Genomic DNA, 72089 nt, shown 5'->3' with positions numbered 1-72089 from the left:
GTTGGCATACTTATTGACTATAAGAGGAAGTACCCTGATGCGAAATTCCAATTGTTGTACACGAGTTTGCACTCAAGCATACTAAAATTCATATATAAGTGACAGAGCTCTACTCAGATAGTCGCACTATGGACACCAATATCCGGAGTCAAAACTAATCACATGGATAGATCAAGAAGATGGATATAGAGAAAAAAATAGATGGTTTTGATGTTTACTAAGTGAACGGCGTTTCCCATATCTGTCTGAAGGCCTCCGCCAAAATGAACCTATCCTAATGGATTGAGATACTAGTCTGACTAATATCAACACACTGGCATATACAAGGGAACCAGTGGTCGATAACCTAACTCTAGGTCAACACAACTGGCATATACAAGGGTACCAGTGGTCGACTTTATTGAATTTATTCCTTTTGGTCAAATGGTCTGGTCTCAAAAAAAAAATTTCATCTCTTTTTTTTTCTTTTTCTTTTTCAACTCTTTTTTTTTTTCATGGTATCTCAATCCCTCTAATTCACCCTAGCATTAGTAACAACTTGAATCGTGAGCTCCACCAAATCACTTAGAAACATATTTAAAAATAAAAATAAAAACATAAGTGAAAAGGACTCAACGAGATATGGCGAAACTACCATGTTATTTCTAACACCTGAGCTCTGTGCTTTTATGAATAGACTCTTTAGATGTTTCCATCTAATCAGATTGGTTCCTCAACTCCTACAACCAAAATGCTTCCATCCACTTATATTGGTTAGTGCAATCCTTAATAGGCATAAATCTCTAGGCTCTGGAGTTTATTTATTGCAACTAAAAAGTTTCTCCCATACCCCCAAACTTAAATCTAACATTGTCCTCAATGTTCTAAAGATAAAATTAAAAGCATGAACAAGGAGAAACTTTTACCATTGAAGCAAAAGAGTTAAGGAAAGATATTACCGTGTTGCATGAGATTGGGTTACCTCCCAAGAAGTGCTAAGTTTAACGTCTTCAGCCAGACATAAGAAAGGATTAATCACCTCGTATCATAAAGTAATAGTTGAAATATCTGTGGGTCATCAAAACCAAATAGAGCTATCACAAGTAAAAAGAATCTGCAACATGCCAAGAAAATTAACAAATAAAGCGCACCCTTGTCTAGTTTCCTGTTTAAGACAACTACATCTAGTTTTGGTTCAGGTTCAGGCTCTATGAAAGGGTCTAGATAAAATATTTTCATGCGCTGGAATTCCTCAAAGCTAAGGTCCAGTTCAGGTATTAGAGTTTGGAAAAACTCAAGTAAAAACTTATAAGCACATAATAATAACCTGAATAATTGTGGATCCTTAAAGTCAATCAGTTTTGACTCACACAGCTGACCACAATGAGAGTGGTGGTCTTCCTTAAACAAATGTGTCGACCCTAATCTCCTAAAGTAATTAGGTTTAGTCTCAAAACTTAATAATTGACACATATGAAACTTACACATTCCCACAATCGGTTGAAAAATATTTGGTGGGAAAACAAAGTCAATCTGGATATCATAGCCTGGGTAAACCACATCAACCAGAGGATGGGTTTCTAACAACTGAACTTCCTTATGGACATCACTAGGTTCAGGAAAACGTGTATGAAGATAATCTTGTAAAATGGTTGAGGCACATATGTCAAGTCCCAAGTGAGGGACCTTTCTAATATTTAAAGCACATGGAAAATGATAATCACCTCCAAACTTAGAGTTTTCAGTGTCTCTAAAAAGACTAGTCACAACTTCCCTAATTTCAAGGTCATATGATTCATGAAAATGGTCAATTGATTCTTCTAAGTCAGGTTCATCCTCACTCATCTCTACGAGTTCACTTTCTTTGTCTAAGACTAATGTTTCTAAATCGCTAGACTCTAAAACAGTATTCTCAGAATAAATTCGTTCCTCTAAACCATTATTAGCTTCGTAATCAAAAGGAAATACTACATCGTCTAAAACGGGAGTATCTCTAGTCAAATCCTCGTCCTTTTGAATAGGTGATTAATTATTAAAATTATTTGGATTTGAACTAGAGACATTATCATTATTAAGCTCAATTGGAGTAACAAATTCCTGATCATTATGCCTACTTATTTCAATATCTTCATCAATACTATCCTCATCATAATCATCATTATAATAACATGAAAATGGTTGAACCTCATCTAAACAAGTAGTGTTACCAATTTTATCCTCGTCATCTTGATTATGTGAATAACTATCTTCATTTTCAAAGGTACTATTGGAAACACTATATTGGAAATTAATAGCATTTATGTTCTGGGCCTCTAACAAAATATTTTGAGTCGACTCACATGACTTCCTGATTTAATCCAGGAAGGAAAGTTCACTCGTTGCATTGCTTTCGTCCATAACTAAGTTATTCATTTCTGCTAACTTACGTGTCGACCCAGCTAACTTACGTGTCGACTCTAGTAGAGAGGAATTTTGCTTGTATGACCGGTTGGCGTGTGGATAATAATTGGGCTCACCATGGTATGGACCATAACCTTCAAAAGGCTGATGCTCCCAACCATTATTCACACTATGGTCAAAGTAGTAACGTCCATTTTGAAACTCAGTCTGATATTCGTTGTATTGGCTATTGTAATACCAGTTCGACATTCTATTGCAGGGGTGTGAGTTTTCACACAAAATAAAACCCACTGACAGGGGATTCGTGGGTGGATAGAATCTTACCTCCCGTACCAGACGGGCGATGAACCGTTGAAGTCGACTCAGGCCACCAACTCCGATGTCAGTGTACGAACCCGAGGGGCCGAGACAGTATCGTAACTGTCGTCCTTCCCTGCAAACAGTTTATATTTAATTTTTAACCCTTCCTTAGGGTTTAAAAATAATGTCCAAGAATGTCCAAAAAGTCCAAAAATAAAAATGTCCAAAAAGGAAAAGAAAAATTACAAAAATAACACCATATTTACAGTTTCTAAAAATAAAACAAAATAACTATATACAAAATCTTCTTCTTCACTCCTTTCGGATTCCTCTTTTCTTTCCTTATTTGGTGATGCTTTTCTTTTATAACACTTTTTCTTCCCTTGTAGCTTCGCTCCAAATCTGAAAAGAATCGAAAAATACCAAAACGCGTAAAAAAGAACAAAAAATAATAAAAATAAAAAGAAACCTAAAACAAATCTAAATACAAGTCCGCGTCGGCGGCACCAAAAATTGATGTGATTTTAAATTGATGTTGTAAAGTGGTAGTAAAAGTTCGTTCCAAGACTTGTAAAGATTGATTTTAGACTTTAAAAATAGAAAATACTAGAAAATATTGTCACAATTTATCGAGAGAACTGGAACTTGGGTTTCCACCATTAATCACATTCAAATGGTTCATATAATGACTCATAACAATTCTAGCTCTTTTTTAGACTCCTTTATTTGCCAAAAGTAGATTTTATAAAGAATTAGACGTAAATCATAAGCATAGCGCATCAAGAGTTCTTAGACTAAGCATACGCTATGAGAAAAAATCACAACTAATCAAGAAAAATCACAAATCAATTAAAACAAGTGCAAAAGTCACAAAAAATCAAATATAGTTACCAAACAATTGTGAAATAAGGCTTCCTCCGTCGTCCCAGCGTTGGGGTTTAGCTCTTCATGGTGAAAACACGCTCAAAATAATAACTCATGGCTGAATAGGTGTTTTATTGAAGAAAATAGTATTACAGCCGAATCTGTAACAGATATAATTGTTACAGAGTCAACTGCTACAGAAATTGTTGCAAACTGAAGATAATTATTATTAATGGACTGTTACAGGATTCTGAATTTAAGACCCTAAGAAACGACTGTCCTTTACAGCCTTATGTTCTTCAGCTTCGTCTTCTTCCTGCTGCTGCTGCTGCTACTCCTGCAGTTTTAATTTTAGCTCTGCAGCTTACCCCAAAGTCTCGACCCCCTTCTCTGACCTATCCCAACTCCTTATATACTCAACAGTTCCCCAAATCACTCGAGTTAATCTCCGTTTTCTTCACCCACAATCCACGGGATATTTTTCTTCTTTTCCACGGAAAATAACTCTCTGGGATAACTTCTTACCTTGCTGTCCGTCCGTATGTTGCTGTAGATATCTCTCTCATTGATATAGTAAATCTGCAAAGAGATATTTTCCTTCATGTTGGTCACGTATCTTCCATAATTAAGATAGAATATTTCCGAATACGTCTTCCCTGTTTTGATGAGACGAGTATGGAAACTTGAATATTTTCGACTAAACACACGTAGCTAATCTTGTTTTGAATTAATCAAATCATTCCCTATAGAAAGTCCGGCCATATCTCCTCTTTGTTGCGCGCAACTTCCCGAAATAAAAGCCAACAAAATACCCGATAAACCCTCTTCTCTCTGTGTTGTTTATAACCGTTGATTTCCGACTCTACACCCATTACCTCGCCTGTTTTGCCAGAACAGGATCATACCATTTCATTACCATGAAGATATCAACGAGATTGTTTGACCAAAATCCAACACAGGCAATACGCAGATGAGCAGCTCTTTTGAACGCGACATTTCCCGCCAATTTAAATTCTCACGTAAAGAAGGTGAAGTCCCCCTAACAGAAATGGGGGTGAAAATAGCAGTTGGTGGTGAATAGTGATCTGGGTGCCCCTTAGTAATTAGGTTACCCCTTATCCAAACCGAGGGTCCGGATAGTAATTTTCTCATACGAGCGCAAATATCACTTTTCGAGCCATTTTTCGGGAAAGAGCTTATTTCTCCAAAAATACCTACAAAAACATAAAATAACCAAATTAATACAAAATCGAGCACTATCAATATATACAATTGAGATCAAAATAGACACATAAATGCGTCTATCAGACTTTAACAGTTAAAACAGTTCGCATACTGGTATGCAAACTTGGTTTCCGTACCTGAATCATACCACAACAGTTTGCATACTGGTATGCATACTGTGTTATATCTAGACAATGGTTAATTGTTCTAAACTCCCATTTCAATCATTCTAACATCCTTAGAAGACGACAGTGGTTGTCTCATGATAGACACATTTTTGTGTCTGAGTTGTCCTCAGTGCCTCTATTGCTAGTGCTTGATTTTGTACTTATTATGGTGTTTTGATGTTTGTGTAGGTGTTTTTGGAGAAATACACGTGTGTGGAAAAAGTTGTTCAAAAAGTGCCATTTGGACCCCCGAAGGACATTTGCTATACAGACCCCAGATTTAGCTAAGGGCCACCCAAGGTTATGCGTAGCCCAAATTCATCCTCAGCACCCAATTACTAAGGGGCACACTACCTGCTATTTGCACCCCCAGAGCGCCACCTGCTATTTTCACTCCTGGTTTGGTTAGGGGGACACCATCTTCATCATTTCAAAAAATCGTTTTGGCGGGAAAAGCTCACAGGTTGTAGCAGATTTTGGATTCGCATTTTGGACGGGAATCAAAGAGACTAAATGGCTGAAACTCTTTGGGATGACGTGATTGGGCTTCTCAGGCTTGGTAAAGGCCTTTGGTTCGATCCATTTTGGATGGATATTCCGCGAGAATAAAACAGGGTAACACGTTCATGCGAGAAGTTTTCACGAGATTTCTTGTTGTTTTGGAAAGATTATATGTGTCTGAGGCGTGTTGAATCAATCTTACAGCGTGTACGATCATGTGTTTGAGTGTTATTACATCATTTTAGCGCGTGAAATGTTAATTCAGGAAAGAAAATATTTTCTTTACTGCCTGAAGTATGAAGAGATTATTCGGAGTAATGAGGAGATATTCGAAGGCCTGTGTAGTATATATAGAGTGCTGGAGTATCAGAGAGGGGTTACGGAGAGTTTGGAGATTATAGAGCATCACAGAGTCGAGAAAATCAAATTACGGAAATATTTTTCTGCTGCTGCTCATATGAAGAACGCGAAGAACAGACCATCCAAGACAGTCGTTTTTCAACAGTGGAAACGACACACAGCCATGGGTCGAGAATCAGCGACAGTACACTTTTATCGTTCTTTTCTGTTTGTAACACATATAACTGTTACAAATCTGGTTATCATTGTTTCTCCCATTTCATCATTTGTAAACACCATTTGAGCAATGAAATCAACTTTTGAGCGTGTTTTCCTAATGATGAGCTAAACCCAATTCTTGGAACGACGGAGGAAGCCATTCTCTCAAGAATTATGTGGTAATATTTATTTTATAAATTTATGCAATATTTTTACACTAGTAGAAAAGTGACATTCAGTAACAGTTCAAGCTTTTATAAGGTAACAGTTCGTAAATTACCTGTTACTAAATGTGAGGTTGTTAAATAATGGTAACAGTTTTTATAAGAACTGTTACATAGTGTCATCTAGGTTGTATACTGTAACAGATTTAATATGTTACCATAATTGACATTATCGTGACATTTATTTAGACCCATTATTACTATATACCCATGCTACTGTAGAACATCTAATATGTCACTGATGTGTTTTGTAGATAGTGGTAAAAGTGGTTTGATTCTCAGACTTGCGAAGGATATTAATTAAACTTAAATTCCAATATTAAAATAGAAAACTCACTAAAAGTTATAGCAAACTCAATCAAAGTTGATATTAATATTAAAAGAACACTGAGCTAAGATTCCACTATTTTCCAAGTTCAAAGTGATAACAATTGCTTAACAAGAATCATTCAAACAATTTTCACTCAACGCAAAACAATCATAAAAATAATTGCGATAAATAAATAAATAAGAATATACCACTTTTTGTTGGAAAAATAGCTTCCTCTATCGCCTCAGAAATGGGGTTTAGCTCCTCATATTAATCACTTGCACAAAATACATGTTTGTTGCTCAAAAGTTGATTAAAAAGAAGAGAAGGTATAAAACAACGTGTTTGTAACGGATATAATTGTTACGAACCACTGTTACGAAGTACCCTAACACAAAACTGTTGCGAACTCTGAATAATTGTTACAGAAATTGTGACAAACTGATTGAATTTGAAAGAAAGGCCACAGATTCTGCGACTGTCTCTTACTGCTGTTCTGAGTTCTTCTTCTTCCTCTCGCCTGTATCTCTGCAACTTGGTGTTTTTGTGCTTTGTTATGTTCTAAACTTCCCCAAAGTGTACGTAAGTCTTCTATGAGCTATCCCAACTCCTTTTATAGCCCACAGGTCGATTCCACTTCAAGAAATCTTCGGCTCTTCTTATCTTCCCTCCACCTCAAGTCTCGGGGTTTCTTTCCCTTCCAAGCTTCTCTATGTCTTCTGTTTTGTTGAAACTTCTTCTAAAGATAGCAGTAAATCTTGCAGAGTGCATATCCTTCCAATCTCACTACGTACCTTCCACAAATACAACCAAAAATTCCCGTAATATTAATCCTCCCATGTTTTGACTAAAGTCCGTGTAAATTTCTTTTTATCGAGCCTCAAACACATACGAACCCTGTTTTGAAATATCCAGCCCAAACCAATCGAAATCCATGAGAAAGTCCGAGTAAAACTCTCCCTGTTTCCGTAAAATAGAAACCCATGATACTTTCCCCCCTGTTTCGACTAAAACCGAGTTAACAGCCCAAGTTTCTTGATTTAAACAAACATAACATGCCTGTTTACTCCATTCAAGTACGTACCAACGAATTTCTTCGATTGAATCTCTTCGGAAGTTGCCCAGAGATTGAACCCTAAAATCTCCCGTAACTGGTTTTGTTTTCCGCCAATTATTGTTTTTTCAAATGAAGAAGATGGTTTCCCCCTATCCAGAGTAGGGGTGCGATTAGCAGCTGCCTGGAAATGGGATGCCCCTTAGTAATTAGGTTACCCCTTATCTAAAGTGAGGGTCCGAATAGCAAATGTCCTCCCATGAGCGCAAAAAAACACTTTTCGAGCCAATTTCGCCGCAAAATCTTATTTTCCAAAAACACCTACAAAGACATAAAAAGCCAAAATAAATACAAAATCGAGCACTAACAATATACATAATTGAGAACAAAATAGACACATAAATGCGTCTATCAAATACCCCCAAACTTATTATTTGCTAGTCCTCGAGCAAATCAAATCCAGAAAATAAAATCCTAACTCAGTGTCGCAGGCATCGTCGATTGCATTTAGCATATGAAATAAGCCTTTAAACCCCTAGGTGTCCCTAGTGGCCGAGTTATAGTCTCGGGAGGGCTTACCAGAGGTATACCCACAAATCCTTTACTCCAGATCCTAGCTATCTACGCAAAACCTTGGAAGGCACTAAAGAATCTCCTTGGTTGGCATACTTATTGACTACAGGAGGAAGTACCCTGATGCGAAATTCCAATTGTTGTACACAAGTTTGTACTCAAGCATACTAAAATTCATATATAAGTGACAGAGCTCTACTCAGATAGTCGCACTATGGACATCAATATCCGGAGTCAAAACTAATCACATGGATAGATCAAGAAGATGGATATAGAAAAACATAGATGGTTTTGATGTTTACTAGGTGAACGGTGTTTCTCATATCTGTCTGAAGGCCTCCGCTAAAATGAACCTATCCTAATGGACTGAGATACTAGTCTGACTAATATCAACATAATGGCATATACAAGGGAACCAGTGATTGATAATCCTAACTCTAGGTCAACACACTGGCATATACAAGGGTACCAGTGGTCAATTTTATTGAATTTATTCCGGTTGGTCTGATGATCTGGTCTCAGTTTTTTTTTTTTTTTGTATCTCAATCACTCTGATTCACCCTAGCATTGGTAACAACTTGAATCGTGAGCCCCACCTAATCACTTAGAGAAACATAGTTTAAAAACAAAACAAAATAAAAAAAGAAGTGAAAAGGACTCAACAAGATATGGTGAAACTATCATGTTATTTCTAACACCTGAGCTCTGTGCTTTTATGAATAGACTCTTTAGATGTTGCCATCTAGTCAGATTGGTTCCTCAACTCTTACAACCAAAATGCTTCCATCCACTTAGATTGGTTAGTTCCATCCTTAATAGACATAAATTTCTAGGCTCTGGAGTTTATTTATTGTAACAAAAAGGCAACAAAAAGTTTCTACCCCACCCCCAAACTTAAATCTAACATTGTCCTCAATGTTTCTAGTGAAAGAAAATTATCAAAAGTATAAATAACATGAGGAAATAGTAAAGAGAGAAGTCGGAAGGATAGTACCTGGGTGAAGTGTAACCAAAAACCTACAAAAATAATATACAACATACAAACCGCCTCGATGGTCAATCAAGGTAAACAGGGTCCTCCAGAGGGACCTCTTCAACATCACCTGTAGGAAAAGGTTCTAAAAAGGGCTTCAATCTCTGACCGTTAACCTTTGAAGAACTACTACCATCTGGTGTCTCAATATCAACAGCGCCATGAGAAAAAACAGTACGGACCACAAAAGGACCGGTCCACCGAGAACGCAACTTCCCGGGGAATAGATGCAAACGAGTGTCATACAGAAGAACTTTTTGACCTGGAGAAAATGACTTTCTTAAAATATTCTTATCATGTACAAGTTTCATTTTGTTCTTGTACTCCTTAGCACTATCGTATGCATCTCTACGAATCTCGTCCAACTCATTAAGCTTGAGTTTTCTGTGAGCTCCTGCCTTGTCAAGTAAAAAGTTTAGGTTCTTAATAGCCCAATAGGCTCTATGCTCTAACTCAACGGGAAGGTGACATGCCTTTCCAAACACTAAACGATAAGGTGACATTCCAATGGGTGTCTTAAACGCAGTACGATAAGCCCATAAGGCATCAGTAAGCCTCGATGACCAGTCTTTCCTATTAGGATTAACTTTTTTCTCTAAAATACGCTTAATTTCCCTATTGGAGACCTCTACCTGACCACAAGTTTGTGGGTGATATGGGGTAGCTACTTTGTGGGTAATACCATATTATTTCATTAAAAGTGCAAATGGTCTATTACAAAAGTGTGAACCTCCATCACTAATTATAGCTCGCGGTGTACCAAATCGTGTAAGTATATTCTCTTTCAAAAACTGGACTACGACCCTGTGGTCATTTGTTTTACACGGAACCGCCTCAACCCATTTAGACACATAGTCTACAGCGACAATTATGTAAAGATAACCCAAAGAATTAGGAAATGGACCCATAAAATCAATTCCCCACACATCAAAGACCTCAATCACTAAAATAGGGTTCAAAGGCATCATATTTCTACGGGAAATGGTCCCTAACCTCTTGTAATGCTCACAAGAAACACAATGACTATGAGAGTCTTTAAACAATGAAGGCCAGTAAAAACCACACTGCAATATCTTAGCAGCAGTCTTCTTAGCACTAAAATGACCCCCACATGCATGTTCATGACAAAAGGAGAGAATACTGGAGTGGTCACTCTCAGGTACACATCGCCTAATGATCTGGTCTGGGCAATACTTAAACAAATAAGGATCGTCCCAAAAGAAATGCTTAACCTCGGCTAAAAACCTAGAACTATCTTGTTTACCCCAATGTTGAGGGGTTCGACCAGTAACAAGATAATTCACTATATTTGCATACCAAGGTGATTGGGAAACAGAGAACAATTGTTCATCAGGAAAGTTATCCCTTATAGGAAGGGAATCACTAGGAGAACTAACAACTAGCCTAGACAAGTGGTCTGCTACTACATTTTCTGCACCCTTTTTGTCTCTAATGTCTGGGGAAAATTCCTGTAACAATAGGATCCATCTAATCAATCTAGGTTTGGTATCCTTCTTAGATAAAAGGTATTTCAAAGCAGCATGATCTGTATAGATTATGATCTTAGAACCTAATAGGTAGGACCTAAACTTATCCAAGGCAAACACGATGGCTAAAAGTTCCTTCTCGGTAGTTGTGTAGTTCATTTGGGCATCATTCAGAGTTTTGCTAGCATAATAAATCACATGAAGTAATTTGTTTTCTCGTTGTCCTAAAACGACGCCTATAGCATAATCTGAAGAATCACACATAATCTCAAAGGGTAGGTTCCAGTTAGGTGCCTGGACTATCGGGGCGTAGTGAGTAAAGTTTTAAGCTTCTCAAAAGCCTCTAAACAAGCATCATCAAAGACAAACTTAACATCTTTAGCAAATTGCAAAGAGGTCTAGAAATCAAGCTAAAATCCTTAATGAATCGACGGTAAAAACCTGCATGCCCTAGGAATGACCTAATATCTTTTACGGTTTTTGGGACCTGTAAAGTCTTAATAAGGTCAACTTTGGCTTTGTCTACCTCTATACCCTTTGAAGAGACGATGTGCCCTAACACAATTCCTGATTTAACCATGAAATGGCATTTTTCCCAATTAAGCACTAAATTTTTTTCCTTACACCTAGTCAACACTAATGTCAAATGATGCAAGCACTCATCGAAAGATGAACCAAACACTGAAAAATCATCCATAAAGACCTCTAAGAACCGTTCTACATATCAGAAAATATGCTCATCATACAACGCTGAAAAGTTGCAGGGGCATTACATAGCCCGAAAGGCATGCGTCTATACGCAAAGGTACCAAAGGGACAGTAAAAGTGGTTTTCTCTTGGTCTTCTGGGGCAATAACGATCTGATTATAACCGGAGTAGCCATCTAAGAAGCAATAGTGACTATGTCCAGCTAATCGCTCTCTAGCATTTGGTCGATAAAAGGAAGGGGAAAGTGATCCTTCCTTGTGACCTTGTTCAATTTCCTATAGTCAATACACACACGCCATCCCGTGGTCACTCGGGTTGGGATTAACATTATTATCATTCTGGACTACAGTGATACCTGATTTCTTGGGGACAACCTGAACAGGGCTGACCCACTTACTGTCTGAAATTGGGTAAATAATACCCGCATCTAACAACTTAAGCACCTCTTTTCGAACTACCTCTTTCATGTTAGGGTTCAGTCGACGTTGCATCTCCCTAGAAGGTTTGGAGTCTTCCTCTAAATGAATCTGATGCATACACACAGTAGGACTTATACCCTTAATGTCTGCTATAGTCCACCCTAAAGCTTCCTTATTGTCTTGAAGTACATTTACTAGCCTACTTTCCTGATCACTATCCAAATCGGAAGCTACAATCACAGGTAAAGTCTCAGATGGGCCTAAAAACACATACTTTAGAGTATCGGGTAGTGGTTTAAGGTCCAACTTTGGGGCTCTTCTAAAGAAGGAATTAGGGTAGTCTCAGAAACTGGTAACGGTTCGAACCTAGCTTTCCATCTATCAGTGTCTAACACAGGGGTAGAATCTAATAGAGCATTCACCTGTTCAATAGTGCTATCGTCGTCAAAATCTAAACCAAAATGGGATAGACAACTTTCTAATGGGTCTTCAGACAAATGTTTGGTAATGACTCCTGAACTAAGGCTTCTATCATGTTCACCTCTCAACACATGTGTCATCTAGCTCATGAGGTTGCTTACTGACATTAAAAATGTTCATCTCCATAGTCATATTACCAAAAGATAAACTCATCACACCATTTCGACAGTTAATGATCGCATTAGACGTAGCTAAAAATGGGCGACCTAAAATCACAGGTATCTGGTTCTCTGGGTCAGGGACAGGTTGGGTATCTAGGACCACGAAATCCACTGGATAAATAAACTTGTCGACCTCAATAAGAACATCCTCGATAACACCTCGAGGGATTTTAACAGACCTATCAGCTAACTGCAGTGTCATCTGAGTAGGTTTCATTTCACCAAGTCCTAGCTGTAAGTATACATGGAATGGCAGTAAGTTCACACTGGCTCCTAAGTCAAGTAAAGCTTTTTCTACCCGGAAGTTACCTATTGTGCAAGCAATGGTAGGAGAACCTGGGTCTTTGTACTTTGGAGTTGTGGTGTTCTGAATGATTGAACTTACGTGACTAGCTAAAAAGGCTTTCTTATGGACGCTAAGTTTTCGCTTTCGCGTACACATATCCTTAAGGAACTTGGCATAAGCAGGAATTTGCCTAATTGCATCTAATAAGGGAAGGTTTATGGTAACTTGCTTAAAAACCTCCACTATGTCATTAAAGTTCGATTCCTTCTTTGTTGGTACTAATAGCTGAGGAAATGGGGCTCTAGGCCTAAAATCAGACCTTTCAGGAACCGAATTCACATCATCAGAAACTTTATCAGTCTCTTCAGCTACTGGTCCTGAGAGGTGAGATCCTGAGGGGTGAACTACAGTATGTTCACTATCGGGCATGGTTACCTTATTGTCTACAACTCTACCACTTCTAAGGGTTCTAACAACATTCAATTGATTCGATGGTTTTGCACCTAATTCATGAACTCCTCTAGGGTTGGGTTGTGTTTGACTAGGAAACTTACCTTTTTCTCTCAAAGAATCACTTATCAGACCAACCTGGGTTTTTAACTCGGAAATAGCCTGACTATTTTCTTGTCCTATCCTGTTACTAGCTTGTAGACTCTGTTCTACGGATAACTGAATTTTGCAGTTTGCTGAGTTAACAAGGCGAGAGATTCCTCTAAACTTAGGATTTTCTTATCTGACTGATTCTGAAACTGAGCTAGTCCTGAAGGATTCTTAGTATAGCCAAAACCTGGGGGAGCATTAGAATTACTAAACTGACCTTGACTTTGGCCCTTAGACCACGAAAGGTTCGGATGGTTTCTCCAACCAGGATTATAGGTTTCTGAATATGGGTCAATCTTTTGACGGTTATCAAATCTAGTGTTATTATAAAGAGCATTGGCTGCTCTTCAATATTCTGGCCTTCCCAAAAAGGCTCCACTCTACCACTAGTCTGGCCCACTTCTAAGGCTTCTAACCTTTTTGCTATAGCAGCAATTTTGGCATCTGATTCATAGCCTCCTTCTACCCTATTAACGTTTCCTCTACTTAAAAGAATTGTTTTTGGGGTGCCCTACTATTTTCCCATTGCTGGGTTTTTTCGGCGATTTCATTAAAAAATTCCATCGCCGCATCAACAGTTTGGTTTTCAAATCCACCAGTGCATAGAGACTCAACCATGGTCGTTGTGGAATAATCTAAACCCTCATAAAGGATCTGAACTAGCCTAACCTTTTCTAAACCATGATGAGGACACTGGGATAATAAATCATTGAACCTTTCCAAATACCTATATAAAGATTCTCCCTCTTGTTGTGAAAATGTGCATATTTGCGTCCTAATAGACGATGTTTTGTGCCTAGGGAAAAACTTATTGAAAAAGGCAGATGTAAGTTGTTCATATGTCTCAATTGACTCGGAGTCCAAACTATACATAGCCACGACTTGGCCTTATCTTTCAGGGAAAATGGGAATAACCTAAGTTTCAAAGCATCATCATCTAAGCCTCTAATTCTTAGAGTACTACAAATTTCCTCAAAATCCCTAACATGGTAATAAGGGTTTTCATTTTCTTTCCCTAAAAAGATTGGGAGCATCTGTAAGGTCCCAGGTTTCAGTTCATAGGGTGCCTCCGTTTCAGCTAACTTAATACACGAAGGACGAGTAGTCCTAGTTGGATTCAACAAAGCTTTCAAAGTTGCCATTTCTGGCGCTATCGGAGCAACGGATTCTCTCCTCAAAGACGTTCAAAAACAGACTCTTCAAAAGTCGGACTTTCTAGATTAAGGTAATCGAGACGCTTCGAACTACTAGGTTTCTCTTTAACAAATCTACCTAGTGCGTCTCTTTTACGTTCAGGCATACAAAAATAAGGAAGGGTTTAACAACACAAAACAAGGACTCAACCAAATCAAACCTATTGATTTCTAGCAAACAAAAAGCATGATGGCTCCACTTAGATTGTTTCTAGACCAGCTTCTAATCCTTCGAACGGGAATTCGTTACAATTTAAGCAAACCCCTCTGGAATCAATCCGAGTTAACGTAAGTTGAATAGAGGCGAGGGAAGCTCGGTGGAGCTTTGATACCCAAGGCCTCACCGGTATTACAAGGCGGCGCAGTCACGCATTCAACTTACAGAAACCGTCAAGAACTTCGAAGTATGCTTAAAAGAGTAACCAATATTTTTCGAATGACTTTCCTGTTAAGCTCGTTACCCTATCGGTCTCGTTCTAGTCAAAATTTTAGGCTTAGGTTCGCGTAGGTTACGTTTTCCTAAAGCGGGCAAGAAGAGAACGGTGATGAAATCCGAACCCTTATCTTGTATGGCCAGGCCTTGCCCTTTACTAGAAAAATAAATGTCCGTATTCAGTCCTCAACATATATGCATACGAAGGAGTCCAGTAACTCGCTGACAGGGGATTCGCGAGTGTTTAGAATCTTACCTCCCGTTCCAGACGGGGGATGAATCGGTTGTAGTCGACTCGGGCCACTGACTCCGATGTCTAGTGTACGAACCCAAGGTGCAGAGACAATATCGTAATTGTCCTCCTTCTCAAACAGTTTATATTTAAAGTACCCTTCCGTAGGGTAATAAAAAAAATAATGTCCCAAAGTCCAAAAGTCCAAAGTCCAAAAAAAAAGAAAAATTACAAAATAATAAACCCTAATACAATTTTTTTAAATAAATAAAAAAAATAAAATCTAAAAAAAATTGTCTTCTTTTCTGTTCTTTTTGCTTTAATCTTTAGCTCCAAGTCTTTATGAAATCACCAAACTCCTTGGCTCAATTTTCTTTATGATCCAGAACCTGTAGACACAAGATAAATACCCAAAAACATAAAAAGACAAAAAAATAAAATAAAAAAAAAAAAAAAAAAATAAATCTAAAACCCTAAAACAAGTCCGCGTCGGCGGCGCCAAAAATTGATGTGTTTTGTAGATAGTGGTAAAAGTGGTTCGATTCTCAGACTTGCGAAGGATATTAATTAGACTTAAATTCTAATATTAAAATAGAAAACTCACTAAAAATTATAGCAAACTCAATCAAAGTTGATATCAATACTAAAAGAACACTGAGGCTAAGATTCCACTTTTTTCAAGTTCAAAGTGATTTAATCCAATATTTATATTCATGCAATTTTGTCGTTCAATTTGATTCTAAACTATTGCAACAAGTAGATTCTCAAAATAACAAGTGTAAATCCGAAGCATAGAACATCAAAAACCTAGGTCCAAGCATGCTCTATCAAAAGAAATAACAATTGCTTAACAAGAATCATTCAAACAATTTTCACTAAAGGCAAAACAATCATAAAAATAATTGCGATAAATAAATAAATAAGAATATACCACTTTTTGTTGGAAAAATAGCTTCCTCTATCGCCTCAGAAATGGGGTTTAGCTCCTCATATTAATCACTTGCTCAAAATACATGTTTGTTGCTCAAAAGTTGATTAAAAAGAAGAGAAGGTATAAAACAACGTGTTTGTAACGAATATAATTGTTACGAACCACTGTTACGAAGTACCCTAACACAAAACTGTTGAGAACTCTGAATAATTGTTAAAGAAATTGTGACAAACTGATTGAATTTGAAAGAAAAGGCCACGGATTCTGCGACTGTCTCTTACTGTTGTTCTGAGTTCTTCTGCTTCCTCTCGCCTGTATCTCTGGAACTTGGTGTTTTTGTGCTCTGTTATGTTCTAAACTTCCCCAAAGTGTACGTAAGTCTTCTATGAGCTATCCCAACTCCTTTTATAGCCCACAGGTCGATTCCACTTCAAGAAATCTTCGGCTCTTCTTATCTTCCCTCCACCTCAAGTCTCGGGATTTCTTTCCATGCCAAGCTTCTCTATGTCTTCTGTTTTGTTGAAACTTCTTCTAAAGATAGCAGTAAATCTTGCAGAGTGCATATCCTTCCAATCTCACTACGTACCTTCCACAAATACAACCAAAAATTCCCGTAATATTAATCATCCCCTGTTTTGACTAAAGTCCGTGTAAATTTCTTTTTATCGAGCCTCAAACACATACGAACCCTATTTTGAAATATTCAGCCCAAACCAATCGAAATCCATGAGAAAGTCCGAGTAAAACTCTCCCTGTTTCCGTAAAATAGAAACCCATGATATTTGCCTCCCTGTTTCGACTAACACCGAGTTAACAGCCCAAGTTTCTTGATTTAAACAAGCATACCATGCCTGTTTACTCCATTCAATTACGTACCAACAAATTTCTTCGATTGAATCTCTTCGGAAGTTGCCCAGAGATTGAACCCTAAAATCTCCCGTAACTGGTTTTGTTTTCCGCCAATTCTTATTTTTCAAATGAAGAAGATGGTCGCCCCCTATCCAGTGTAGGGGTGCGATTAGCAGCTGCCTGGAAATGGGATGCCCCTTAGTAATTAGGTTACCCCTTATCCAAATTGAGGGTCCGAATAGCAAATGTCCTCCCATGAACGCAAAAAAACACTTTTCAAGCCAATTTCGCCGCAAAATCTTATTTTTCCAAAAACACCTACAAAGACATAAAAATCCAAAATAAATACAAAATCGAGCAGTAACAATATACATAATTGAGAACAAAATAGACACATAAATGCGTCTCTCAGTCACCATAGTTGACATTATCATGACACTTTTTAGACCAACTGTTACCATATACCCATGTTACTATAACAGATTTAATATGTCACCATAGTTGACCTTATCGTGACATTTCTATAAAACAACTGTTATTATTTATCTATATAACTAGTTATATGGAAATCCATTTCAAAAATATTACCTAGCTCCTAGACCGACATGTCATAATTTACTTGTTGATTTAATTTTATGCACTTATCTTAGCCATGGGTCGCATGGATGTTTATCTAAGGTTTAATAGAAATTCAAACCTAATAAAAAATAATAAACAAGTGGTACGATATATAGAAATACTACAATATAAATGTGTTGTAGTTGGGCGGCGACAACGAAGGTGGAGGTAACGAAGGTTGTGGTGGAGTTCGATAGTTTATTTTTTAATGAGAATAAGTATTTTATATGGATAACATTAACCAAAAACAAAGCGTGGAATAGTGGTTCAGGAGTTATAGTTAGGTGTAATAGGTCTCAAGGTCGAATCCTGTGAAGAGTAATTTTATAGAATATATATTTCAAGTTCAAGAAGCCCAACTTGTGGTTGTGGAACGGTGGCGGGCATGGTAGATATGGTTGCGGCGGTGCTGGTGGTGGAGGTGGTGGCGACGCTAGTGGTGGAGGTGGTGGTAGTTTCACTAAAAATTGTTACTGTTTTTATGACAATTTTCATAAAAACTGTTACGGTTACTCAAATAATAACAACAGTTTTACGAAAAACAGTTACCTTAGCAATTATTCAGTAACCTATATTGAATAAACTGTTACCAAAAATTACTAACAGTGACAGTTTTAGAATTTATGAGTCATTTTTCAACAGTCATTCTATAACGGGTTTTATAAACTTTCTGTAACGGGGGCTTTAGTAACACTGCAGAAAAAACTAAAACTGTTACCGAAGTAATATAGTAACAGTTTTTAACTGTCACCGAATATCATCTTTTTACTAGTGTTATATGATTAATTGCATTGATAAAAAAATAAATTAAATGATTCTTATTAATCAAATGTGTTTTCTCTTGATGATGCATGCTTAGTTTTAGACTCTTGATGCATTATACTTGCGACTAACATTTGATATTTTGGGAATCTAATTTTGGCAATACTTTAGAATCGAATCAATTGTTTAAATTGCATGATATAAATTAATTTAGAACCACATAAGTATCGATGAATGGTGAAATCCTAGCTCTAGCCCTCCATAATTTTCACAATCTATCAACATTTATTTGCTTTATTTTCTTTGCTTTTAAAATTAAGTCTAAAATCGATTGCTTTCACAAGTCTCAACGGACTTTTTACTACAACCCACTTTGAAATCACATCAATTTTTGGCGCCTCCGACGCGGACTTGTCTTTAAGCTAGAGTTTTTAGATTATTTTTTTTTAGGTTTTTATTTGTTTTTCATTTTTATTTCATTTGTTCTTCTTTACGTTTCTGGGTTTTTGTCTTTTCCTTACAAATTTTGGAATTTGGAGCGAAAGAAAAATTTGCCAAAGCTTTTGGTGAATACTTAAATATTTGGAGTAAAAGCAAAGCGAAAGGAGCGAAAGAAAAGGAGAATAAAAATTAATTTAAAAAAAAAAGAGAGAGAGAGACAATTTTTTTTTTTTTTAGAATTTCTTTTAGATTATCTTTTTCTTCTACACTTTATTTTTGGACTTTGGACTGTGGACTTTGGGAATTTTTTTTTTAACCCTACGGAAGGGTAGTTTAAATATAAACTGTTTACACAGAAGGACGACGATTACGATATCGCCTCGGCCCCTCGGGTTCGTACATGACATAGGAGCCGTGGCCCGAGTCGACTTTAGCGGTTCATCCCCCGTCTGGTACGGGAGGTAAGTTTGTCGAAACACTCGCGAATCTCCTGTCAGCGAGTTACTGTATTCCTTCGTTTGCATATATGCTGAGGATTTGAAAACAGCTGCTTTAATTTCCTAGTAAAGGACTGGCCATACAAGATAAGGGTTCGGATTTCATCACCGTTCCCTTCTTGCCCGCCTTAGAAAACCGAAACCAAACGCGAACCTAAGCCTAAAATTTGACTAGAACGAGACTTATAGGGGACCGAGCTTAATAGGAAAGTCATTCGAAAAATATTGGTTACTCTTTTAAGCATGCTTCAAAGTTCATGATGGTTTCTGTGAGTTGGATACGCCACCTTGTAATGCCGGTGAGGCCTTGGGTATCAAAGCTCCACTGAGCTTCCCTCATCTCGATTCAACTTACTTAAACTCGGATTGATTCCAGAGGGGTTTTCTTAAATTGTAACGAATTCCCTTACGAAGGATTAGAAGTTGGTCTAGAAACAATCTAAGTGGAGCCATCATGCTTTTTGTTTGCTAGAAATCAGTAGGTTTGTTGTGGTGGAGTCAGCTTTGTTTGTGTTTGCATAGAACTTCCCTTACCTTTAGGATTTATTTATTTTTCTTTTGTTTTTCTAGTGTATGCCCAAGGTTATAAAGAGCGGGATTGGAAAAGAAACACTCTAGGTCGTTTGATTAGTGATAAACCTAGTAGTTCTTCTTGTGAAGGCGGGGAGCTCGAAGACTCTTCTTTTGAGAGCCCTTTTTTTGGAAACTTCAGTTTTGAGAATATGTCTCTTCGTGAGGAAAATACCCCTAGTACTTCAGCTTTGCCAGCGATGGCAACTTTGAAATATTACATGTTCCCAACTAGGTCCACACGAGCTTCGTGCATTAAATTGCCAGCCACTACGGCTAATTTCGAGATAAAACCTAGTATTCTTCAAGTGATCCCTATATTCTTAGGGAAAGATGATGAGAACCCTTATTTTCATATTAGGGACTTTGAGGAAATTTGTGGGACAATTAGAATAAAAGACCTTAGTGATGAAATCTTGAAACTTAAGATGTTTCCCTTTTCCTTAAGAGATAAAGCCAAGACCTGGATGAACAACCTACCATATGAATCCATTGAAACATGGCAAGAACTTATTGCTGCTTTCTATATGAAATTCTACCCTAAGCATAAAACTGCATATGTTAGGAAGAAAATTAGTGTTAGTGTGCAACAAGAGGGAGAGCCTCTTTATAGGTTCTTAGAGAGATTCAATGATCTCTTATCCCAGTGTCCTCACCATGGATTTCATAAGATGAAACTCGTAGAGATTATTTATGATGGTTTAGAATATTCAACCAAATCCATCGTTGAGTCTATGTGCACTGGTGAATTCACTAGTAAAAGTGATGATGATGCTTTCACCTTCTTAGGAGCTGTCGCTGAAAAATCCCAACAGTGGGAGTCTTGTGTTGAACCTCCCAAAAGACTCTTGGTCAATAGAAGTAGCACCAATGTGGTAGATACAAGCTTCGGGTCTGATGCTAAGTTTGTTGCTTTGTCTAGAAGGTTAGAATCTTTGGAATTGAATCATCCTAAACATAGGTCTCTTGTTGAACCTGATGATAGGTTTAGAGCCTCTCAAGTGTCTAGATGTGGAGTAGAACCCAATAACTCGTTTTGGGAAGGTCAGGTTAGTGAAGAGCAAGCCCATGTTGTCTATAACAATGCTAGGTTTGAGAACCGTCAGAAGTTTGACCCATACTCAGAGACTTACAACCCTGGTTGGAGAAACCATCCTAATTTTTCTTAGTCTAAGAGTCAGAATCAAGGACAGTCTAGTAATTTTCAGCCTCCCCCAGGTTTTGGTTATGCTAAGAATTCTTCAGGTCAACCTCAGTTTCAGAATGAGAAAAAGATCTCCACCTTAGAAGAAACCCTTACTATGTTAGCAAAGAACCATGGGATGTTATCAAAAAACCACTGTGGTTTTCAAGAAGAAACCAGGCAGAATTTTAAGAATAATTCCCAGTCTCTTGCTAACTTAGAACTTCAAGTCGGCCAAATAGCTAAGTTTCTTAGTGAAAGAGAAGATAGAAGATTCCCTAGTCAAACTGATCCTAACCCTAAAGGAGAGAAATCGTACAATCATGTAAATTCTATAACAACCCTTAGGAGTGGAAAGAAAGTTGACAATAAGGTTGCCATGCCTGATAGTGAACATGCTGTAGTTCACCCTTCTGAGCCAGAAAATGAGGAGACTGATAGAGTCTCCAAAGAGACCAATGAGGGTCATGTTGAGCCCGACTTTGTTCCCAGAGCCCCGTTCCCCCAGCTGCTAGTTCCAACTAAGAGGGAGTCCAACTTTAATGATATAATGGAGGTTTTTAAGTAGGTTACTATCAACCTCCCATTGTTAGATGCGATTAAGCAGATTCTCGCTTATGCCAAGTTTCTTAATTAGGAGAAATGTCACTTCATGGTTCGTTCAGGAATTGTTCTAGGGCATATAGTATCTTCGAAGGGTATAGAGGTAGATAGAGCCAAAGTTAACCTCATTAAAACTTTACAGGTCCCAAAAACCGTAAGAGATATTAGGTCATTCTTAGGGCATGCAGGTTTTTATCGTCGATTCATTAAGGATTTTAGCTTAATTTCTAGACCTCTTTGCAATTTGCTTGCAAAAGACGTTAAGTTTTTCTTTGATGATGCTTGTTTAGAGGCTTTTGAGAAGCTTAAGAATTTACTCACTACCGCCCCCATAGTCCAGGCACCCAACTGGAACCCACCCTTTGAGATCATGTGTGATGCTTCAGATTATGCTATTGGTGTTGTGCTAGGTCAGCGAGAAAATAAGTTACTTCATATGTGATGCTTCAGATTATGCTATTGGTGTTGTGCTAGGTCATCGAGAAAATAAGTTACTTCATGTGATTTACTATGCTATCAAAACTCTGAATGATGCCCAACTGAACTATACCACTACGGAGAAGGAAATATTATCTATTGTGTTTTCCTTAGACAAGTTTAGATCCTACCTCTTAGGTTCTAAGGTCATAATCTTTACTGATCATGCTGCTTTGAAGTATCTTCTTTCCAAGAAGGATACTAAACCTAGATTGATTAGATGGATCCTATTGTTGCAGGAATTTTCCTTAGACATTAGAGATAAAAAAAAAGGTGCAGAAAATGTAGTAGCAGACCACTTGTCTAAGCTTGTTGTGGATACCCTTAATGATTCTCCTCCTGTTAGGGATAGTTTTCCTGATGAACAACTGTTCTTTGTTACCCAAGCACCTTGGTATGCGAATATAGTGAATTATTTTGTTACTGGTCGAATTCCCCAACATTGGGGTAAACAAGATCGTTCTAGGTTTTTAGCCGAGATGAAGCACTTCTTTTGGGATGATCCTTATTTGTTTAAGTATTGTCCAGACCAGATTATTAGGAGATGTATACCTGAGATTGACCAGTCCAATATTATTTCCTTTTGTCATGATCATGATTTTGGGGGTCACTTTAGTGCTAAGAAGTCTGCTGCTAAAATATTGCAGTGTGGATTCTATTGGCCTTCGTTGTTTAAAGACTGCCACAGTTACTGTGTTACTTGTGAACGTTGCCAGAAATTAGGAACCATTTTCCGTGGGAACATGATGCCCTTGAACCCTATTTTAGTTTTTGAGGTCTTTGATGTATGGGGTATTGACTTTATGGGTCCGTTTCCTAATTCTTTTGGTAACTTATACATCCTTGTCGCTGTAGACTATGTCTCTAAGTGGATTGAGGCGGTTGCGTGTAAGATTAATGACCATATGGTTGTGATTGAGTTCTTGAAAAATAATATACTTACACGTTTTGGTACACCGCGAGCTATAATTAGTGATGGAGGGTCGCACTTTTGTAATGGACCTTTTAGGCTTTTGATGAAGAAATATGGTATTACACATAAGATAGCTACCCCATATCATCCACAGACTAGTGGTCAGGTAGAGGTTTCCAATAGGGAGATAAAGCGTATATTAGAGAAAACAGTTAATCCTAATCGGAAAGACTGGTCGTCTAGGCTTACTGATGCCTTATGGGCTTACCGTACTGCGTTTAAGACCCCCATTGGAATGTCGCCTTATCGGCTTGTGTATGGCAAGGCATGTCATTTACCTGTTGAGTTAGAACATAGAGCTTATTGGGCTGTTAAGCAGCTAAATTTTTCACTTGACAAGGCAGGACCCCATATGAAACTCCAGCTCAATGAGTTGGAAGAGATTCGTATAGATGCTTACGATAGTGCGAAGGAGTATAAGAACAAAATGAAACTTGTGCATGATAGAAATATTTTAAGGAAGTCATTTTCTCCAGGTCAAAAAGTTCTTCTGTATGATACCCGCTTGCATATTTTCCCTGGGAAGTTACGTTCTCGGTGGACGGGTCCTTTTATTGTTCGCACTGTCTTTCCTCATGGAGCTGTTGAGATCGAGACACCAGATGGTAGTAGTTCTTCGAAGGTTAACGATCAGAGATTGAAACCCTTTTTAGAGCCCTTTCCTACAGGTGATGTTGAGGAGGTCCCTCCGGAGGACCCTGTTTACCCTTGATTGACCATCGAGGCGATTGTATGTTGTATATTAGTTTTTGACTTCTCTCTTCACCCAGGTACTATCTTTCCGACTTCTCTCTTTACTGATTCCTCATGTTACTTTGCTTTTTGGTATTGTTATTTCATTAGAAACATTGAGGACAATGTTAGATTTAAGTTTGGGGGTGGGGAATAAACTTTTTGTTAGCTTTTAGTTGCAATAAATAAACTCCAGAGCCTAGAAATTTATGCTTATTAAGGTTGGCACTAACCAATCTAAGTGGATGGGAACATCTTGGTTGTAGGAGTTGAGGAACCAATCTGATTAGATGGAAACATCTAAAGAGTCTATTCATAAAAGCACAGAGATCAGGTGTTAGAATTTAAAAAAAAAAAAAAACATGGTAGTTTCGCCATAACTCGTTGAATCCTAATCCCTTCTGTTTTTATTTCTTAAGTGATTTGGTGGGGCACACGACTCAAGTTGTTACCATTGCTAGGTGAAATAGGGTGATTGACATACCAAAAAAAATAAAAAAAATAAAAAAAATAAAAAAATTAAGTTTGAGACCAGACCATCAGACCAACCAGAATAAATTCAATAAAGTCGACCACTGGTGCCCTTGTATATGCCAGTTGTATTGACCTAGAGTTAGGTTTGTCGACCACTGGTCCCCTTGTGTATTCCAGTTGTGTTGATATTAGTCAGACTGGTATCTCAGTCCATTAGGATAGGTTCATCTTGGCAGAGGCCTTCAGACAGATATGGGAAACACCGTTCACTTTAACCATATATTTTCTCTTTATCCATCTTCGTAATCTTTCCATATGATTGGTTGACTCCGGTTATGATGTCTAGAAACTATCTGAGTAGAGCTTTGTCACTTATATATGAATTTTAGTATGCTGAGTGCAAACTCGTGTACATCAATTGGAATTTCGCATCGGGGTACTTCCTCATATAGTCAATGATTGTATGCCAACCAAGGAGATTCTTTAGTTCCCTCCAAGGTTCTGCGTAGATAGCTAGGGTCTGGAGTAAAGGTTTTGTGGGTACACCTCTGGTAAACCCTCCGGAGACAACACTCCGCCGCTAGGGCCGGTTTAACGGCTTGCTGCACGTGCTAAGTGTAGTCATTTTATATTAGATTTGCTCGAGGACTAGCAAATAATAAGTTTGGGGGTATTTGATAGACACATTTTTGTATCTGAATTGTCCTCAGTGTCTCTATTGCTAGTGCTTGATTTTTTACTTATTATGGTGCTTTTATGTTTGTGTAGGTGTTTTTGGAGAAATACACTTGTGTGGAAAAAGTTGCTCAAAAAGTGTTATTTGGACCCCCGGAGGACATTTGCTATATGGACCCCATATTTGACTAAGGGGCACCCAAGGTTATGCGTAGCCCAAATTCATCCTCAGCACCCAATTACTAAGGAGCACACTACCTGCAATTTGCACCCCCAGAGCGCCACCTGCTATTTGCACCCCTGGTTTGGTTAGGGGGACACCATCTTCATCATTTCAAAAAATTGTTTTGGCGGGAAAAGCTCACAGCCTGTAGCAGATTTTGGATTCGCACTTTGGACGGGAATCAAATAGACTAAATGGCTGAAACTATTTGGGATGACGTGATTGGGCTTCTCAGGCTTGGTAAAGGCCTTTGGTTCGATCCAGTTTGGCTGGATATTCCACGAGAAGAAAACAGGGTAACACGTTCGGGAAAGAAGTTTTCACGAGATTTCTTGTTGTTTTGGAAAGACTATATGTGTCTGAGGCGTGTTGAATCAATCTTACAGCGTGTACGATCATGTGTTGGAGTGTTATTACATCATTTTAGCGCGTGAAATGTTAATTCATGAAAGAAAATATTTTCTTTACTACCTGAAGTATGAAGAGATTATTCGGAGTAATGAGGAGATATTCGAAGGCATGTGTAGTATATATAGAGTGTTGGAGTATCAGAGAGGGGTTACGGAGAGTTTGGAGATTATAGAGCATCACAGAGTCGAGAAAATCAAATTCCAGAAATATTTTTCTGCTGCTGCTCATATGAAGAACGCGAAGAACAGACCATCCAAGACAGTCGTTTTTCAACAGTGGAAACGACACACAACCGTGGGTCGAGAATCAGTGACAGTATACTTCTATCGTTCTTTTCTGTTTCTAACACATATAACTGTTACAAACCCGGTTATCAGTGTTTGTCCCATTTTATCATTTGTAAACACCATTTGAGCAATGAAATCAACTTTTGAGCGTGTTTTCCTAATGATGAGCTAAACCCAATTCTCGGGGCGACGGAGGAAGCCATTCTCTCAAGAATTATGTGGTAATATTTATTTTATAAATTTATGCAATATTTTTATATGATTAATTGCATTGATAAAAAAATAAATTAAATGATTCTTATTAATCAAATGTGTTTTCTCTTGATGATGCATGCTTAGTTTTAGACTCTTGATGCGTTATACTTGCGACTAACATTTGATATTTTGGGAATCTGATTTTGGCAATACTTTCGAATCGAATCAATTGTTTAAATTGCATGATATACATTAATTTAGAACCACATAAGTATTGATGAATGGTGAAATCCTAGCTCCAGCCTCTCCATAATTTTCACAATCTATCAACATTTATTTGCTTTATTTTCTTTGCTTTAAAATTAAGTCTAAAATCGATTGCTTTCACAAGTCTCAACGAACTTTTTATTACAACTCAATTTGAAATCACATCATCTCACACATACCATTAGCTTATAAGTAATTTTCAAGTGATCGAATGATCTATACGAAACATTCCGAGTTGACATCAAATGACTGTCTCACATGAATCAAGTAAGATGTTTCAAGGCAATTTCACATGATCATCTTTTGACTTATTATTATTTGGTTTCCAACAAGTAAATTGTTTCCAACGAAACTCGTCAAGAATAATGATGAATGTATCTAAAGAAAAAAGCTTCCAACATATATTTCGAGAAATAGATAAGCGAGATAAACTCGGCTCGAAATATCAAATGTGTATAATGTAAAAGTCTATATATCTATACGACTTAGTCTCCTTAGGAGATAGAATAGACTTCTGAGTGATAGATAAGTTTTAGTATCCACATACCTTTTGTTGATGAAGTTCCTCTAAACTCTCCTTAGTAGATCTTCGTCTTCAATCGATGAACGTCATGAAGTCTAAAGCTCAACTAAACATTCTATCCTAATCCGAGACATAACTATAAGTAGACTAGAAATCAATATTTATAGATTTGATCACCTAAACTTGACAAACAAGCTTGAGATAGCAACGCTTGCAAGTTCGACCGAGCGGTGCTCTAACATTACTGGCAATTCAGGAATGGTGGTCTGGAACTTAATTCCTGCAGCGATTATTTGGACGTTGTGGAATGAAAGAAATAGCCGTCTCTTCCCAGAAAAGTACAACTTCAAAACGGATGGAGACTTATGTGATAGCGCAAAAGTTTCAGTACTCTCATGGAAAGTTGCATCTGGAAAACAAATCCATGCAAATTTTTCTCATACTGTATTGAACTGGGAAACTGTTTTCTATTAATTTGTTTTGCTTGTGTTCTCTTTTGCTACCTCTGGTAGCCTAGTTGTACATTCTTCCTTATTCTAATAATATCTCTCTTCCTATAAAAATAAATGGTGATGTGACTCCCTTAGTTTTGACGAAGCCAGAGATACAACATCCAACGACCAATAGAGAACGCTATACTATAATAATCTAATCCATGAGTATGATTCTTCACAACCTTTGACTTATAGCTAAGGTAGTCGAATTATCCAAGGTTTATGGAAATCCTGTTATGAAAATCCCCAATGTTTTGCTAACATATTTATGGGTATTTATCAAGACTTGCAAAATATTGGAACCACGCTTAATATTTTGTAGTTTTTATTCTACGTAACAGGAGATTGAATATTGAATGTTGGATAAGTAGTTGGGGCATCTCCAATAGAAGGCAAAAGTTATATATATTTTTCAGGACACATATAATTTTAGATCCCCATTTGAAATAAATTCATCTCCAATAGTAGATCCATTAAAGTAGGAGGGATGACAAAATAAATACAAAAGTCTTTCACAAACATCTTATCTAGACCTTTATAATGACCCCCGTGTCATCAACTTAACTAATAATTTTTATTGTGTTATGTATAAAATTAAAATGAGATCGATAGAAAATAAAGAAAATTAGTTTAGTTTTTAAGTTAGTCACAACAAACTATAAATCTTAAGGTTAAAACCGTTAGACGATGGTTTGTAATCCAAAAAGTTGTATTTCTACAATATGTATAACCTTTCGTAAATAAAGGCCTATGTAACACCTCCACCAAGATTTTTAGCACCCATCATGGAAGATGCCCTTTATGTTATTTAATTTCATTTTATTTCTAATGCATACAAAATTCAAATTCGCTCTATTGGAGTAATATTCATATTCCCATGTCAAATACCTAACCATATTATAGCAAGACCTGTTGGATCACATTGGTTATGTATTCTCATTTTATGGAAAATTAGTTTCTAATTCCGTTTATTTTGAACGCGCGATTCGGAGATATAAAAACCAATTGGGGGATATAGATTATTTCTCCCAACAAGTAGTGTTTGTTAAGGGGTGACTTTTGGGTATGAAAATACTAAAATATCCTCCCCTCAAAATAAAAATCTAAAAACTTAAAATAAAAAAAACATAATTATATCCCATTTCCATCTTCACTTCTTATTAGTCTCTTTTAGGTTTAGGGGTTTGAAACTCAAATATTCCCCATTCCCTTTCAAATTCTAAATTTTCCCCACTCCCTTTCAAATTCTCTTCTCCTTCTCTGACGGCTCCTCACTTTGAAAATGATTTTTTTTTTACATTGGGAAGTGATGAAAACCATGCCGGTAGTGATGAAGACCATGCCGGAATTGATGAAGACCATGCCGGAATTGATGAAGACATGTCGATAGTGATGAAGACCCTGCCGGTAGTGATGAATCCCATGCCAGAAATAATTTTTTTACATCGCCGGAAGTGATGAAAACCATGCGAAATTGATGAAAACCATGCCGGCAAACGGTGCCGGCATGCTTGGTAACTAACATTCAATTTCGTAACTAAATGCCGGCATGCTCGATAGAAATCTATAAATGGCGGTAGTCAAGTGAAAAAAAAATCAATTCTCTAGATACTTTACATCGTGTGCCGGCATAGAAATTTAAGCAACATACTATGCCGGAAAAATGTGCCGGCATGCTCGAGAATTAACTAATTGTGCCGGAAATGATGAAAACCCGAAAAAATTCAAAATGGAATAGGTTTTGAGGAACACAGCCGGGAGGGGCTACGCCCCCCGGACCCCCCCAGACCCCCTGGATAATCTTGGTGTCGGCATGGACGTGGTATGAATACCATGCCGGTATGGCTGCTTCCGGCATGGTATTCATACCACGTCCATGCCGGCACCGAGATTTTTCAGCTGCAAAAATGGTGGATTCAAAGAAAAAAAAAGTCAAATTTTCAACCTCTTAGCAACAATTCTCTCTTCACAATCATCCTCCATTTTCACCAAAATAATTTCCCTCTCAAATTTTCTTTCCCTCCTTCTACTCTCACCTCACTTAACCAAACACAAAAAATAATACACACTAATCATTTATCAAATAATCTTAAGATTTTACTAATTATTATTAATCACTAATCCTGATTAGTAGGGTAGATTATGAATTACTTAAAATACTTAGATAAGGGGTGACCCTGATTTGATATTTGGATCCTGTTTTTGTCCTTTTCCTATATTCGCCAATTATTTTTTATATCCCCAATCGCGCGTTCCTTATTTAATATCTTTTTAAAGCTCAATCAGCCACATGCTTTAAGGCCAAACACCATGGTATGCAATTTTCCTTGGCTATAGCTTATTTGAAACTAAGAGAAATGGATCTAAAGGCAACCTCATTATAGTGCCTTGCCATCCCTTAGCTATACTGCATAGAAATTAAGTTTTCGTGTAAATATTTTTTTTCCACTAAGAGTATTTGTGTAGGTTAAAAGATAATTATTAAGAGAAAATAAAGGACATATAATACGTGAAAAATAGAGTTTTAGTAAAAAAAAAGAGTTAAAAAGAGAAGTTTTAGTATAACAGGAATACTAGAAATGAATACTTGGTTTCCGTGTAAAATGCAACGAGTACTCAATATCCATTTTAACACAAAAACGGAAACTGAATTTCCGTAAAGTGAAGAAGTAAATAGAAACTGAGTTTCCGTGCCATTTCCCTTAACTACAAGGTGTTCCAAATCTGATCAACTTTGTAAAATAGTTAATAAGGGATGTCACTATTTTAAAACGACACAGAAGACCATGTAGTTTCATTTCATTGCGATGAATCTATAACGTAGCGAAATCATCGACCATTAGTGCTTGGCGTAACGTATTAGTCTCGAAGCAAATGGGGTTGTGTTCCTTGGAAAAGTAATCTTAAACTGTAATGCCTGTGTTTTTAAAGTCGACTGCGGGATCCGTGCCAGACAATCAGCTAATATAAATTCCATTTGGCACACGAAAGGAATCTCTCGTTCTCTACAAGAGCACATTCACGTAACTGATCTTGTCCCCGTTCATGCTTTGCACTTTGCAGAGACTCGAGACGTGACATGAAATTTCTTGGAAGCCAACAATGTCTTTTTTTTTCTTCCGAAAATGTCTGGTTTAGGGCAGCTCACTACCGTGATGTACACCAAAAGGTGGTGGATCCCACCATTAACCCCACCTCCGGCAAATGAATCTTCCCAGGAAATCCCTAAAAGCCGTTCGATCATTTTACTGTGTAAATCACGGTATATAGCTGGTGTACATGTATCATTGCTGTTTTTCTTTTTGCAAGAGGTAGACGCGGTTAGAGACTTATGAAATCAAGTCACATCGGTTACTCATTTCAGTAGCATATAGTCTCGGTGTTCCACCCATCCATACACCCTATGATCATCGCCAACATAGAAGTCATGCCCGGGTGCAAGTAAAATCATAGACACTCATGACAGAGAATGCCAATGAGTGTATTGAGATCTTGCTCAATGCTGATAGAAATCATAATCGAAACGCTGAAAGCACGCCACCTCGCCGTTCACAAATTACTCATGCATAAGCCCGCGAGCCCTTTAACATTTTCACAAAAAGCAGGAATCTCTGAGAAACGACGCGTAAAGAAACGCTTTTTCCATTTTAGGGGAGTTATTGAATGGAACCCAAACCTGCAGTATAGTTAGAAATTCACCGCAAAGGGTTTCTTATTTTGCTCTAGGGTTTTGCTTTATAATTCCATTTTTGATTTCATTCTGAAACCTTCATCATCTCAATCATTTTTCTCTTCTTCTCTCACATTATGTTTCGGTGATAAGAAGACCGCCGGAGATTGTTCATCTCGCCGTTTCTCTACATTTCCGGTCATTTTAAGGTATTTTGAGTTCAGTGTTTCAACCAAAACCCTAAAAAAATCTGATGGGTTCACTGTTTTTTTTTTTTAGTATATGAAGTGGGGTTTAGGTCTACTTTTTCATAAATCTTTGAAAGAAATGTGTAGATTATGAGTTTTTTTTCAAGGATTTACTTGTTTTTGTGTTAGATTCTGTGGTTTTCAGTGTCTTTTTTTGTTTTGTTTAGAAAATGGGGTTTTAGGTCTACTTTTTGATAAATCTTTGAATGGGTGCTTGGATTATCAGATTTTTTCAAGGATTTGTTTGTTTTTGTGTTTGATTCTGTGGGTTTCAGTTTATTTTGTATTTTGTTGTGGGATTTAGGTTTATTTGTGTTTGATTCTGTGATTTTCTGACTTTGTTTTTGTTATCTTCTCTGTATGTTGGATTTTGGGATTCCTTGTTCACTTTCTCAAGGAGCAATCAGTATTTTAAGGTACTATTTCTCGCACTCTTACTTCCTTATACTGTGTTTTTGATGTTTTTATTTACTCTAGTAATCTTGTTAAGCATTTTCTTCAGTGAGTTGGGGTTTGATCTTGAAACCCTAGAAATTTTTAGCATCGAAGACCTTCATCTTGCATGATAGTTAGTGGTCGTTATCAGATTATGAGTGTTGTTACTGATCTTTGCTTGTTTATGTACATTATATGTGAGATTATGAGTGTTTTAAGTGGTGGTATGCTTTTAGTTAAAAGATGGTGTTAAGGGGTTTTATGATCCTACCCTTAACAGTTGGTGTTGAGATGTTTTATGATCCTAGATGGGTTTAATGCTTCTAGCTTAAGTGTTGATTTCAAGGGGATATTATGCTTCTAGGTTGATTGTCGATGTTTAGATGAGGAGTGTGTTCTGGGTTTTTTTAGCATATTGTTAATTACTCCGTACTAGTAACTGATAGTACTCAAGTAGGTAAGTTTTGTTGATTACTCATGCCCATTTATACTATGTTAAGATCTTTTAGCATGTTGGGTGATGGAAATCGTGGAATTATTGGTGTTCTGTCTTTAGAAAAGTTATGTTATATATGGAACTTGAGGGAGAAGAGTATAAAATCTATGAGAATATACTCCCTTGATTTATGTTTTCTAAAATGAGGTGTTTAAGTGTATGCACTTTGAAACCCAATTGTTACTAGCAGCAGCTCATTTCTCTCTCTCTTTTTTTTTTCTTTCTAAATCTTTTGAAGTTATCTGAATGCTGGAATTACCATACTTTGCTAGTTACTGTCATTTTTGAGCCCGAATGCCTTTTGCAATTGCAATACTTGTGTATATTTTCCTTGGTTTAAATCTTTAGTCCCATAAAGGATACCTCTAATTTCATATACATGGTTTATCAAGTTAATGAAAATTTCATTGCTTAAATGATGCAGGAGGAAAAATGAGTCAGAAAAAAGGGGGTGGCAAGCCATCTTTTCCTGGTAGTAGTAGTTCACCTGCAAAATGGAAAGATGCAGGTGGACAAATCTCTGGAGGTTCAGGCTCTGGTAACCTAAAGGCTGGAGTTGTACAGCTGGGTTCTAATATCGCAGACCTAAGCCTTGATTCCGGTAAAGATTCTCAGTGGGAGGTAGTGTCTCGCAAGAATCGAGGCGCGGCAAGTGCACCAAAACAGTGGGGTCCCCAAAATTCCTCTTCTCCATCCTTGGTTTCGGGAAGTTCCCAAAATTCCTCTTCTGCATCCTGGGTTGCAGGAAAGGCTGCAGGAGGTGCCTGGCAGGATAATAAGTCAGGTGGACGAGGAATTACGAAAAGCCAATCTCCCAATGCAAGCTGGGAGAAAAATTACATGGCACCACCAAGTAAGATTGCTCCTCCTTTACAACATGGTTGGCAGTGGGGTGCAAGAAATGGCCAAGTTCAAGCTAAGGCAGCAGAGAATGTACCAGTTCAAGCTAATCCAGCAGAGAGAGAGAGTCTCGAATATGATGTTGATTATGAGGAAGACATGATCGAAGATAGCGATGATGACATCTATTCTGATGGTTTCGATTCAGATGATAGCGTGAAGAGCCATGAGACCCGCAAACAGAACAAGTGGTTTAAGAAGTTCTTCGACATCTTAGATAAATTGACCCTTGAGGAAACAAATTCATCTATACGGCAGTGGCACTGCCCAGCATGCCAAAATGGACCAGGCGCGATTGACTGGTACAAAGGATTGCAACCACTAATGGCCCATGCTAAGACCAAAGGATCCAAGAGGGTGAAGCTTCACAGAGAGTTTGCTGAACTCTTGGATGAGGAGCTGAGCCGGAAGGGAACTTCTGTTGTACCAGTTGGTGAGGTATATGGTAAATGGCATGGTCTTCATCGATCTGTTCCTGATAAACAAATTGTTTGGCCTCCGATGGTTGTAGTTATGAACACTCAGCTTGATCAAGACGAAAATGAGAAGGTATGATTTAAATGTTTGAAGTGAAAAAATGGAATTTGTTATCATTGAATTTTGGTTCCACCATTTTGCTAGTGGTGGATTGACTATAAATATTCTGATAAAAAGCATAAATTTGGGAAGTAGAAGTATATATGGGGACTTGCTTTCTCTATTTTGCATATGTATATCGATGTTCAATGCATCTGTATATCGATCATTAGGAGTTTCTGGATTTTATTATACTCTGTTTTGTTATTTACCACTTGTTCCTTATATAATTCATTGCTTCCTGTCATCTGCTATGTATATCATATAGTTTGTGTTGTTGAATGGATTTGCAGTGGATTGGCATGGGTAATCAAGAGCTGCTTGATTATTTTAGTGCATATAATGCAGTGAAGGCTCGTCATTCCTATGGTCCGAAAGGGCACCGGGGAATGAGTCTCCTCGTATTTGAAGGCTTACCTACAGGCTATGTAGAAGCTGAGAGACTTCACAATCATTTTGTTAAGGAAGGAAGAGACAGGGATGCCTGGGATCATCGCAGAATTCTGTTCTATGCAGGTGGAGCACGCAAATTGTATGGTTTCATCGCAAACAAGGAGGATATGGATAACTTCAACCTCCATTCTCCAGGTTCGCTTCACATCTTTAGCTTCAGTACAGTAGTATGGTTCATTCTTTTATTGAAGGTCATCCTACCATACGTCTTTGTAGTTTGTAGAGCAATTATCCAGCTGTTATTTTTCTTACAGAATTATTTGCTTTGAGATATATATTAAATTCCGCTTCTAAAGGTAGTTAAATATGTTTTGTTTACATGCTTCAACGTGCTTAACCAGGTAAGTCAAAGCTGAAATTTGAAATGAGATCATATGAAGAGATGGTGGTAACTCCAATGAAGCAAATGAGTGAAGAGAATCAGCAGCTGTTATGGTATAAGAACAGGCTCGATAAAAATCAACGTCACACAAAAGGCCTCGAAGAATCGCTTGGGATTATGAGTGAGAGGTTAAGAAAGACGACGAAAGAGAACGTCATTGTGCGGGAAAGAACAAAATTGCAGCATGAGCAGAATAAGGAAGAGGTAAATTTCAAAACTAGTTGCTGTTCTAAAGCATTAGCTACCAGCTGCTGTCTGTCTTCGTATTTCTTGAGTAGTTAGCAGGCCTTTTATATTTAGCTCTCACTGCTCTTGCTTTCTGCTATTGTTTCTTTGACTGTGGTCATGGCTGTTGAAGTAGTTCTCTTTCTTCTCTTGTGATTGTTTTTGTTGAACTGAAATTAGACTTTTTAGAAGCATTGAAGTTCCCAACATCTTACAAAACTTGAAAATTAGACTTCATAAGTGGCAAAGGGCTACTATAGGTACTATTTTCTAAAGCTCATTAGGTTAACTAGAAATAGGGTTTGTTGCAAGGGGTGATTAACTTAACATAAAATCGTGACTGACATCATATTTACGTGTATTATGTCCTTTTACCCTAGTATATATACTTAACTGAAGTAAATATTGAAAAACTACTATGTTTACTCTTTGTTAATAACTGTCTTATATGACTCTGATATGTTCTTATTTTATAGATGGATCAACAAGAACAATTTTACAAGGCCCAAATGGAGATGATCCATCAAAAGTTGGGGGAAAAAGAAAAAAACTTTGCAGAACAGCTACAAGCAGAACGCACAAAGCAGTTGAATGTTGTAGATTCCAAGAGTACTGAAGAGAAGTTGATCAGGTAACAGTTCTTAACATATGTACTAAGAAAACAGCATTTTGAAGTTTGAACCCGTATTTCTTGTGTGTGCATTATGTGGTTGATATCATTAGTGTTGCTTTGTCCAGGAACAAGGAGATTGCAAAATTCATTGAGACCCAGGAAGAAGGCATAGATCAATTTTTAGCAGAAAGAGACAGCTTGATCAAATTGCATGAAGAGAAGAAAGCAGAGCTGAAATGTAAGCATTTGCAAGAAGAGGTTGACCTGGAGAAGGAGTTCGATACATCGTTGACTGAACTCATGAGTCGCCACAGTCCTCAATCCGCTTAAGGTGGGATTCTAGCTTTGGTTCATGGTCACAAGTAGAAGTTGTAGAGAGGGATATGCAGGAACATACATACAGTCTTTCCCGCTTTAGCCATAGACACCCAGTTTAACTTACTGCACTTTTTTATTTTCTTCTTTTGATTTTCTAGGCGTAAGTTCTGAAGAAAATGACTCCAGTTATTTTCTTCCTTTTGAAGTCTAGGCTTTTATATTCTGAAGAAAATGAAAAGACAAATGGTGGTATAGTAGTATACCGAAACTCTTTTACTGTTTGATTTTTCAATCAGTAATACTAATACTATTACTATTAGTACTTAACTTAGAGTTTCCTCTTATTTCCCGATATTATGCTGTGCACAAATTTCATATCAGCAAAATTGTTTGAAACGGTAAATGTGTCAGATTCAGCGAGTCAGACTTGCAGTAATGTTTCTTTTTTACCATCTATTTAGTTATTAAATTTATTTAACAACTGATTATGGGGTAAATGTGTTTCTTATCCATTAATCCATTTCTTGTGGACGAGTCAGATTCAACCGGTCAGACTCCAAGTTAAGATGACTCCGTAAATTAGAGTTTCCATTTCTTTATTTTTAACATCTTTTTAGTAAATTTAACAACTTATTATGAGGTAATGTGTCTTTTTATGCAATTTGATGAGTCAGATTCAGCGAGTCAGACTCGGTTAATCTCAGTTGCAGTACTGAGATTATGGTGTGCACAAACTTCAAATTGCAGTAATGATATAGAGTGTTTTTCAAACGTCTTTTTTCAGTAAAATTGGTAATTATCATGAATAGATAATCCATTTTTCCATGAGTCAGACTCAACGAGTCAGACTATGACTCAGTCAAATAAGAAGGAAAATGACGGAAAGACCCTTTATCTCTACGCGAAAAACCAATTAACTCCATTTTTTCTTTTCTTCTCTTTTGCCGCTTCCTTCTTTGCAAACACAGGGACTGCAATGGCAGTTCTTCCCAATTATGGTTTCCGGCGCCTAAATTCTCTATTAGGGTTTCAGAAATATCGTACAACTTCTCCTTCATTTTACTGCTGTGCTTCTCTTTCAGTTGAGAAAAAAAGTAAAGATGAAGAATTACAGCCTTCAATCAGTACTAGTAATAGAAGTACACCAAAGACAAAACCTTCATCTTTTTTCCCAAAGAAGAATCAGACGTTAGAACTTGTCTGTGAAAGCTTAGGATTTAAAGGAAAAGGTGTTTGTAAAGTTGAAGAAACTGGGTTTGTTGTAATGTGTGATCGTGCTCTTCCTGGTGAGCGTTTCATTGGTCGTGTTACTCGTAAGAAAGGAAGTTATGCTGAGGTTAGTTAGTGTGTCTCTGGGGTTGTCAGCTGAAAATGCTAATTTTGAGTGTATCAAGTGTTTGATGTAAGGCCTAAGTGAAAACTGGCATGTGGACTTTGTTTTTTGTTGAATTTTGTAGGTGCAGAAGTTGAAGACTATTACTCCTCACAATGATTTGGTTGAGGCGCCGTGTGAGTATGCTTCAGCTTGCGGAGGTTGTAAAACACAGAATTTATCGTATGAGGCTCAAGTTAGAGCAAAGGAACAACAAGTTCATGAGTTGGTGATACATGTTGGGAACTTTTCTGCAAATGACCCGCAATTTGCTAATGTGATGAAGCCTATTGTTCCTTGCGATATTCAGTTTAATTACCGTAACAAGGTTTGGGGTAGATTCTTCTTAAACTGCCTTGTTTGGTTATTTATACAGCCAACTATTCTTGTTATCTTGATTTATTGGTTTTGAATCTTGTTTCCTGTTTATTCTTAACATTCTGCAGATGGAATTTTCTTTTGGTACTCTAAAGTGGCTCCCTGTGGAGGAATTGCATGAGAGGCAAGGGGGTGTCAATGACTACGCATTGGGATTGCATGCTCCAGGATTTTTTGATAAAGTCCTCAACGTTCAAAAGTGTTTATTACAAAGTGAGGCTGCTAATACGGTACGGTTAAAATGTTGAAACATTAAAATTTCGTATCTATACCCTTTGCCCCCAGAAACAAGTTCAACTATATAGTCTTGACATCTGAAACATCATGGTCATGAGATCTAATTTCTACGACCTGAGGCTTATGCCAAGTGTTAAGATCACTGTAAGCGGAGTTATTGTTACTTAATTTGCACGTGCCTCTAAATTTAGGACCAATCTACCATGTATATAAACTAAAAATTTTAACTTAACTTCGGGTTACTCGTGAACTAGTGGTCTTCTATCTTACTGGAACTGTGAGTTGGATGGTATGCGGACATAGGCAAGGCTTATTGTGTATCGGGAGCCAAGGACTTTGAGGTAGTTGTTTATTAGTATTATTACTGCTTTTTCCCTAGAAGAGCGAACGAGAAATATACGACTTGATTTTGTAGTTTCTTCTTCCAATCAAAATTAGAAATGTAATCAAACTCTTGAGACACCCTTACGTCCACTGGTACACCAATCTCTAGCTCATAACATCACCACTTAATACCTTGGCATTTCTTTCATATATGTGAGCACGTAATAGAGAGCCAGCAGCAAGTAAATTGCTGGTGTCAAAGCTTTTGTTCTTCTTTTGTTAATGACTCTCTTTTTTCTCCACATTTATTAAGCTTGCTTTTTTTGTCATATGAACCCCTGTATTGATTTTCGTGGCATTCTTCTTTACTTCGATCTAAATTGCATTCTAATTTTAAGGTTATAGTGTTTTTATTGTCAATTATAGGTTCTTGCAGTTGTTCAAGATTGCTGGAGGGATCCAGAGCTTGGCCTTTCTCCTTATTGTGTTCATAAGCATGTTGGGTTTCTTAAACACCTTATGCTTAGGACGGGCAGGTATACTAACTACCAGATATCCTAGCTCAGCTGTTGTTAATACTGTCAGATGCACGTTTATGTTACCACTAATAAGAGATTTTGAACTTGTTATTATTATGATTTCTGTTTCAGTGACGCCAAGACTGGATCGCCTGAGCTCATGGTTAATTTTGTCACTTCTTCCTACAAGCCAGAGCTTCTACAGCCTCTTGTCGACAAGATTTCATCGATTTCTGAAGTGGTTTGTAATTTTACTGTATTATTTATTTCTGTACCCTCTATCTGTTCCTCCTACAGTCATGATTTAGGACTTCAGGTTTGCATCTAATAAGTCTAGCTCATTTATTTGCTTTATAATCGACAGGTAAGCATCATCAATAATGTCAACACTTCTGTTGGTAACACATCAGTTGGGGAAGCAGAATACATTTTATATGGGAAATCTTCCATCTCGGAAGTCTTACGTGGTATTACTTTTCAAATATCAGCAAACTCTTTCTTCCAGACAAATACTTACCAGGTACTCCTACTTTTTATCTACAATGTTATCCAACTGTCGAGGAAGACCTTATATATTTTCTTGAAGAAATTGTGGACGAGGAAAAGTAAATAGACCGCAATATTTTCATTTCCAGGCAGAGGTTCTGTACAGGCTTATTGAAGAATGTGCTGGCCTTAGAGGAGATGGCTCTGAAGTTGTTCTTGACCTGTTTTGTGGAACTGGGACCATTGGTCTGACACTAGCGAAAAAGTAAGTATCTCTTCTTTATTGATTTTTGCAATTAGTAATCTCTTTTTTGGTGACTAATCACGCTGTTGGGTTTTCCCGCTGCCAGGGTCAAACATGTTTATGGCTATGAAATGGTTCCTCAATCCATTTCAGATGCTCGCCGAAATGCTGAAAATAATGGCATCAGCAATGCTACATTTATCCGAGGAGACCTCAATAAAATCAGTGATAATTTTGGTGATCAGTTTCCTAGGCCGGACATTGTCATTTCAGGTTATCTTGTTGCTCATTATGAGTTTACTTGTGCATCTACATAGTTGCTCACGTCTTCTGGATTTTGCAAAGCCATGTCCCAGAGATGAATTGCCATATTTCAATATAGTAACATGACTCTGTATAAACTCTTGCAGATCCAAATCGCCCTGGTATGCACTTGAAGTTGATAAAGTATCTACTGAAGCTAAGAGCTCCACGCCTTATTTATGTGTCTTGTAATCCCGCAACCTGTGCTCGTGACCTTGATTACCTTTGCCATGGTCTGGTACGTAAACAGGCGTTATTTTTTATTTATTTTTATCAGTCTTGTCCTTATTTCTTCTTATCCTTCGTAAATGCTAATAAGAGATATTGTGCAGGAAGAGAAAAATATAAAAGGATGTTACAAACTTAAAAGCTTACAACCAGTAGATATGTTTCCTCACACTCCTCATATCGAATGTGTTTGCTTGCTGGAGCTCGAATGATCCCTCGTATTTCCTGCTTCTTTCGGCCAAGGTCTGCATAGACTTCACATATTCAAATACAGACACACTATGGCATCATCATCAAACTTCTCAAATCATGCAACTTCATTAGATGCCTAGCACTTCTCAGTTGTTGAATTGAACAACTGTGACCGGAAATACTGAGAAGTCACCCATGAGCTTATGCTGATCAGCAATTATGTTGTCCGTCGGATTTCTCCATTGCAATGGACGGATATGTGTAAGAAAATAGCAAATGTTTTTGTACATGTTTTAAATGTACACTAATGTTACCTTTGCACTTTATGTATTCCCACTTTTTTTTTAAGCGAAGAGACCTGGATGGAAATTGGAATCAGTGAATAAACTGCAATTTGCAATTTAATATTGGACTACCGTGATATTAATTATTGGATTAGTTTCTAAGTTTGGGAAGTTTTAATTTTTGAATTCTCTTTAGTTACCCTTTACATGGATTGATTACTCTTTATATATCTCATCAAAATTCTAAAGTAGGAATTACCAATAGGTACCATTATAGTGTTCTTAGTTAGTGACAGGTCCACCCATTAAAGCCCACTAATCAGAGATCCATAATTAAAAGAAAACATGAAAATGGACCAAATTTTTTAAGCCCAGGTCCTGCACACGTGTGGAACATATGAGGACGTATTTTTAAATACCGAAAACACCCTTAAGTATATAAAGCAGTAACCAAATCCATTTCTTCTTCATTTCTCGATCTATTCTTCTTCTTCTTCTTCATTTTCTCATTTGTGGTTCGGTGAAAAGCTCCGGCTATGAAGATCTTCTGAGGTGTTGATCAATTCGTGAATTCAAAATAAGATTAATCGGTAGGTTCACTTCCTTACTGTTGGTATAGTTTAGGTTTTCATTTTTCCTTTCTTCTTCAAAAGCTAATTTTAATTTAGGTTTTTTTTCTTCTCGGATTAGAGAAATTTTTATGTTTATAGCAAAATCTAATGTTTAGGTATTAGATCTGATGTTGATTCGGTTATATTCAAAGTATTGTCATTGTTTTTGGATTCTATCAGCGTTTTTTAATTGATTTTTGGGTTCGATCCATGAGTACGTATATGTAATACTGAAATATTTGTTTTGATTCTGAGGTATTTCGTAAGTTGATTTACCTATACTGATCTTTATTTTAAGTTTTTTATTGATTTTATCTTAATCTGAGATCCAAATCTCTTGATTTCATGGGAAAAAAAATTCAAAATTCAGATTTTAAGGTTTCGAAAAGAGGAATTAAATTCAGTTTTTTTGTGTTTATGATCTTCATGCTTGATTCGTTAATTTTTTACTTCAATTTTGGTAAAAATACTTTAGATCTAGATAGATAGTGATGTTTTATGTTCATTTCATTATTAGATCTGATGTTTTAACTCGGTTTTGTTGGTCTTTGGTTTGTTTTTAGTTTGCTTTTGTGTATTAATCATCAGTACATATATGATGTACTGAAGGTTTTTGATGAAAATAGTCCAGATCTAGTTATAAAATCATGTTTTACGTTTGTTTCGTTTGTAGATCTAGAATTTTAGTTTCATTTTGTTGGCTTTTGGTTTGGTTTCAGTTTAGTTTTATGTATTAACCATCAGTACGTATATGACGTACTGATTTTTCTGTGTTTACTATGCTTCTATATGTTTGGTTTCAGTTTTTGCTTGTGTATTAAACATCAGTACGTATATGACGTACTGTTTTTATGAATCTTGATCGTAATTATTCGATTTTTTGGTTATATTTTGATGGTTTTAGCTTATTTGAACTCTCAATTTGATTTTCTAGTTATTTTCTTTCTTTATTTTCTCAAAATCATACTAATCATACTTGTTAAGAGTACTAAGAAGCTCTGTGTTGTAAGTTTTGTTGATTTGAATTGGATTGTTTAAGGAATTGTCATGATCTTCGTTGTTGTTGCAGTTTTTGAATCGTTTTTTTGGAATTGCTATTATGGATTATAGAGTGAAAATTGATAATAAATGTGCATATCTTGTTGTTCACTTGTTTCAGGTTATGCTAGATACAATAGGCCCTGAATTGCAAGTTCTTAATAAAAGTGAAAAATCGATTGCACTGAAGGCTGAATCATCGGTTGTTTTGACTCCGGATCAAGATAAAGAAGCAACTTCAGATGTATTGCCAATCAATTATGATGGATTAGCAAAGGTGTGCTGAAATTTTGGTTAAATCATAGTGTAATTTCAGTTTGGGCTTGGGAATTGTTGTCACATAATTCGAATATGTTTGCGTTCTGTTGATGTATATCGTAAAATTGGAAAACAATGATTAGGAAGAAGGATGACAGTGTAGATGTTCCCTTGAACCTTTCAATTGTTGTCTTTGCGATACCTGTGTGACTATGTTATCCTAAGCTATATGATTCTGTGCAGACAGTAAAGAAAGGAGACACCATCTTTCTGGGTCAATACCTGTTCACAGGAAGTGAAACTACATCAGTTTGGCTTGAGGTACGGCACTGAACTCTGAAATTTGGAGGATTCATCAATTCTTTTTTACAGGAAGTTGATTTTTATTTCATGAATACGCAGTACGTATAAGGCGTACTGATAGAAATTTCTTTTGATTCTGTTTTATTCAGAATTTTGTCACTTTTTTTGTTTGATCCATAAGTATGTATGCGCAATACTGAAATATGTGCTAATTTATTTATAATTGATTCTAACAGATATGTACTTTACCTGGAAGCGGTGCAGCAGATATGTACTCGAATTGTAAGCAGCGGATATATACTCGAATTTGTAAGCAGTGCGACAGATATGTACTCAGATTTGTAAGCAGTGCGGCATATATGTACTCAAATTTGTTAGCATATATGTACTCGAATTTGTGAGCAGTGTGCCAGATATGTACTCAAATTTGTAAGCAGTGTAGACACATACGTTTGGTAGTAGGGGGTATTATGGTCATTTCTATTTTTTTATTAATTTTGGACCTCCGGATAAAAAAAATTCTGATTGGACCTTACTATAAATAACTATATGGGCTTTGGACCAATCAACAAATTTTCCAATTCTAAATTCTTCATTAAGGTTTGTTGACGGCTAATAAAATGAGAAACAAAAACAGAACCAAGAAACACTAGAAACATGTACAATGAAGTGAAAACTTACAATTAATCAGGTACATGGTCCAAGTAATAACAGAAGCCCACCCAAATAACCGACTGTGAAAAAGTTGAAACTCTTACTATTAGTCATTTACTAAATTCTCTTCTAATCTCTATGGAATTAATATTCCCCGAAAGCACCAAATAGGTTCCTTTCAAGCTATTAGTTATTTCTGTGGTGATTGTAAGAATAACATCAAATCAACCCCACTTGATATAAATGGCAAAAAAGCATGCATAAGCTGCCTTCAGCAGCAAACAAGATAGCTTTATCATGTGGTGTCCATACATATTTCCGGATAGAGAAATTTAGTTTCCTCTAATGGCTCAAAAAATCTGAAGGATACATGTTTATCCATAAGAAATACATGAAAGGAAGTGTTTACCTTGAGATTTTCAGAAAACATACCAACTAGGCACCGACTATCTTATTATACTCCATTATGAAATCTAGTGTCTTAACCAAGAGAAAATAAATTTAGTGTGAGAAAGGGTAAACATAAAGTGCCAAGCGTTCATGTGATTTGTTTTAAAGGTGAAAAGTAAAACAAATGCTACTTCTATATGATTTAAGTTTTTCTCAGCCAATTAGCCACCCAAAAAAAAAATATAATGATCATTTTGTGTGAATGCTAAAAATCTAATTCATGCACCTAATATAAATGAGTAGAATTTACTTAATAATGTAGTTTTATTGTGGCTATGTGCAAATTTTATATTACTACTCTTGCATTTTAAAAATTGCATACCAAAGGGGAATTTTTGAATGATGGGGGATTGAGATATTGGAGAAAACTAGAAAAAATTGCAATAGAAACTTCTGAAGTTCGCAGGGTAATAGTTTAAGAGATAGATTAAGCACCTTGTAGAGACAAAGGTTTAGGGCTTTTAAGCATTTTATTTTTCCTCCATTGAGTACAAGAACCGCTATGCTTTATTCATATGTCTAACGTGTCATAGTAGCCTCAACTATCATAAAAATCTAAGAATATAAATAAATTGAATATAGAATCATGAATGTAATAGATCGAAGAAAAAATTATGCAATCACTACGGAGATATATATTAATGAACTAAAACCCACAGAAACATGGGGAAAACTCGTGAAAGAAAATAAAGGTCCATCTTATATGTCTCAATAAATTTGCAGATGGAAATTATGCTTATTTGATATATATGTACGATTGCAGATTTGTTTCACCACTCTTCCTGGCTATAAAACCTGGTTAGTTTGGGGCTTATCAATAAAAGATAAAAACAGGTCATTATGAAGCAAAATAAAAAAACCAACCATTTTCCTTAATTAGGTTGATTAATAGATATTTAATCTTCCCAACTTAAAAATCAACTAATACTAATCGATCATCAGAACATGATTTCTCTTGATCTTTTGAAAAAACATCAACCGAGAATCGGTGGACATTCATGCACTCATGGACCGATTATGAGTTGATGCTCTTCATTCACGAAAACTACGAGGAATCGATGTATATTACTTGCAACATGGACCGTTTTTAGGAATCGGGGACTGTAGATGTACATAAAGATTGATCGTCTCATACTTTCATAAACAAAGTATCCATTTGTAGTTTTGGGAATCAACACATTACATAGTTTAGGAAATTAGGGCATTACGTAAGATAATTTAGTATGCATATTCTTGAATATCGCACATCATTACATCGTCGATGAACTTTCGAGCGTGTTTGACCAGAACCCCATATTCCTTCGGATGAATGAACTTTCTTTCCCCATGTCGTACTCACCACATGCCATTAAATCGTTCCAGTTGAAATTAAATGAACTACACGTCAGGGTGCAAACATTAAACGATGAGATAGGCACACAAAACTCGGACTATTCACTAAAAGGAGCTTGTGGATGATGGTCGTTCACCATGTTTCTAACTTTAAAGAACTCTCGGGTTGCACTTTTGATGTATCCGAATAAAAAATAAAAAACAATTAAATTAAAGTGTATTTTACGAATTTCAAGTAGAGAATCGGTCATCACGATACATACACATAAATCGACTCCTAACAATTTCCACAAATGAATCGTTCTATATAAGTGCTTCCAACAACCTATTATAGGTTAAAAATTATAGAAAAGAGATGGGAATTTTCTCCACCAAGAATCAGTTTATGTGGATATTTACATAAACCAATATAGTCTTAGCAGTTTAGAATTCGCAGTTATATAGTCGTTCTACGTGAACATTCACATAATCCGATTCTATCAATTATAACCAACAGAAACACAATTATTTATTTTATGCAGGAATCAATCGAGGTGGGCATGATCATTGACCGATTTTGGTTAGATGTTCTTCAATCAGAAAACACATCCAGGTTGTTGTGTGCATGAAACACGACCGTTTCCTGAAGCAATCAGTCTTTGGTAAACACATAAAACTTTAATGTCAAAAGTCTTCAACTTTGAATGAATACATGTTATTAAAATCTAATTTTGAGTATTGGGTTGATTTAAAAAGTACCTGATATTGGAGCCATATTTCTTCTTGTATTGCGCTAAGAGTTTGTTCGTCTTCCATAACCGTCTGCGACGTCGATTGTTTATTTTGAATCTCTTTACCAAATCCTGGATGATCCGAACTAGGATAAGAAATCCCAGTGGCTTGCTTCATCCTTAGGCGATTCGTCATCATATAGAAAAAAAATGATTTATCGTTTTTTGGATTGTCGCTAATCAATGATGGTTTCGTTTGAAAATGAAAAAAAGAGATGGAGAAGAGAAGGAGATTCGGTTGTTGGTGGAGATGGAAATTGAAAAGGAGAGGGTACTAAGTATTGATGAGTGCCAAATATTGTATATATTTATCCCTTTTTGTTGGCATTTAACTCATATGTTGCGCATTAATTCTACATTTTATTCCATATTCTGTATTTTCATTGTTTTCAAGAATAAATATTTTTCTCAATTAATTTTGCATTTTTAGGTACCAAATAAAGTTTAGATGACTTGCGGAGCGGAAAAGAGCAGAAAAGTAGTGAAAATCCGGAAGAAATTACGCAAGGAAGCCGCGAAGAATGGTGCGCATAAGCCCAAAAGACTAGAAATGGGCTCAAGAAGGAAGAATTGCTCTTAAAGAAGATATGGGCTTGGCATACCCAAGGCCCAAAACCCTTACCCAAACCCATTTTCTATAACCAAAACTGCCTCCATTCTCAGCCGTCAGATTGGATCCAACTCATCATCCTACGGTCGCTCATTCATAGAGCATCAAAATCTGAAGTCTCTGACAAACACCACAGCGCTTAAATTCCAAGCCTTCAGATTAGATTGTATTTGAATCCAACGGTCGCTCCTATGCCTGTGCATCAAAATTAGATACTCCCGCTTTACACTACAGTACCTAACATCATCTAGCACCGTTGACTTTGTTGTATTTCACAATCCAACGGTCCAAGTGATTCATCTCTCATACCACCGTTAGATCTACCAACCATCTTCATATCCAACGTCTTTCACACGCTGATCATCAGATTCTTCTGTCCCGCTACACACCATAGCGACCGATCCCTATGACCTAACCAAACATCCCCTTCTTCCCAAAACAATCGACCTTCACCTTCTTCCTCTCCACCATACCATGTGCAGAACCACCACCATCACCCTGCAACAGCCATCTCTACCACCTAACCGCCACCAAATTATCTAACCACCACAGCCCACTCTCACCACCTAACTCGTATGATGATTTTCAATCATCTTCATCAATTCCACACGCCACTGAGGTCGAGTGATTTTGATGAAAGTGATTGCATGTCTTCAAATAACGACAGCAAGGCTATGGAGAGGTAGAGGAGTACAAATGGAAGCATGTGTCGAGAAGAATTGGGAGTTATCACATCAAATTAGGTAAAATATCTAACCCTAATTTTGACTGATTTGGGGGAAACTTGTAGAACCCTAATTGAGTGTTGTGGACTATAAATTGAGGGTTGTGGGTGTGTTTTAAGGGATATCTCTGGACTAGCCAGTGTATCCCCATGAGGGCTGGACTAGCCAGTTCCTCTTGGGTAGATTTTTCTTCCCTGTTTTGTATTTGTAAATTTAATTTTAATTTTCAATTTTAATTCCAAATTCAGTTTTAGTTTATCTTGTTTCAATTCAGTTTGTTTTATGTTTTAATTCACATTTCATTCTAGTTCACATGTTAGTTTGTAGTTCTCTGTTTAGTAAATGTTTTTTTTTTGTTGCTGTTATGTGAGCTCACATGTGTATGTGTATAGCTAGGCTGAGATGATGCCTTAAGTCACTGTTAGTGGTGGAATGTTAGGTTATAATTCATGTAAATAGAATTGATTGAGAAATGGAGGAAATTAGTGCTCAACTGTGCTTGTGATTGATTGTGCTGTCAAAAGACAGTCAATGCTAGGAGTAAACAGTTGAGCAAGCTTTTTATCTTTCCATTCCATTTATGTACGCCCTGGAACATAGGCAGGCTTGAACCTTCACCTAGCTCCATTAGGGACAGGGATTTAACATAGAATTACACTATCTGGCTAGGTCACAAGGTGGATTCATAACCTAGTTGTGTTGTTTCTCTGTTTTGTATCTGTAGTTTTGCTCCCCTGCCATTGCCCTTGGCTTAGGCCTTGGTTTGCAACTGTCTTGATTTATCACTACCACATTGACACTACTATACTATTGTATATGCCACTGTCACCTTTAACTCACCTTGTATAGGCCCTGTTTTGCTCTCTTTGCTTCATTGTGTCATTGTCACTCATTGCATTTAGATTAACTAGCTTAGGAATGCTTCAATACACCCCAAGTCCCTGTGGAATGACCCTGTTATTGCACACAAGCTACAACTGACCCTGTGCACTTGCAGGTATCACTGTAGGCATCCATTTATTGTCTTATTTTCACATTTTTAAATGCCTACCAAGTTTTTGGCGCCGCTGCCGGGGACTTGGCGCTGTGTGTTGATTTGTTCTTTGATGTTTTGTTGCATTCACTTTCATCTTCATATTTGCATCATAGTTCATTGCATTTGCATCTTTCCCTGCATTGCATACTCATTTGCATATTGTTCACTTACATTCCTGCATCATAGCTTGCATCTTTACTCACTTTCTGCTTTGAGCCAGCAGGTACCTGCCTATCCTGCTGCTTTTGCTGTGGAGCTGCTGCTGCTGCTGCTCCTGTGCTTGCTGTACTCCTGCTCTCCTGCTGAGCTGCTGTGCTTGTGCTGCTGTGGTGCTCCTGCTTGTGCCAGGCCAAGACTGCTGCTGAGCTGCTGTGGCCCATGTTGCTGCCTGTTGCTGCTAACTGCTGCTGCCTTCTGCACCTGTTGCTCTGCTGTGGCCCTATGAACCTGCAAAGCCTGCTGTTGCTGCTGCAGCTGATCTGCTCCTGCTGCTAGGCCTGAAGTGGTGTTGTTGCCATTCATAAGCCAAGCCCAACTGGGCCTTGAGTATTGAAGCCAAAGCTTAGGATGATCCAAAGCCCAACTGGGCTTTTGCAACCAAACTGAGCAGCTGGGCTGTGCTTAAGCAAGTAAGCCTAAACCCATTAAGAGAACCCAACCTGTGGGCTTCCATTTTTAATTTGTGGGCTTGTAATAATTTTTTCCATTTTTCTGTTGGGTTTGTAATTAATTTCTTGTGGGCTTGTTTGTTTAATTTCTTGTGGGCATGGTTTTAGATTGATTTGGGCCTGTTGTTTAAATTAAAGAAAACTGAACTTTTGAAAGCCCAGTTGGGCCTCATATTTTAGTTAGTAGCTAGCCAAAGCCCAACTAAATTTCTGGGACTGTGGGCTTAACATCCATTTGAAAACAAAACATTTACACTGTAGGCTTGACCCAAAAACAGAAAACGTTTTCAAAAGCCCAGTTGGGCCTCGACCTTTGGCTATTTAAGAGCCCAAATTTCAAATTGTTACCTGGGCTTGTTTCTGAACTGTGAGCCTGAACCAAAGTTCAAGTGGGCCAAAATTTCAAAATTCCAAAAACCAACAGTGAGCTTTACTCGCCAGCAGTGGGCCTGTTTTTCAAAAACGTAGCTGGGCTTCGCAAAACCCAACAGTGGGCTTGGCCTTTTATCCCATTTAAACCAAAAGGTTTTTCTTTAACCCATTAAAAACCAAAAGGCTTTGCTCCCTTTAAAAACCAAAATTTTTCCTCATCCCATAAAAAACCAAATTTCTTTTCCAAAATTCCCAAGAAACACAAAGCTCTTTGCTCCCTTTAAAAAAACCAAAAGTTTCCAAATGTCTCCCGCCAAAACCAAATGTCTCCCGACAAAACCAAATTTTCCCCGAAAAGTCCAATCCCATTAAAAACCAAATTTTCTTGTACATAATCCAGTAGATAAAATTTCTTAAAACCCTTTTGTTCCTTTTGTATATATTTTGCTAATCCAATGTGACTCTTAACTGAAATATGTTGGAGTTTTGCCTTGGATAACGGAGTTTTAATTCTGCTTTCGCCGAAATCGGGTATTCTCTCTCCTTTTACTCTACTCAGCATGTCCCTTTTCATATGTTGTATTATAATTTTGTTCATATTTTGAAACATTGAGGACAATGTTTAGTTTAGGTTTGGGGGTATAGAGTAGATACCACGATAATATGCCATAATTGAAAACAGAACTCCCTCTTTTTGAAAAAATTTAAAAAATTCCAAAAAAATTAAAAAATTGAAAAAAAAAACATAAAAATGGAGCTCATTTACCTTGAAATGTTGACTCTTGTGCAAATATGTAATTATTAGGAGTCTTAGTCTAGATATTTAGGCACCCTGATTCTAGCACAATTCACATAGTGATAAGAAATTTGCACGCGCACGATCTACCAATACATGTATAGCCTCGATCTTCAAGGTGTTTGATAGGAAGTCACGATTGCCAATCACTTTAGAATACTGAACGAAACTTGACTAGCTTGTTCTTTGGTTGGTTGGGATAGAAGGTGGAGGTTACATTAAGAAAGACAACCATCGAATTTAACTGGGTGCATCAAAAAGGGCTACCCTTGCAAAGTGTCATGTAATCTTTTGTTTCCTTTTGTATATGTATCAAAAGTGTTTCCTTATTCAAAAAAAAAATACAAAAAAAAAAAAAAATACAAAAAGAAAAAAATCAAGTATTTATCAATTCCATCCTCTCTTGTTCCAAAAATAAAAGAGAGTAGTCAATGTAAATAAGAGTCATGTAAATAGTCATTTTGTTGTTTCATTGTAATAAGCAAGGAGGGTGTATGCCATTGATGTACAACGCGAGTAATTGTGAAATACCTCCAACTCATTCACAATTCTCGTAAAGTCCGGACAGCTAGCTAGATTTCGACCTTGGTTCTTAGCCTGAGAAACTATCTCTTGGTGATTAGTAGTCATAACATCCGATCTTTCTTTACACATGTGTAGATACACTTTACACTCTTATCACATGTCTTTATTTGTTATCAGTGCTAGGATTGTGCCTTTGATAGCTAGATTGACATCTCCATTTTGCTGTGAGCTTAAACTGACTTGCACATGTCACATTTCATGGAATCTGAGCTTATATTTTGGCCTAGAACTTTGTAGGTACGTTCTAAGCAAACCTTCACGAGACTCACTCGTCCACTAGGGACACTTAGTGGTTTAAAAGGCTTAGTGCATACGCTAAATGCATTCGAGAAACCAGCGACAGTGGTATAGTTAGGATTTCCTTAGTTTTGTTTTACTTGAGGACAAGTAAAATTCAGGTTTGGGGGTATTTGATGAGTGCCAAATATTGTATGTATTTATCCCTTTTTGTTGGCATTTAACTCATATGTTGTGCATTAATTCTACATTTTATCCCATATTCTGTATTTTCATTGTTTTCAAGAATAAATATTTTTCTTAATTAATTTTGCATTTTTAGGTACCAAATAAAGTTTAGATGACTTGCGGAGCGGAAAAGAGCAGAAAAGTAGTGAAAAGCCGGAAGAAATTACGCAAGGAAGCCGCGAAGAATGGTGCGCATAAGCCCAAAAGACTAGAAATGGGCTCAAGAAGGAAGAATTGCTCTTAAAGAAGATATGGGCTTGGCATACCCAAGGCCCAAAACCCTTACCCAAACCCATTTTCTATAACCAAAACCGCCTCCATTCTCAGCCGTCAGATTGGATCCAACTCATCATCCTACGGTCGCTCATTCATAGAGCATCAAAATCTGAAGTCTCTGACAAACACCACAGCGCTTAAATTCCAAGCCTTCAGATTAGATTGTATTTGAATCCAACGGTCGCTCCTATGCATGTGCATCAAAATTAGATACTCTCGCTTTACACTACAGTACCTAACATCATCTAGCACCGTTGACTTTGTTGTATTTCACAATCCAACGGTCCAAGTGATTCATCTCTCATACCACCGTTAGATCTACCAACCATCTTCGTATCCAACGTCTTTCACACGCTGATCATCAGATTCTTCTGTCCCGCTACACACCATAGCGACCGAACCCTATGACCTAACCAAACATCCCCTTCTTCCCAAAACAATCGACCTTCACCTTCTTCCTCTCCACCATACCCTGTGCAGAACCACCACCATCACCCTGCAACAGCCATCTCTACCACCTAACCGCCACCAAATTATCTAACCACCACAGCCCACTCTCACCACCTAACTCGTATGATGATTTTCAATCATCTTCATCAATTCCACACGCCACTGAGGTCGAGTGATTTTGATGAAAGTGATTGCATGTCTTCAAATAACGACAGCAAGGCTATGGAGAGGTAGAGGAGTACAAATGGAAGCATGGGTCGAGAAGAATTGGGAGTTATCACATCAAATTAGGTAAAATATCTAACCCTAATTTTGACTGATTTGGGGGAAACTTGTAGAACCCTAATTGAGTGTTGTGGACTATAAATTGAGGGTTGTGGGTGTGTTGTAAGGGATATCTCTGGACTAGCCAGTGTATCCCCATGAGGGCTGGACTAGCCAGTTCCTCTTGGGTAGATTTTTCTTCCCTGTTTTGTATTTGTAGATTTAATTTTAATTTTCAATTTTAATTCCAAATTCAGTTTTAGTTTATCTTGTTTCAATTCAGTTTGTTTTATGTTTTAATTCACATTTCATTCTAGTTCACATGTTAGTTTGTAGTTCTCTGTTTAGTAAATGTTTTTTTTTGTTGCTGTTATGTGAGCTCACATGTGTATGTGTATAGCTAGGCTGAGATGATGCCTTAAGTCACTGTTAGTGGTGGAATGTTAGGTTATAATTCATGTAAATAGAATTGATTGAGAAATGGAGGAAATTAGTGCTCAACTGTGCTTGTGATTGATTGTGCTGTCAAAAGACAGTCAATGCTAGGAGTAAACAGTTGAGCAAGCTTTTTATCTTTCCATTCCATTTATCTACGCCCTGGAACATAGGCAGGCTTGAACCTTCACCTAGCTCCATTAGGGACAGGGATTTAACATAGAATTACACTATCTGGCTAGGTCACAAGGTGGATTCATAACCTAGTTGTGTTGTTTCTCTGTTTTGTATCTGTAGTTTTGCTCCCCTGCCATTGCCCTTGGCTTAGGCCTTGGTTTGCAACTGTCTTGATTTATCACTACCACATTGCCACTACCATACCATTGTATATGCCACTGTCACCTTTAACTCACCTTGTATAGGCCCTGTTTTGCTCTCTTTGCTTCATTGTGTCATTGTCACTCATTGCATTTAGATTAACTAGCTTAGGAATGCTTCAATACACCCCAAGTACCCGTGGAATGACCCTGTTCTTGCACACAAGCTACAACTGACCCTGTGCACTTGCAGGTATCACTGTAAGCATCCATTTATTGTCTTATTTTCACATTTTTAAATGCCTACCAGGTATCACTGTAGGCATCCATTTATCGTCTTATTTTCACTGTAGGCATCCATTTTTAAATTAAATACATGTTGGAGTTCAGAACAGCTAAAATTAACAATGCATTTGAATTGAGAATCATGGAATTGAAAAGATTGAAACCCTCAAAGCTACAGTTCATGGAAATAACAAAACTAAACTATTCTACTGATGCTCTGGTTAATCCAGGCATGCCTTCAACACAACACCCACAACCCATATTTATAGTTACAATCAATTCCCCCAAAACAGGACCAAAACAGTCCCCATTAGGGTTTGGTGAAAATCAAAATTAAATCACAATAATCCTACCTAATGTTGATAACAACCCTAATAGACTAACCCATACCTCAATTTAACATTCAATTGTTTTCCCCCAAAAAATTCCCAATTCAGAAAAATTAGGGTTTTAGAAATTAAAATTAGAAATTTACCTAATCTCTGACTCCGATCAAACTTCGACCCATGCTTAGAATTAGTCTTCTCTTGCTTCCCATACCTCCAATTGCTCTCCTAACTCACCTAATTTACCAATTTTTCACACGTTAGGGTTTTGAGAAAAACGTGTATAAAAATGGGAAATTAGGTGGCTAGATAGGTTGTAATGATGGTAGTGGAGATGGGTTATGGTGTTTGGTTGATTTGAGAGGAGATGGTGGTGGTTGAGCGGGGCAGGGTAAGGAGTTGGCAGGAGCAGAGCTCGACTGCTCGAAGGAGGAAGATGAGAATTTGGGTAAGGTGCGTTTGGCTGAAGGGTATAGGTGTTAGGTGTTTGGGTGTTGAGCGGATGCATCAAGTCTCGATGATTCGCAAAGCTGAGCCGTGGGATGCGGAAATGATAGATTGATCTAACGGCTACAAGTGAAGAGGATGGTATCGACCGTCGGATGCCTGATACAACGAAACTGACGGCTCAAGATGGAGTTAGGTGCTGTAGTGTTAGACAGGAGCTTCAGACTTTGATGTACTGGTGATGCTGCGACCATAGGATGCTGAGATGATCCAATCTGACGGCTAGAAAGGGAAACGGGTATGGATATAGGAAATGGATGTGGGTGAGGGTTTTAGGCCTTGGGTATGCCAAGCCCATATCTTCTTTAAGGACAATTCTTCCTCTTCAAGCCCAGTTCTAGCATTTTGGTCTTGCACACAACATTCTTCGCGGCTTCCTTGTGTAATTCCTCCCGACTTTTCACTACTTTTCTGCTCTTTTCGCTCCGCAATTCATCCAAACTTTATTTGGTACCTAAAAATGCAAAATTAAATAAGAAAAATATTTATTCTTGAAAACAAAGAAAATACAGAATATGGGATAAAATGTAGAACTAATGCACAAAAGATGAGTTAAATGCCAAGAAAAATATATAGAAATATGCACTTTTTAGCACTCATCAAATACCCCCAAACCTGAATTTTACTTGTCCTCAAGTAAAACAAAACTAAGGAAATCCTACCTATACCACTGTCGTTGGTCTCTCGAATGCATTTAGCGTATGCACTAAGCCTTTTAAACCACTAGGTGTCCCTAGTGGACGAGTGAAGTCTCGTGAAGGTTTGCTTAGAACGTACCTACAAAGTTCTAGGTCAAAATATAAGCTCAGATTCCATCAAATGTGACATGTGCAAGTCAGTTTAAGCTCACAGCAAAATGGAGATGTCAATCTAGCTATCAAAGGCACAATCCTAGCACTGATAACAAATAAATACATGTGATAAGAGTGTAAAGTGTATCTACACATGTTTCTAGAATGACCTGAAGTTATGACTACTAACCACCAAGAGATAGTTTTTAGGCTAAGAACCGAATTCTAAGCCAAGCTAGCTGTCCGGCTTTACGAGAATTGTGAATGTTCACCCAATGAGTTGGTGATATTTCAGTTTACCCGCGTTATACATCGATGGCTGCACCCTCCTTGCTTAGTACAAGACTATTTACAACAAAAAGATGACTCTTTACATGACTCTTATTTACATTGATTACTCTCTTTTATTTTTGGAACAAGAGAGAACTATTGTCTTTAACATGACAAAACATGGAATAAATATTTGATGATTTTTTTTTTTTGATATATATATATTTTTTAAAGAAAAAAACTTTGATCTTTACAACATAATGACACTTTTGATACATGAACAAAAAGAAAAACATAATTACATGACTCTTAGCAAGAGGTGGCCCTTATCGAATGCATCCGGTCAAATTCTATGGTTGCTTTTCTTAACGTATCCTCCAACTTCTATCCCAGCCAACCAAAGAACAAGCTAGTCAAGTCTCATTCAGTATTCTAAAGTGATTGGCAATCTAACTTCCTATCAAACACCTTGAAGATCGAGGCTATACATGTATTGGTAGATCGTGCGCGTGCAAATTTCTTATCACTATGTGAATTGTGCTAGAATCAGGGTGCCTAAATATCTAGACTAAGACTCCTAAAAATTACATATTTGCACAAGAGTCAACATTTCAAGGTAAATGAGCTCCATTTTTATGATTTTTCATTTTTTTAATTTTTTTTTGGAATTTTTTAAATTTTTTCAAAAAGAGGGAGTTCTTGTTTTCAATTATGACATATTATCAAAGTATCTACTTTTCACCCCCAAAACTAAACTAAACATTGTCCTCAATGTTTCAAAATATGAACAAAATTATAATACAACATATGAAGAGGATCATGTTGAGTAGAGAAAAAGGAAAGAGAATACCCGATTTCGGCGAAAGCAAGATTAGAACTCCGTTATTCAAGGAAAAAAATCCAACATATTTCAGCCGAGATCATATTGGATTAGCAAAATATATACAAAAGGAACAAAAGGGTTTTAAGAAATTTTATCTACTGGATTATATACAAAAAATTCACCATACACTAACAATCTAAAGAGTTGAGGATCAACCCAAAAGACAAAGTGTAGAGGTTTCAACAGCTTCACACAAATATAACAGGAAATAAACGCAAGTGAAATGTGAAACAAAATGAGCTACCCCCAAACCTGGATTTTTCAACAGATAAAATTTTGGATACAAAATCTCGCAGTTTTTGGGGTTCATCATGCACAAGGTCTAATTCGAAATGAACTTTGCTAGGGACGGGTACACATGCTAATTCCAACTGTGGTTCCTCAAAGATATTATACTTAGATGCAAAATAGTCCAAAAGGACTTGGGAAGCACACAGTTCCAAACCTAGATTAGGGACTCTCAGAAAAATTGGTTTGACAATATGGGTACAAACCAACTCTAGGTTGGGTGGAAGGGTATCAGATTGTGACTTAGGCAAGAAAGTGACATCTAAGTGTCTCACATGCATGAGATCAAGAGTATCAGTATTATCAGTCACATCAGCATTATCTAAGTCACACTCAAGATGTGTAGCATGCTCATCATCACAAAAAATTTGCACAAGTCCTAATTCAGAATCGTGGTTATCCGATATATTCAAATTATCATCAACAAAGCAATATATTGTGGCTTAAGTATGGAATCAGACACATCAACTATGTTTTCCTGCATAGGATCATTAGTGTCAACAGAAGATTTACCTAAGTCATGCTCTTCAGGATAATTGCACAATATCAAATCAGTATCAACATCACATGCATATGGAATATTAGAAGAAATATCATTCATGAAGGTCGGGGCAGAAAAGCCTATTGTATTTGAAACCAAAGGTTCCACAACATTTTAGCATAGACATGTTCTTCTAACATAACATTATCATATCATCATCATAGTAATATGCATACTTGTCCCTATTAGCAGTTGTGGTGTCATTAGTCAACTCATGTTCCTCTAGATTAGGTTCATATTCAATATCATACACATGAGAAGGACTAGACATGCTATTTTCAAAGTTCAATTCATTACCACCTATATCATGTGATAGTGTCTCAGTTTCCCTAATGGATTCCCATTGACGGGTTTTCTCCGCAATCTCAGCTAAAAATTTCCATGCATCATCCACAGTTTTATCAAGAAATTCACCATTACACATACACTCAACCATGGCTCGAGATTTAAAGTCTAGTCCCTCATAGAGGATAGCGACAAGTCTCCACTTCTCAAATCCATGGTGTGGACATTCGCTCAACAAATCATTAAAACGTTCAAAATAGTCAAAAACAGTTTCCTCATCCAATTGGACAAAACAATTGATACTTTGACGAATAGCGATGGTCCTATGATGCGGAAAGAATTTTTTAAAAAATAGATCTGTGAGTTGGTCCCAAGTGTTGATTGATTGTGGTCTCAAACCGTAAAACCATGTTTTGGCCCTTTCCTTTAGAGAAAATGTAAACAAACGCAATTTCAGAGAGTCTTCGGACATATGATCAGGTTGCATATTCCGACAAATTTGTTCAAACTCTCTTACATGAGTATAGGGGTTCTCAGAATCGAACCCTCGAAATAAAGGAAGTATTTGTATCATGCTTGCATTTATTTTAAAAGGGTTATTGGTTTGAGGTAAGACAATACATGATAATGGAATTTTTATTGTGGGATACATGTATTCATGGAGAGCACGAGGTTGGCCCATATTGAAAAGACACAAAGCCCACTATTTGGTTTTTTATGGGTTTTCAAAACTTCGGTTTTTATGGGATTAAAAATTTGGTTCTTATTGGGATAAGCCCACTGTTTTGGTTGTGCTTTGGTGAGGCAATGGGTTTTGGGAACTGTTGTGAAACAGAGCCCAACTTTCGGCCTAGAGTTTGGGTACACGGCCCACTAACGACTTCAGCAAGCCCAGAAACTAATGAAGCCCAGCTGAGTTGGTAGGTTCAGTTAACCTTGTTTAGGTTGTTTGTTGGGTTTTTGAAACCCAAAATTTTGATAGGGACAATCCCACAGTTAAGCTCAAATACAAACCCAAAAGTTAACTTAAATTACAAGCCCAACAAAAAAAATGGAAAAAATTATTACAAGCCCACAAATTAAAAACGGAAGCCCACAGGTTGGGTTCTCTTAATGGGTTTAGGCTTACCTTTGAAGCACAGCCCAGCTGTTCAGTTTGGTTGCAAAAGCCCAGTTGGGCTTTGGATCATCCTAAGCTTTTGTCTTTGTTCAGGCCCAGTTGGGCTTGGCTCAACTTGTTAAGCTTGGCAGCAACTTCAGCAGGCCCAGTTGGGCTTGATGGCTCAATTTAGCACCAGACAGCAGGGGTTGCAGCAGACTTGGCCTGGCACCAGCAGGAGCACCAGCAGGAGCACAAGTTCTAGCAACAATAGTGCAGCACCAGCTCCACAGCAGCAGTTCAGGCTAGCAGCACAGCTCAACAACAGCAACAGGCAGTTTGCAGGCTTGTTTATCAGCAACACCACAAGCTCAGGCACCTGGCAGCTCAGATAAGAAGTTCAGATCTCTGAAACAAATGGGTAAAGCAACAACCCAACCCAAGCCAGGAATGGACAGGACAATGATGTAGGTGCAGCTACAAACGGAAAACTAACATGTAGTTATAGAAGTTACAGATGAAAATGGAATGCAGGGACAGTGAAAATGAAAATGCAGTGATGCTAGGTTAACAACTACAAAATGGCAGGTAATCTACAGCAAGCTACACAGCTGATTATGAGAAGCAAGCAAAGAATGCAGCTGGTATGAGAATGCAGCTGAGAATGCAAGATGAGCTACAACTGCCTATGCAGTGAACAAACTAAGATGCAGTAAAGAACTACAATTTACAGCTGAAACAAATAGGTACAGGAATGAAGTAAAAATCAGCAAAGTGACAGGAATGATGCTGAACTACAATGGTGCAGAACTACAGGTGGTACTAAGTTACAGCTACAGATGCAATATGCAAGATGAGTACACTAAGATGCTTATCAGAACTACACAGCAGGTATGAGTATGCAAAGAACAGCAAGAAAAACTTCAAAAACACGGCAACCAAGTCCCTGTGGAATGACCATGTTCTTGCACACAAGCTACAACTGACCCTGTGCACTTGCAGGTATCACTGTAGGCATCCATTTATTGTCTTATTTTTAAATTAAACCTAAAACTATGGTTATATTTACACCTGCAAGTATACAGGGTCAGATAGTAGATAACGAAAAGCAGGGGAAGTCCACAGGGACAAGGAGGGAGCTGGTGTTGTTTCTACTTTTCTAGTGACAGAAAGTAAAGCAATGCAATATATTAGAATGGGAGGAAAATCAGCTTGCTCACTGATATGCCCCTAGTATTGACTGTCTTTTGACAGCACAGTCAATCACAGGCATACCAGAGCACTGATTACTTCCCATTGCTCAAACAAAACAGGCATCAAGATAAACATGAACATGAGCTTGATATAAAATGTAACAATCACACACTCAAATTAAATACATGTTGGAGTTCAGAACAGCTAAAATTAACAATGCATTTGAATTGAGAATCATGGAATTGAAAAGATTGAAACCCTCAAAGCTACAGTTCATGGAAATAACAAAACTAAACTATTCTACTGATGCTCTGGTTAATCCAGGCATGCCTTCAACACAACACCCACAACCCATATTTATAGTTACAATCAATTCCCCCAAAACAGGACCAAAACAGTCCCCATTAGGGTTTGGTGAAAATCAAAATTAAATCACAATAATCCTACCTAATGTTGATAACAACCCTAATAGACTAACCCATACCTCAATTTAACATTCAATTGATTTCCCCCAAAAAATTCCCAAATCAGAAAAATTAGGGTTTTAGAAATTAAAATTAGAAATTTACCTAATCTCTGACTCCGATCAAACTTCGACCCATGCTTAGAATTAGTCTTCTCTTGCTTCCCATACCTCCAATTGCTCTCCTAACTCACCTAATTTACCAATTTTTCACACGTTAGGGTTTTGAGAAAAACGTGTATAAAAATGGGAAATTAGGTGGCTAGATAGGTTGTAATGATGGTAGTGGAGATAGGTTATGGTGTTTGGTTGATTTGAGAGATGGTGGTGGTTGAGCGGGGCAGGGTAAGGAGTTGGCAGGAGCAGAGCTCGACTGCTCGAAGGAGGAAGATGAGAATTTGGGTAAGGTGCGTTTGGCTGAAGGGTATAGGTGTTAGGTGTTTGGGTGTTGAGCGGATGCATCAAGTCTCGATGATTCGCAAAGCTGAGCCGTGGGATGCGGAAATGATAGATTGATCTAACGGATACAAGTGAAGAGGATGGTATCGACCGTCGGATGCCTGATACAACGAAACTGACGGCTCAAGATGGAGTTAGGTGCTGTAGTGTTAGACAGGAGCTTCAGACTTTGATGTACTGGCGATGCTGCGAGCATAGGATGCTGAGATGATCCAATCTGACGGCTAGAAAGGGAAACGGGTATGGATATAGGAAATGGATGTGGGTGAGGGTTTTAGGCCTTGGGTATGCCAAGCCCATATCTTCTTTAAGGAAAATTCTTCCTCTTCAAGCCCAGTTCTAGCATTTTGGTCTTGCGCACAACATTCTTCGCGGCTTCCTTGTGTAATTCCTCCCGACTTTTCACTACTTTTCTGCTCTTTTCGCTCCGCAATTCATCCAAACTTTATTTGGTACCTAAAAATGCAAAATTAAATAAGAAAAATATTTATTCTTGAAAACAAAGAAAATACAGAATATGGGATAAAATGTAGAATTAATGCACAAAAGATGAGTTAAATGCCAAGAAAAATATATAGAAATATGCACTTTTTAGCACTCATCAAGTATACACCACCAACTTTTTCGTTCGGAAACCTGTATGGACAAAACCTAATACAATCACAAGCTGGTCAAATCAAAGACCATTTAAAACTGGTATCCAGAATAACATTAGTTCTATATTTCTCTCTAAATCAATTAAAAGCATTCTCAAATAACAACAATGACACATATCACTGTTCCAGGCTATTTTTGAATGATAATCTTGAATCGTAATTTGGATTACGAACAATAAATTGTTCTTAATCAAAACTCATCAAGTATGAACAAATGTTCATTAAGCTTAGTCATATTTTTCGAGAACTAATTACCAAGACAAACTTGGCTCGAAATTCTTGATATGCTTGCAATAGTCTAATTAGTTATGCGACAACGTCTTATGGATAGAAAGATGAATATAACTTTAGAAATACGTGGTTCAGTATTCACTTACCATGTTGAAGAAGTTCTATAAAAGCTTCGGTTGATCTTCGCATTCAAACGGTAGAACGCAATGATGACTGTCGTGATTTTTGTTTCTCAATTACGTCTTCTATCCTAATCCGAGACTTAACTAATTGTAGACTAGAAATCAATATATAGTTTTGACAACTAAATTTGACAACAAGCTTGAGAGACCAACACTTGTGAGTTCGACCGAGCAATGCTCTAATAATCTCCCCCCTTTTAGATTTTAGTGACAAAACTATCAATACATATGGATTAAAAATAAAGCTTCAAAAAGCTCTTCGAATCCATAATGCTTGATTTCCTTGGTTTCTTGAACTCTTTGAATTCTTCATTACTCCAAGTTGCGATGATTCTGAAGGTGTTCAACTCAACATCGTTGTTATTGAAGAGGCGTATCCATAGCGATAACAACTTTTGAAAACAAATATTCCCAATCGTCGTTATACAGTAACATAGTATTATTATCTTCTCCAAAGCTCAATTGTATCCCAACTTTGAAGTAATACTATGGTGATATGTTTCTCCATTAATTAATACTTACATCTTTTGCATAATAGGTGAAACCTATAGATTATTGATTCACTTCCCCTTACATAATGATTCGTAAACCATATGTATGTGCGAAACTATAAATTGATTCTCCCTCTTTTTGTCAATAAAAATTGGCAAAGGTACGAAAATCATGGGATCGTAATGAATTCAACCAAAAGATACTTCAAGATTTAAGGAAGTTTTAGATAAATATAATAACATAATTGAAATGTAACTCATCATATCAACTTTATTTAGATGGTATAACATAGTAATTAGAAATACTTAATGCTTATCTAGGAGATTTGAGATACAAGCATCCCCTGTAAATTCCACAGCCACACAACCCACAAAGATATAGTAATTAAGCACCAGTTCATTTAAGAACTCTCCCCCATTTGATGTCATTCCCAAGAGAACAACATGAGTGACCTTACTTTGATAAAAATAAGGATTTTGTAGGACATTAAAAAATCACATGGATTTGTATCTTGAACATCGACTTCAATTAATCTCAAAGCTAGTTACAAATAAATAGATAATTTTAATCAGTATGATTCAACATAAAAAAGTCTTACGGAGTGTATGATGCAGTAATAACACAGAAGTGTGATCACGAGTAGATCGATACTGCGAGATATTTCTCAAACAGTTTGTTCTATTTGCAGTTTAATTTCTGAGCATATATGAGATATCAGGTCAATTCACATAAAGTAAATGACACACATATCTCATAAAACTTTTGCAATAATTAAACCAATAATGATTATATTCTGCAAGTTCATCTTCCAAAAACTCTAGAATTTAAATAAATAAATACAAAAACATGCAAGATGAAAATCGTTGGAAATAGCTTGTGTAATCACAATTTATGCTATACCAAACCCAAGTTATCCTTCTCAAAAGAAAGAATAAATTCCCACAAGAAGTTTCCTAGAAAAATAGATACAAAAGATGCTTAAGATTCATTAACTTTATCAACGGTAGAATCTTGAATCTTATCTATTTCATTCTTGATGTCGGGAAATTTTGTAGAAAGCACACATAATTGTTTTGCTTACATTTTACCTTGGATTTGAACTTGTAAACTTCCTTGTGAATTTGTCGAAGAAGACTCAAGGTTGTTAGATCACAAGAACCGTCAAGGATGAAATAGATGCCCTTTTTCTTTTTCACTCGTTCGTTCTCATATGTTTGAACGTACTTCCACGAACCAAAATAGGAGTTCCAATAGAGTTTCCAATATGATCAATGGAGTACTCTCCACATATGCAGTCGATAAGACAAGGAAAACCCAATTTCTTGTGTGACAAGGTCATTGTCACCATTTTTAAAATAATTTATCCATATATCAAGACCTTGAGTACCCTTTTCAAGAAAATAGAACCAACTCCGCAAAGTCACGACTCCAACGGGCATCTTCTACCATGGAGGGACAAATGTTTGGAATGCCAAACTTTCCAAAGACTTTAAAATCCATGTTGAGATTTTCGGTAGGAAACTTTCCATATTTCTATCCAAAACTTTTTCCACAAAGGAGAAAAGAAATGGTTTCACAAGATGGCTTTTCTCCCTTTGGTCTAGGAAAACTAAAATCACCCATAGGAAGACGAGTGATACCCGAAATTAATTTTGAATACTTCAATCTCGTCTCTTATAATCATGGTCTTAAAACACAACTTCTAAAGATCAACATCAAATATGGCATAATGTACCCTTGTAAGTGTGTCAAATCCTTCACCAAAAACATTAAAAATATTACCAAGATTTTAGTTTTAAAAACAAGCTAAGTTATCACAAGGAACATAACCTTCTTCCAATTTCTTCTCAAGGATAAAATATCTAGTAAAAAATTTCTCATAGGTTTTAAGGCAATCTTCATTAACAAACATGATTATAGGTTCATCTTTACGATCAAGTTCTCCTTAGGCTTTTTACTAACACCATTAGTTCTAGCCATACTTGTCAATTATAGTAAATTCAAGATAGAAGATAAAGATGGATCTTACTTGAAAAGCTCCTTTGTGGATGATTGCTCAATAAAAAACTCCTTTGACAAACCTTCTTTCTATTCAGAAAAGAAGACAAAAATTATGAAGAAACACCCTTTAATTCAAGATGACATCACACAATGGTTTGGAAACCCTAGACTCAATCTCAATTCCCGTTCGTGAACACGAAGAAGAAGAAGAAGAAGACGGAGATAGGGAGTACGGGTACCCTTTTAAAGATACCCTAATGGGATTTTACGGGTTTGGGTGCGGAAACCCATGAATTGAAGAAAAAATACATATTCTGATTGAAGTATATAATCATACCAAATTATGATTTCCAGATAAATTCTAATAATCGACATTTAATAATATCAATATAATAAGATAATTAATCCTATTCTTAGCTCAATGAAAAAGATTCAGAGCACAGGAGATATTGATATTCACAAGATTAGAAGTGTTGTAATTTCTTTGACCTTATAACATAAGAGATTGGAGCTAGCTCAACAATATGCGATGTTTTACCTGGATCAAGATTGATTACAATGAACCTTCTTTTTTCCATATATAGTCAACTACCAAATAATCATGATCCCAGAAACTTGATATATTACGAAACACAAAAATAGTACAAACAGAAACAAACCTTTACAACTGCTTGCCCCATTTCAAGGATTACTACATGAAGGGGGTGATGCCAAGATCTTGTTAACAGAAGGTTGGATGAGAAAAGGGCTCATAAACTATACTGCCGTTACAGCCTTCCGGTTCTGTTTCTTCATCCTCAAGATGATCAAGAGATGATATTCCGTCACCATCAGGAGTAATCAAAACTGTTGCATAAGTACAAGTTTTTCTGACATGCCCAAGTTTTCCGCACTGATAACAAGATTTATTAGAGGCTGAAAAATGTAAGGGCATCTCCTTACTCAAGATCAATGAAAGGTGTTCCAAGAATTTAAAAGTCTTTTCAAATTCCATAAAAACATCTTCATCTACTGACCCTCTTCTGTTGCATTCCTTAAACAGACTTTTTAACAATATTTTAAGATAGCATAGCTTATTACTTTTAACATGACGTTTCTTATTTTTAACCTTTGCAGACGACTCTTTAGTTTTTCCTAACGATTCTGCACTATCAATATAGATACTGAGAATCTTGAATGAGTCGAGAGCATCCTGTGAGACAAAAAGTCTTAAGGAAAATACACTCTGAAGAATCTTAAAGGAATTATGGTGCACGTTACAGGTAGACAGAAAGAACTTCCCAAAGTAGTTTCCCATAAGAATATACTTTCAGGATCAAACAAACACAAACTTATTAGGTTTACCGTGTTTTCCTGCTCTGATACCAATTGAAAATACTGGGGGTGCCAAAATACACCACCAACTTTTTCTTAGACTACCTATATGGAAAAAACCTAAGTATAATTCCGAGAGTTCAACTTAACAAATCTCAATCAAAGAATAATATTCAGAGGTATATCTCTATCTCCCATAATCATAAAGTTTACAGAGGCAAGTCCGTGAACCTGATTTACGTGTGAGAGTACTTGGGTGATTCAAAAGATCAATTTCCAAGTATCAATTAAGTCATATCCAACAAACAAGATGGATGTATCTACTTTGATTGACTAACGTACAACCTGTGATATTTCAATTATAAAGATTATAATTTGGAAAAAGAAACAACACATACACCAGAAATTTTGTTAAAGAGGAAACCGCAAATGCAGAAACACCCTGGGACCTATTTCAGACTTGAACACCAAACTGTATTAAGCCTCTACAGACACTAGCCTACTACCAATTAACTTCAGACCGGAATGTAGTTGAGACCGAACTAAACCCTCACAGAAATTCAGTTACATTCGTGTTCATTACGCCTCTTGAATCCCAACAGGATTCCGCGCAAATGATTCCCTTAGCTGACATCCTCAACAACTTAAGAGTTGCTTCAACTCAATTAAAGACTTTAAACTAATATGCTTTCCACAGATAAGCCTATATGTGTGATTTTCTTTTTGATTGTAGATCAAGGTGAGACTGGAAATCAACAACAATAGACAAATATAGCTAACCTCAAAATCCGGACTTATCCTACCCGAAGTGCAGCCTAGATTATCATTCACCTTACAAGTATTAAACTTGTGGAATCAACAAAAGTCTGAGATGAACAGAACTTTGAAGATTTATATCTATCTTGATTCAAGTGAGTATCTCAACAATCGATCGAGATCAGGATACTCGAGTTATCAAGATAAAAGATAATTGGACCTGGCTTCACGAATCCATGTGAAGTATTTTTATTTGCTAAACCCTATAAGGGTTTTAGGAAGAGGACGACTCTAGTTTACAACTAGGACACACAAGAAGTAGGGTCAGGATTTAAAGATCCTAGTTGCTCGAGGTTCCCCTTTTATAGACTTTCAAGGCATATGTTGCTTTAGGTTTAAGCTAAGATAGTTTAGGAACCAAGCAAACAATATCCACCGTTAAATGTATCTTTGAAATGTGATTGTCATATCAAGATATACACTATGGTTAGGATGAACCGTAACTGAACCGTGTATAAAGAAAACGTACATGAATGGTTATCCGAAACTAGCCAACTGAACTATAAGCTTGATCATTTTCATAAACACTTAAAACTTCTAAGTTTGAGTCACAATCGTAGGTTATAATGTGATAAATCATGCCTATATATTGTTCTTAGAGATTTATTCAAATGTTAATCATCTCATGAAAATAATTTTATGTGCATATGCAAATATTTGACAGGGCAAGTACATGCACCGGGTACGTGCACTCATCCTTATTCGTGAATATATTTTTCATGGTACATGTACTGGGTATGTTTACCCTTAGGAAAAATATGAGTTTCGTAACATACATAAATTTTACGGTATGTGTACCGGTTATAGGTACCGCACCGGTTCCAAAATCGACAGAAATTTTTCAGTATGCGTACTGGTTTGCGTACAATTCCGGGTTCACGAGTTCACGGACTTTTTGTGGTATGGATACCGAGTATGCGTACCTCTAAGTCACTGTCGACATATAGATACTCTGTTACTTGTACAAAGTACATGTATTACGGTTCCGGACGTATACAGTTTCCCAGTTTGTGAAACTGGTATGCATACTATCCACTATCCAGAATTACAGTAGTTCTATATTTCTCCCTAAATCAATTTGAAACATTTCCAAATAACATCAATGACACATATCATTGTTCCAGGTTATTTTCGAATGATAATCTTAAACCATAGTGTATATTACGAATAATAAATTGTTACTAACCAAAATTCATCACGTATGAAAAAATGTTCATTAAGATTAATCATATATTTCGAGAACTAATTACCAAGATAAACTTGACTAGAAATTATTGTAGTAGAAAAAGTGCAGCAAACCTCACGAATACGAAACACTTACTCTCAGTTAGCTGAGAATCCTGGATTACTAACCACCTCTCTAAAACAATCTAAACAAATCAAATAAGAGTTTAAATATCTATCTTGAGGAATCACAAAGTCGGGGACGAAGAGAACTTTGTGGGTTTTTTTTTTCTATCTCGTTCATGATATGAGATTACAAAAACCTCAAAGATCAATAAGAACAAGATCCATATTCAAGAACTATAAGGTAAAATATGGTATGACCGAGCTTCAGGAATCCCCAAGAGAAGTCTTCAAAGTTGTACGAAGAACCTAGGTTATAGAGGACGAATCTAGGTTAAAAACTAGGACACAAGAATGTCAGGGATTGTTTATATATTTTCAAGGCTCTAGGAAGATTTAAATTCAAGATAAGATATCTTGAGATTCAATCTAACACTTTCTCAGTTTAGATAGAATTCTTATTAGGAATTCTTGTAAGCATGTGAGAAGTCTACCCTGAAATTACACATAAGAATATGCATTATGGTCCAGGGTACTGGAACCGTGCACAATGATGATTCGTAGTGGACCATAAACCTTTGAACCCACAAGCTTAGAATGGTGTTCAATAACACTCAAGACTAATTAATTATCCACAACGATGAAGTGATTTTGTGAATAAATTTGTCCTAGAAGTGTCTATGAAAATCTTAGCAAACTCGAGCATAAACATGTAGAATAGTTCGTTTACTTCTGCTAATACTAGAACTGGACAGGTTTGCAAACCTCTGACAGTTTTCGAAGTCAGGGAACAAGGGTTTGCAAACCTCGGAAGTTCAAGAAAGTTAGAACACAAAGGTTTGCAAACCGGATTTGCTAACCTACCTAATTTTCGAACTTCGGATGTAAAGGGTTTGCTAACCGGGTTAATTTGCGAACCTCTACAGTATGCGGACAGACTAACTTTGGTAAAATATACATGTATGTTTACCTAGCTCTAATTCGTTCTTTTTCTCACATAATTAATTATAAACATTCCCAACAGCTATATACAATATGCACTATAACTTGGATAAATTTCAAATGATTTACTTGAAACAAAAATAGCTTGTGAACAATGAATTGTTCTTAACTTAGATTGTTAAGGATCTTGAACATCCGTTGCTTAAATCATATTTCGAGAGTCTTACTAAGACATGCTTGAAACCGAAATTTCTTATTTGCAACATTAAATCTACTAAAATCATAAGATATAGTCTTATAAGATAGAATGGCAAATGTCGTGAGTAAATAAGATAGGCCAGTCTTCACATACTTCTTTGTTGATGAAGTTCTAGCAAATGTCTTCGTTTGTTCTCCAGTCTTTAATCTTCTAAGGTTATTCACTGATGTCCAATATTCAACTACCATAATCTATTCCTAGTTCGAGACTTGACTTTAGTAGAGACGATCACACTTGGTATCGGACTTATAGGTTGAAACGAAAAAAACATGGTGTATTTGGGTACCCTCTTAGTTTCAATTGGTATTAGAGCAGGCAAACACAAAAAGATCTAACAAGTTGTTTGGTGCGATCCAACCTATAATACATGAGTCAAATTAAGATCAAGGAAAAGAGAAGGAAAAACTCAATTAACGTGAAACAAGACTTTGGAAGTTTTGATTTTAAGAAATCCTTAGAAGGGACATCCTCATCGAGCTATACCGGCTCAGTTAAAAATATTTCTGGATATTCTCAAGATGAGATCAAGAAAAATCATGTACCGATGATCAATGACCTCGATTCTGAAAAACCTTTCGTAGGAGATGAAAAGTCTGGTGATTATGTGTGTATAAAAACTTCCGAGCTACCAGATTTAAGTGAGAAATTTCTATCTTATGCAATAGAACTTAAATCAAGATATAGTTTTGCACATCTAATATTGACAACAAGCTTGAGATAGCAAAACTTATGAGTTCGACCGAGCGGTTCTTTAACAGAAATGAAATGGAAATTTAATAAAATAGAAAATTAGGTTTTAGTGGAAGGTAAATTGATAGTTTCATCGAATTAGGCACCCCTTATCCTCCTTCTGATTGGGAAAAAAATTTGTGTAGGCCTCAAATAATTGATATAAGCCCCAAATTATCCAGGCTATAAAAACCAAAGATAGTTCGCATTCTTATTCAATCTTTACACCCTTCGCAAGGAACATAGACACATCATAATGATCCTTCTAATTCTCTCGATGGATTCATGATTCTCATTATATTCAAAATACTATTTTTTTTATCCTTCCCATGAGAAGTAAAAGCAATGAAACTCATCTTACCCGAATCAGCTGGTGCATGATGATTGAGATGGTGTAAGTGCATATTGGAGAATGATGGACGACGAAGATGATTTCTCCAAGTTGTGCAAAATAATTTTCATTCAAGAATCGATTCAGTTGGTACTACTCGACTCAAAATGTCAAGTGTAATCTCTAATGGTAGGTGTCGAAAACTCCATTAAAACCTCCATCTAGTTGAACTGAGAAATATATACGGACGATGGAATTTACAAACGATGGAATCTATTCGAAAATCTTGGGTTTAAGAAGCGGATAATGTTAATGGATTGCGCCATTGCGGTTCAACGTTTGTATAATTAAGGATATCCCCAATAGTAAAGAACAGTTGGAACCGAGGTATAGTTTAGGGACCATTGTACTAATGTTCGTATATTAGATTTTTTTTTCTCTCTCTCTTTCCTCTCCTCTTTTTTTTCTCTGAACTTTTCCTAACCCTAACATCCAAAGCCTTCTCCTGCTCAGATCGGCTCCCTCAGAGCAGATTTGAGCTGGAGAAGCTCAACCCATTGTCAATCTTAGTTTAATCTTTGTTATTTGCTCTTTTTATAGCTTTTTAGTTCAGTTCTTAGGATTGAATCTGTTTGTTTTCAAACAACTGATTCTAGGTTTAGATCTTTTAGTTAGTTTTTGGGTTTCCGCAGATTTGGGTTTGTGGCTGTTCTTTTATTCTTCTAATTGAAGATATGCTCAAGTGGAAGATAATGGTTATTTATGGAGAAAAATCAGATCCAGCAACAACAAGAACATCATCAACTATATCTAAGGGAACAAAGACAACAACAGAAACAAGATTAAGATCATCTGCATGTTCATCAGCTACAACAACTGCTACAAAGACTCCTACACCGATTCATGCCAACTCGTCACGATTCAGAAAACTAAAGACCGATTTAGAAGGCCTTGGTTACTTGGATTCATGTTACCTGAAACTCTGTAGATACTGGTACTTCAAAAACTTAAAATCATGTTACTTAGATGTACATGTTTGTGATATCATGGGACTGGATCTGATCCAACCACTGCTTTGTGCAGTCAAACAAATTAGTTTTGTTTCAAAACTAATTTTTCCCTGTGATCCTATTTGGTTCTTTGGGAATTCTACAATGGTGTTTAAATCTGTAAATCTTGAATGGTTAGTCAAGAACTAGAGGAGTCACTGTGAATCAGATGATTGTGTAATGAAATTGAAAAAATCTTATAATTGTTTCCGATACCCAAAATCGGTTATGTTAATGTAATGTTCTGAGGATTGATCCTCTTTTATGAAAAAAAAAAGAAAAAAATAGTCGGAACCAAAATTATCCCAAAATCTGTAGGGGTTATAGCCGGAAAAAACCCTATTACCCAAAATTTACTTTCTGCTACAATTCAGCGTGATCCATCGATGGTACAAGAATTCAAAAAAAAAAAGACTAATTTTTGCCTCAGTGAGTTTAGACAGGACCGTGGTGTAATAAATTTTCTTGTGACCAAAATGTGCCAAGTGAGCTAAAACCAGCGCTAAGACCCAGATATAGGTCTCCAGGTCTAAAATTATTTGCGTTTCAGAATTTGTTTCTCAACAACATAATCTAAAATCTGTCATCGAGACTCCAAATCTATTTTGTGATATATCCGTTTTTTTACAAGAAATAAGTTCCATCAAAATTAAGAAATTACGTTCCTTTGTTCCTCCAAGATCCTGATGCTACAGGAAGGTGGAGATACGAACCATTGACTATCACATAATTTCTGACCTCTAGCATACTTGGCAAGCTCGTCAGCCGACTATTCATTAGCTATCCTTTTAGCATAGGAACATTTCCGATCACACTAATATTTGTAGTCCAAGAAACACTAGTGAATGAAACATTTATTACTTCTACTACATTCCCGCAGTCCCCTCCAAATACAAACCAGAGATGCTTGCTTTTAATCCATTTAGTAGCTTCCAGCCCTGCTAGAGCCTCTGCTTGCTCCTTATCTACTCCATCAAAGACACATGCATAATTATGCAAAATTAGCCCACACCCCACTTCATCTGTAGATTTCAAGAATGAAGCATCAAAATTGAGTTTTAGCTGCTCTTTGACTGGTGGTATCCATTTTTCTTCCTGCATACAAGTTCTCTGTGCTAAATTAGTCATCTCCCAGTCAGTAAATATATAGGTTTAATCTGTAAATGAAGTCGACAGGCTGGATATGCACATTCTCAAAAACAGTGTAATATCTCTGCTTCCAGATAAAACGTGAAAGAATGCAAGTTACATGGCGGAAGTAGTTTTAAGGGTTATCTTCATTCACTATTGACTATAGCAGTCATGTCAATCTAAAACGTAGGTACAGCAAAACAGATTATGAATCGTCTCAATTTTTAACAACAAAGTTGCCGCTACTAGACTAGAAGACCCCAATAACTTCATAGCAACCCATTTTTTTACCAGCACTAACACCAAACCGTTCATCACTCATCTTTTGAAAGAGTGCACATCTCTCTACAGTTGCCAAATTTCTTCACCGACAAACCCTTATAAGAAGAAGAAACAAAGACCTGGACATTGACATTATCTCAATGCATTTATCATGTGATTATCCAATTTATGCACTTACTGTTCTACTTCTAGATACTTGGAATGACAGCTGATCACTATACATGATACCAGGAAGTGCAGGTGTAGAAACTTATAGAAGTACAGCAACTAGTGGGTTACCAGCAGGTGCAACACAAAGAACTCTTGTTTGGAGGATCCGTTTTCAAAT

General features: G+C 36.9%; 3 protein-coding genes and 1 pseudogene across 3 annotated transcripts in view; 3 read left to right on the top strand and 1 right to left on the bottom strand.

Annotated features, from left to right (window-relative positions):
* The first annotated feature begins 14004 nt into the window (after positions 1-14004).
* On the top strand, positions 14005-14104 carry LOC113354677 (annotated as a pseudogene).
* Positions 14105-30968: 16864 nt separating this feature from the next.
* Positions 30969-36039, top strand: LOC113347899 (protein SUPPRESSOR OF GENE SILENCING 3 homolog). Its single transcript, XM_026591588.1, has 7 exons — positions 30969-31250; positions 31687-31705; positions 32645-33669; positions 33990-34284; positions 34491-34735; positions 35233-35387; positions 35495-36039. The coding sequence occupies exons 3-7, from the start codon at positions 32653-32655 to the stop codon at positions 35697-35699; spliced, it is 1917 nt and encodes a 638-aa protein (XP_026447373.1). The 5' UTR covers positions 30969-31250; positions 31687-31705; positions 32645-32652; the 3' UTR covers positions 35700-36039.
* A 590-nt stretch (positions 36040-36629) lies between these two features.
* On the top strand, positions 36630-40396 carry LOC113347898 (uncharacterized RNA methyltransferase BH0687-like). The gene is made up of 10 exons (XM_026591587.1): positions 36630-37023; positions 37145-37387; positions 37506-37667; positions 38425-38534; positions 38649-38757; positions 38881-39036; positions 39152-39267; positions 39353-39519; positions 39657-39787; positions 39882-40396. The coding sequence occupies exons 1-10, from the start codon at positions 36664-36666 to the stop codon at positions 39987-39989; spliced, it is 1662 nt and encodes a 553-aa protein (XP_026447372.1). The 5' UTR covers positions 36630-36663; the 3' UTR covers positions 39990-40396.
* A 30525-nt stretch (positions 40397-70921) lies between these two features.
* The window catches only part of LOC113347897 (F-box protein At3g07870-like), a 4350-nt gene continuing 3182 nt past the window's right edge, over positions 70922-72089 (bottom strand). Inside the window, exon 2 of the mRNA XM_026591586.1 lies at positions 70922-71443. The gene's annotated coding sequence lies outside the window, so the exon portion shown is untranslated. The remainder of the gene's footprint in view (positions 71444-72089) is intronic.

The sequence above is a fragment of the Papaver somniferum genome, chromosome 2 (assembly GCF_003573695.1).
Source record: "Papaver somniferum cultivar HN1 chromosome 2, ASM357369v1, whole genome shotgun sequence".
Taxonomy (NCBI): Eukaryota; Viridiplantae; Streptophyta; class Magnoliopsida; order Ranunculales; family Papaveraceae; genus Papaver; species Papaver somniferum.
The sequence above is the reverse complement of the archived record's forward strand: the minus strand, read 5'-3'. Positions and strand labels throughout refer to the sequence as shown.

Excerpts from the sequence above, each read along its gene's own strand:
- LOC113347899 (XM_026591588.1), top strand. The coding sequence starts at position 32,653 with ATGAGTCAGAAAAAAGGGGGTGGCAAGCCATCTTTTCCTGGTAGTAGT. Across the intron at positions 33,670-33,989 it reads ATCAAGACGAAAATGAGAAG|TGGATTGGCATGGGTAATCA; the intron begins GTATGATTTAAA and ends ATGGATTTGCAG. Across the intron at positions 34,736-35,232 it reads ATGAGCAGAATAAGGAAGAG|ATGGATCAACAAGAACAATT; the intron begins GTAAATTTCAAA and ends CTTATTTTATAG.
- LOC113347898 (XM_026591587.1), top strand. The coding sequence starts at position 36,664 with ATGGCAGTTCTTCCCAATTATGGTTTCCGGCGCCTAAATTCTCTATTA. Across the intron at positions 37,024-37,144 it reads AGAAAGGAAGTTATGCTGAG|GTGCAGAAGTTGAAGACTAT; the intron begins GTTAGTTAGTGT and ends TGAATTTTGTAG. Across the intron at positions 37,668-38,424 it reads AAAGTGAGGCTGCTAATACG|GTTCTTGCAGTTGTTCAAGA; the intron begins GTACGGTTAAAA and ends TGTCAATTATAG.